The sequence below is a fragment of the Euphorbia lathyris genome, chromosome 3, assembly GCF_963576675.1.
Source record: "Euphorbia lathyris chromosome 3, ddEupLath1.1, whole genome shotgun sequence".
NCBI lineage: Eukaryota > Viridiplantae > Streptophyta > Magnoliopsida > Malpighiales > Euphorbiaceae > Euphorbia > Euphorbia lathyris.
The window spans coordinates 41,631,491-41,703,579 of NC_088912.1; the positions used below are offsets into that span (position 1 = coordinate 41,631,491).

At 36.7% G+C, this 72,089-nt stretch overlaps 3 protein-coding genes across 4 annotated transcripts; 1 reads left to right on the forward strand and 2 right to left on the reverse strand.

Moving 5' to 3' along the window:
• Positions 1-12,705: 12,705 nt before the first annotated feature.
• On the forward strand, positions 12,706-13,878 carry LOC136223313 (uncharacterized). The gene has a single exon (XM_066011245.1). The coding sequence runs from the start codon at positions 12,949-12,951 to the stop codon at positions 13,780-13,782; it is 834 nt and encodes a 277-aa protein (XP_065867317.1). The 5' UTR covers positions 12,706-12,948; the 3' UTR covers positions 13,783-13,878.
• Positions 13,879-56,065: 42,187 nt separating this feature from the next.
• On the reverse strand, positions 56,066-57,862 carry LOC136223463 (AAA-ATPase At3g50940-like). The gene is made up of 2 exons (XM_066011471.1): positions 56,735-57,862; positions 56,066-56,649 (listed from the first exon to the last, which is right to left on the reverse strand). Exons 1-2 carry the CDS (start codon positions 57,770-57,772, stop codon positions 56,203-56,205), a joined length of 1,485 nt encoding a protein of 494 aa, XP_065867543.1. The 5' UTR covers positions 57,773-57,862; the 3' UTR covers positions 56,066-56,202.
• A 3,165-nt stretch (positions 57,863-61,027) lies between these two features.
• On the reverse strand, positions 61,028-67,877 carry LOC136222243 (bifunctional dihydrofolate reductase-thymidylate synthase-like). Of its 2 annotated transcripts, XM_066009803.1 has the most exons (13): positions 67,584-67,877; positions 67,449-67,490; positions 66,615-67,129; positions 66,132-66,531; positions 65,943-65,987; positions 65,715-65,780; positions 63,532-63,593; positions 63,364-63,438; positions 63,104-63,269; positions 62,893-63,016; positions 62,230-62,336; positions 61,922-62,102; positions 61,028-61,337 (listed from the first exon to the last, which is right to left on the reverse strand). In XM_066009803.1, the coding sequence occupies exons 3-12, from the start codon at positions 67,040-67,042 to the stop codon at positions 61,992-61,994; spliced, it is 1,584 nt and encodes a 527-aa protein (XP_065865875.1). In that variant the 5' UTR covers positions 67,043-67,129; positions 67,449-67,490; positions 67,584-67,877; the 3' UTR covers positions 61,028-61,337; positions 61,922-61,991. The 2 variants fall into 2 exon arrangements, with proteins under 2 accessions (XP_065865875.1, XP_065865874.1); XM_066009802.1 differs by lacking the exon at positions 67,449-67,490 and having other exon boundaries at positions 67,584-67,876.
• Between the last annotated feature and the right edge of the window lie 4,212 nt (positions 67,878-72,089).

Sequence of the window (72,089 nt, forward strand, 5' to 3'; positions counted from 1 at the left end):
ATATTGCCCAACAGTGATAAATTTATGGTATTTAAGAGAAAGCCCCACATGTAACATGAAAGACCCATCCTTTTCATTAGTAAATCTGATGATTATTACAAGTTAGATGCGAAATCAATGTATCTAAGAGAAAGACTCAATCTTTTCATTGGTAAGTCATAATACATCCTTATTCCAGCAGTTGAATAACTACCGCAAGAGTAAATCTAATGATTATTACAGGTTCAATCAGGAAAAGCTAGATGAAGGAACAATAAAACCCTAATACATCGAGGAAGAGAATCAAATAGAGCTTACCATTTCAATGTTTCGATTTCAGAAACACAGGTTTACATGTAGAAAGCTTCCATGGAGTTAGCCAATGAGAGGGATAGGAGAGCTTCCATGTAGAAGCATCGAGCTCAAAGAAACCTAATTAACTCTGTAGATTTTGGGTTATATATGAGATGAAATGCTAACCAAAGGTTTGAGCGCATTAAATTTAGAATAGTTTTTTGGTCGGTTGCGTAACTTATTTCGTTTGTCGTTTTTTTTCAGACAACAATGACAGTTATATATATGTTGTGTCATCTAATGATTACATACCTTTTTTTTTATTAAAATTGCATTTTTTGGGGATGACAAACATGTGTCATCGTAACGCAACATGTGATTTGAGGTTGTTTGCGCTTAAACTTTCAGATGACATAAATTTATTATAGTGTTGTGAAAAACATTTAGACGACATAAAAATAAATGGATGTCATATATGTTTTGTCATGTGAAAGGGAAAATGGACTAATGTGAGAATGATTTTAGATCAGTGGAAAATTTGAAGGAAGGTTTCGAAGACGTTTCCATGGGAGATCTCTAGATATCAGGTGGTGAAGATTGGGATGTGGAGCTTATTGAGATAATTTTTATGTTATTGATATTTTCAGTATTTTAGCACTTACTCCTCCGATTGGGGTCTAAAAAGAGATGCTAGATATGAGGCCAACCATAGTAGTTGGGATGATGATATAATCAAGATTTTCAGTTTTGCTTATTCGAGAGGTTATACTAGATACGAAATTTGAGAAGACACTAGAATATTCTGGGTTTAGTGTGACGACAATCCTATTAGGAATCGTTTGTCTCACTAGTTAGAGGAATGCTCGATGTGTGACGAAATTTGAGAAGACACTAGAATATTCTAGGTTTAGAGTGACAGCAATCATATTAGGAATTGTTTGTCTCACTAGTTAGAGGAATGCTCGATGTTCTCACGATATTCTGAGGAATAATAGATGTTTTTCCGTTGGTAATGTCTTTGATTACCACAAAATCAATTCCTAATAGATCCATAATGAATTCTCATCTTCACGTTCACTACATTAATAATAAAGTTGGTGAAAATTCTCATCAAATGGATCCAAATAGTCTTACAAAAGATCCAGTTATGTATTCCTACAGAATAATGATGAGCCAAGGTTTGATGGGAAATTCTTCGACGTTCAAGTTAGTTTAGATTTTGAGACAACTATTAAACCGAGAGTTCTATATATATATAAACGTTTAAAAGAATGTATGATTGAATTTTCCGTATTTGTTGCTTAGGAAGAAACTTACTCCTTAACATGACTTTTAAGAGCATTACTTTACTTATGAAATGAAGTGTTTTAAAGTGAAAAATAAGGAAATGTGTATGAAATCGAATCCGTCAAATTAATTTAAGATTAATCACAGCACAACACTCAATTTTACTTTATTAAAAAGAAAAAACCACTAACCGTCAGTCATATCAAGTGATTATGTTAGTTAAGATTATAAAAATGAAGAAGTTAAAGTGACACGTGGAAGTTATTAGTATAAAGAAAAGCCACTCTAATCTATGCAATTGGCTGATTCTATTAAAATAAAACAAGTTGACAGTAACTAACTTCCATTTGCGAAAAAGATGGTTATGTGGCAATTTCTTAGTATGGAAGAAATTGGTTTATGGGCCAAGGGATGATATTGACATTTTGACAATACTATACTGCCTTTTTTGAAATTATTTTATAACCTAAGAATGCCATGTGTATCATTTTTCATAAAATCTCCAACTTTCTCTCCCTTTCATCAATTTTACAATTCATCCTATATTCACTGTACCTGTAGTGAGAATTAATAAAGTAACACTGTTTATTGATTGATTATATTTTATCTAATATTAAACCGGTCGTGGCATGATATCCCACAAATTAAGGGAATTTGAATTGATGCTTAGTGAATTGGAGTTGAAAATGGATTGATATGTTTAACTCCTAAATTAAACGGTATTGTAACCAAATGCTAGAAAATATTTTATTTTCCAACATATAAATTTTTTCTTGCCTAATATTTTTCAAAGAACAACATTTTTCGATAAGCAAACAGGGCTTAAGTAACTTCAGTGCTTTAACGTTTTGATTTTTTTTTTATCATTTAGGTGATGTTTGGTTATGAGAGGGAAAATTGATATTTAGAGAGAGAAAGCTCAAAAAATAGTGATTTTAAAAGATTTAAAACTTGATTCCATGGTAAATGTGGTACTAAATGAATCTAATTTTTGAAATTTTCTATTTTGAGGCCAATCAACGGTCCAATTGATAATGTCAACCTAAAAGTTCTTGGTTTTGCTAACATCAAAGATCTTAGTCCTTATTTTTTTTTAAAAAGGCTTAATGCTTCTCCAGCCCATTTAACTTGTCCAAATTGGTCATTTTATCCCTCTAACTCATCGAATGTCATATTTACCCCCTTAACTCCATAAAAATGGTATTTCTCACCCCCTTAACTTGTCCAAATTTGTCATTTTACCCATTCTCAACTCATCGAATATCCTATTTACCCCCTTAACTCCATAAAAGTAGTATTTCTCATCACTTATGATCTTATTTACCCTCTTAACTCCATAAAAATGGTATTTCTTATCACTTTATAGTAGTAAAAAAAGTTGAAAAGAGAAAGAACGAATAAAAAATACAAATAACAAGAACATTAATATAACCAAGTTGAATACATTATATGTAGGGATAATGTACCAAAATAGGCTTATGATTTTTGGGGAAGTATCAATTTAGGTTCCACTTATAAAATAGCATAAATATAGATTTAATGTTTAAAAAAAGTTATCAAGATAACGGATTGTAAGGGGGTGAAAAATACCACTTTTATGGAGTTAAGAGGGTAAATAGAACATTCTATGAGTTGGATGGATAAATAGACAAGTTGAGGGGGTAAAAAATACCACTTTTATGGAGTTAAGAGGGTAAATAGGACATTCAATGAGTTGAGGGGGTAAAATGACTAATTTGGACATGTTAAGGGGGTTAGAGAAGCATTACGCCAAAAAAAATTACAAGTACCTATCTGTAAATTAGTAAAACTATGTGGATTATATTTAGAATTTGCCCTAAAAATTATAGATTGTTTTGGAATTAAGCATAATGCACAAAGAATTCTGGCATTCATGTCAAATCCATCACATGTTTTAAATTAGGGGTGAGAACTGTTCAGTATAATTAGGGGATTGAAAATCTGCAGAATTGTATATAATAAAATCAAGGGTACAATTATGTTCGGTCCTAAAGAAAAAGTCGACGATTCAATCCCGTTCTAGATCTTGTTTCTCGGATATTCGGCCTGGTTCTAGAATCTCCAACATATTTACTCAGTAATATTAGAAATGTAAAAATCTTCAAAATTGTACCTAATTAAGCCACGATACCATTCGGTTCGGTCCTAAAGAAAAAGTCAACGGTTCAATTCAATTCTGGATCTTTTTGTTTAGGCATGACATAGGCGTTGTTGCCCCTAGGAGGCGGTGGTACTGCCCTAGAAGGTCTCACGTCCCCTACTGTCGTTTTCCCCGCTATTGGAGCCACTTGCTTGCTTTTATCAACCGTTTTTGAAGCTTCTCTTCCCATAAATGGACCATCACCCCCAAACCTCCAATAACTATCCCAAGTTCTCATAGTCAACTGTGAGTCAGCCTTGAGAGCTAGATCTTGAGCGTCTTATACCTGAATTACCATTTGCGTACCAATTTTTATCTTGGATGTTGTATCGTAACCCCTTAAGATACTTAAAATTCTTTTGACTTTCGGTTTTTGACAAGTTTTCCCTTGTCGAAAGTCGCACGAATTCCGAGGTATATTATGGACACACTTAGCATCTTACGAGCACCCACGATAAGAGTTATAGCTATATTGTTCATAGTCCGGTGGTAAAAACCGTTCCTTCAACATCGCCTTCATCTGAAGCCAAGATCTAATCGGCTCCTTTCCCCCTCTTTTTCTTTCTTCTCTCATTTGATCCCACCATACCGAAGCTCATATCTTCAATCGATAGGCTACTAATCGTACTTTCCACTCATCCGGAATTCTGACATAAGTAAAGAATATCTCCACTTCGGACAACCAATCTAGGAATTCAACTCACCCCGAACGAAGGCAAGTAAATTTTAAGCTTGAAGGCGTTATCCCGATCGAAGGTTCTGACATATCCTCCCTTAGCATGTTCATCGTCAAAATAAGGGTTTCCCCAAGCAATATTCATATTCCTATGACCAACTAAACCAACACTCCCAATATTTCCAACATTCCTATTACTAACTAAACCAACAATCCCAACATTTCCAACATTCCTACCATTTCTAGTATGCCAAACATCATCAAAATCATCGACATCGCTATCCTAATTATACACAATAACATAATTCGATTTTCTTACCTCGTGAGCTCTAGGACCTCCTTGATGTGGTGATATATTTCGCCTTAGTGATGGTGAACGTGGTGGTATGGGTTGCCTTTGGGGTTGGGGTATCAAAATCTCATCATCCCTCCGATTAGGACCTCCAGGGGCTTTTTGGGTCATAGTACGCACCTCTAGCTTGAAGTTTTCTATGAAGGCTCTTATTTGCTCTTCGAAACATCTTTGCCCTTCCATTTGAGTTCGGCTTTGCTCCATGATGAGCTCTCTAATCTCTTTAAATCTCTTGTCTATGGATTCCATTGATTCTTACGGTATCCTTGTCAAAAGAACTCTTGAGTTAGGAAAACGATTGACTTTGATACCAACTGATACGAATTCATGACGATAGCGTTGATTTTGATCTTAAATCAATGAAAGAAGTTCTTCACTAGCTAAACTAGTAGGAGTTAATCCTAAGATATATGTGTAAAACCTTGCTCTCAAAGAGAAATTGTGTTTGATTGTAAAAAGTTAATCATCCTCACAAAACTTGGGGTTTAAATGCCTAAAGAACAAAAGACTTAAAAAACCTCACTAGGATTTCAACCTCTATTTACGAAATAAGGGTAATATTAGGGTAATTAAAAGTTAGTGGCATATCAGTAAATAAACCCCAAAGGCAAAGAACAATTATAGGGTGGCAAAACAGTAAATAGGTTGGAGCAAGGTTGTGGCAGGCTGGTCTCCTTGGTGGCGAAGCCAGCCCACATGTGGTGTGGTCTGTATGGCACGCCGTGTCTTGCGAGGTTTGGGGAACTTCCTTATGGGCCCTTCCAAAATAGTCAGACGACGTGTGAGGAAAGCCACACGTCGTGTGAATTTGCACAAAAGTTCTAGGAGTTTCAGTAAGTCATTCATACGCCATGTGGCCTTCTGACACGTCGTGTGAGGAAGCCACACGCCGTGTGAATTTGTGCAAAAGTTTCAGGAATTTCAGTAAGCCATCCACACACCGTGTGGCCTTCTGACACGTCGTGTGAGGAAGCCATATGCTGTGTGAATTTATGCAAAAGTTTCAAGAGTTTCAGCAAGTCATCCACACGCCGTGTGGTTCTCCTTCCTTCCTTTCCTTCCTTCAGGACCACACTCACACAACGTCTGGCTTATGTGACACGCCGTGTGAGTTCTTCATCAACATTGCCTTGGATTTCTCAAAGAAATGCCCTCGTCAGAATATATGTATATAACTTGTTGGCTTGTTGGTAACCTATTGCCTATAAAAACTTAATTTTTTGTACGTTAGAGTATTTGACCTTCTTTTATTAGTTGATTACTTTTTTTTTAAGTTTTGTACAACACATTTATTATTATCGTGTTAATCCAAAAATGATATAAAATATTTAAAAATACTATTATATTTTTATATATTTTTAAATATCACAATTAATATTGGTATATAATAAAATTATATTTGATTTGAAAACACTATTAGATATGGATATTTCTGCTGTAATTTAGGAATATAATTGATTTGTAATTATCATGTTCACACATATATCTTGTGTATATATATCACATTATCAATGAATGGAAAGGCAAGGATTCTACCTTATCATGGTATCAGAGCCTAATTTCTTTCCTAAAAACTCTCTCCTAAAATTTCTCTCCCTAATCCCACCCAAATCTCTTCTTTCTCTCTTCCTCATTCTGCCGTTCTTCATCCCTAAAAACTCTACTGCCACCATGCCAAACAATGAACAAAACAATGGTGCCGCCGCCGCACCAACTCATCCGGCCCTCTCCATTATCAACATTACCTCCTTTATTCGTGATCCTCTCGAATCCGGCAAAGGCCTCTATACCACTTGGGCTGAACTTTTTAAAACACATGCCCGTGCTTTTAAAGTTCTTGATCATATCCTTCCTGAAACCGACGATAAATCGGAAACCTCTTCTTCGGTTATGAAAGCAAAGAATCCAGGTTTATGGTCTCGTGTTGATGCCATCGTGTTGCAATGGATTTATGGAACCATATCTTCAGACCTTCTCAACAGTATCATCGGACCAAATTTAACAGCCGCCGACGCTTGGAAACTCCTAGAACAACAATTCTCCGATAATAAAAATTCAAGAGCCCTTTATTTACAACAAGAACTGTCCAATGCTAGACTTGAAAATTTTGATGATATCTCTGCCTACTGCCAACATTTGAAGTCCCTCTCGGACCAATTAAGCAACGTCGGGGCTGCCGTATCCAACGATCGTCTCGTTCTTCAATTAATTTCGGGGCTCACTGACGCCTACGAGACAATCGGAACACAAATTCGCCACAATGACATTCTGCCCAATTTCACAAAGGCAAGGTCCATGTTATTATTGGAAGAATCTGCCCGTAAAAAACGCACAGCCGCCACCGTCGGATCTGAAATTGCCGCCGTTACTATCGCCCAACAGTCCCCGTCGAATCAAACTCCTCCATATTCAAATCACGTTCGGCCTTCTTTCCCTCAAAATTCTGGCGCTGCTCGCGGTGGCCGGGGTTATTATCACCGTGGCAGAGGCGGACGGGGCAGAGGCGGACGATGGCAGCAAAATAGCGGTCCTCGCTGGTCAGGGGCTGTTTCTTTACAACAGCCATGGGGGTACGGGCCATGGACTGGACAGGCGCCCCAATGGGCCTATCCCCCATGTCCTTATCCTTCTTGGCCCAATTCTTCACATGGTGCAACTCATGGTGCAACTCGCGGGCCTGTTTTTAATAACAATTCTTCTGCAGTCCAGCCAGGCATATTGGGAGCCCATCCGCAGGCCCATCTGGCCCAGTATTACACTCCAACAAACATTGAGGCGGCTATGCACACCTTGACAATCACACCACCTGCAGAACCTTGGCATATGGACACCGGCGCCACTTCTCACATGAGCGGGGATGGAGGTAAACTCACATCTTATTTAAATAAGAGTCCTAACACGAGTATCGTAGTAGGTAATGGCACTTGTATTCCTGTTATCGGTCTTGGTAATGCATCCTTAAAAACAAACAACAAAACCCTAGAATTGAACAATGTTTTACATGCCCCTAGATTAATCAAAAACCTTATATCTGTGCGGAAATTTGCTATTGATAATAATGTGTCCGTTGAATTTGATCCTGTTGGTTTCTCTGTGAAGGACTTGCGCACGGGGATCCCTATTATGAGATGTAATAGCACCGGTGATTTATATCCAGTCACATCCTCCTCTTTAGAGTCTTCTTATGCTTTAAATGCTTCTGTTTTATCTCCTTCAGTTTGGCACAATAGATTGGGCCATCCTGGTCCTCAAATTTTAGACAATCTTCGAACTAATAATTTTATTTCTTGTCCTAAAAATGTTGATTTTTCTATTTGCAATTCTTGTGTGCTTGGGAAACATATTAAATTGCCTTTTTATGCTTCTAAAAATATGTCATCAATGCCGTTTGATATTATTCATAGTGATATATGGACATCTCCTGTTCTAAGTTCTAGTGGCTATAGATATTATGTTCTTTTCCTAGATGATTATTCTAATTTTCTGTGGACTTTTCCCTTAGCAAATAAATCTCAAGTTTTTTCTGTGTTCCTCACATTCCGAAATTATGTACGTACTCAATTTGAAAAAGATATCAAAACTTTTCAGTGTGATAATGGTGGTGAGTATAACAATAGTCATTTTCATGATTTTTTTAACAATAATGGTATGCAATTCCGTTTTTCATGTCCACATACTTCCTCCCAAAACGGTAAATCTGAACGAACGATTCGAACAATCAATAATATAATTCGCACTCTTCTAACACATGCTTCTTGCTCTCATTCTTTCTGGCCTCATGCTCTTGCTCATGCGACCTATCTTTTAAATATTCTCCCTCACAAAAATCTTAGTCTTCTTTCACCGACTCAAATTCTCTACAATCGTACTCCTTCTTATACTCACTTACGCACTTTCGGTTGTCTTTGCTACCCACTTGTCCCTTCTTCCTCTAGAAATAAACTTCAACCTAGGTCCTCTCCATGTGTGTTTCTTGGATATCCATCCAATCATCGAGGCTATAAGTGTTACGACATCTCCGCGCGGAAAATAATTATATCTCGTCACGTTATTTTCAATGAAAGCAAATTTCCATTTTCCACTCAACATGTCTCGGCCTCCCCTCCCATTTCTTCTATTTCCAACTCACCTACACAAACAACCCAACCCATTATTCCCTTCCCCACTAATGCGTCCACTCCTAACCAAAGCCCAGTTTCACCACGGCCCAACAGTCCCAACCCATCTTCCCAAAACAGCCCAGCACTTCCCCCTTCTCCTCTCGACAGTCCCTTTCCTTCTCCAATTCAACACGGCCCAAACACAAATTCCCCACAACAGCTCACCTCCCCACAACAGCCCACTTCCCCGCCTTCTCCCGATCCTATACACGCCAACCCAACCCAACCGACTCACCCTATGACAACCCGAGCTAAACTTGGAATTTTCAAACCCCAAAGAAAGCTCAACTTACACACCACCACTATTTCTCCTATTCCTTCTAATCCCTCACTTGCTTTACAAGACCCTAATTGGAAACAAGCCATGACTGAAGAATATAAGGCTCTTATTGAAAATAAGACGTGGGTCCTCGTACCCCATCCTTCTAATGCTAATGTTCTTCGTAGTTGGTGGATTCTCAGGCACAAATTTAATGCAGATGGATCTTTTGAAAGATACAAAGCAAGACTTGTTGGAAATGGGGCGAATCAACTTGTTGGGGTAGACTGTGGTGATACTTTCAGTCCAGTTGTTAAGCCAGCAACAATTCGAGCTGTATTAAGTATTGCACTTTCTAAAGGTTGGCCACTACATCAGCTGGATGTAAAAAATGCTTTTCTTCATGGGGATCTTCATGAGACTGTTTATATGCATCAACCACTGGGATTTCGGGATCCCAACTATCCAGATCATGTATGCCTTCTTCAAAAGTCTCTTTATGGTCTCAAACAGGCACCACGGGCGTGGTACCAACGGTTTGCCTCTTTCTTGTCTACCATGGGTTTTTCTCACAGTAAATCTGATCATTCACTGTTTGTCTTTCGTCGGGGAGCAGAGATGGCATATCTACTCTTATATGTGGATGACATCGTTCTAGCTACTTCTTCCACTGCTCTACGAGAGTCAATTATCAACAAATTGAGTTCCGAATTTGCTATGAAAGATCTTGGCCCATTGAGTTATTTTTTAGGGATATCTGTCACTCGGAGCGCCGGCTCTCTTTTTCTGTCTCAAAAGAAGTATGCTACTGAGATCATTTCTAAAGCCGGTCTTTCTTCAGCAAATTCCTGTACAACACCTGTTGACACTAAGCAAAAACTGAGTGCTTCATCTGGTTCTGCTTATCATGATCCATCTGAGTATCGAAGTTTAGCTGGTGCATTACAGTATTTGACTCTCACTCGCCCAGACATCAGTTATGCTGTTCAGCAAGTCTGTTTATTCATGCACGATCCCAAAACGTCTCATATGGCAGCTATCAAGCGGATTCTTCGATATGTTAAAGGAACCCTGGAGTTCGGACTTACATTCACAACCTCTTCACTAGATTCCTTGGTCTCCTATACAGATGCAGATTGGGGGGGATGTCCTGACACTCGACGTTCTACTTCAGGATATTGTGTTTTCCTTGGTGACAATCTTCTGTCTTGGTCTGCTAAGCGGCAACCCACTTTATCTCGTTCTAGTGCTGAAGCAGAGTATCGTGGTGTTGCTAATGTCGTATCTGAAACTTGCTGGATTAGAAATCTTCTTCTTGAACTTCATTGCCCTATTAGTAAATCCACCTTGGTATATTGTGACAATGTGAGTGCAGTTTACCTCACTGGTAATCCTGTACAACACCAACGTACCAAGCATATTGAGATGGATATACATTTTGTTCGAGAAAAGGTTGCTAAAGGAGAGGTTAGGGTACTTCATGTTCCTTCTCGTCATCAAATTGCAGATATTTTCACCAAAGGTCTACCACAAATTCTTTTCGACGACTTCCGCTCTAGTCTCAACGTTCGACCACCTCCCGTTTCGACTACGGGGGTGTATTAGATATGGATATTTCTGCTGTAATTTAGGAATATAATTGATTTGTAATTATCATGTTCACACATATATCTTGTGTATATATATCACATTATCAATGAATGGAAAGGCAAGGATTCTACCTTATCAAACACAATACGAAATCGGCATTTACTTGTTTGGGTTAGATAATGGTTTACTTATTGATACTAATCTGATAATTAGCACGACACGAACATGATAATTGAGATCCTCAAAAAAAAATTTTGGTTTAACCATGTGGTGTCTTGGATGGCCCTAGCTAAGAAAGACACCTTCAAACCCATACCATATCTAGATTAATTCTCTTCTAAGTTGTTTAAATACTGGCCAAAGTGATAGCTCCGTCTAAAAGCGGGAATCAAATCTTTAAATTCTCTTAAGGGTTGCTTTAACCACTCATGTCAATCACATTTGGACAATCACACTTGATTTTGTCACCCTTAGTTTTGATAGCAATACAATATATCAAAAGGATTTAAGTAAAAACATATATGAATTTTAAATTTTTTATCCTAAAAAGCAAAAAAAAACACTTGCAAAGAAGGATGGACAATTTTTATCTCATTAATAGATCAGTTGTATTATGGAAGAAGGTAGGATGAATCTAATATATTATAAATTTCAGATTTACAAAATTCGAAGAAGTCCATTCATTCTAACTTACTACCCAAAAGTTATCAGAAATTTGTTAAGAAAAAAAAATCAGAACATAAAGCTCTTTTCATCTAAAATCTCAGCATTTTTAATGTGTCACGGAAGTTTTCATTTAACAATAATAATTTTAGAAACTTTCTTTTTTTTTTGTCTGAATTTATGTTTGTTTTTATATGGATGAGAGTTCAGATTCTCTATCTTTTAGGTTAGCTATTTAATGTTATAACTATTTCATTTTCATTAAATTTTACATCTATTTTCTAATAATATTATCCATGCACATGCACATGCATATATTAAATTATTTTCTTGAAATTTTAAGGGAAAATTATCAAAAAAAAAATTAAAAAAAAATTATCAATTTTTTAGGAAAAAAATTATCAATTTGTTAAATGGAATTTTTATATTAAATTATCAAGGAAATTATTAAATTGATATTATATTTTATTTTAACAATATATAAAAATACTTTATATATAAAATTATAATTTTGTTAACATTAACAGTTACATAGGTGGATGACAAAAAAAAAAAAGAAATTATTTTCTATGCTATATTTGTAAATAAGATGGTAAAATATTAGAAAGGTATAATTTCCCCAATTTTTAACACATGAGTTGAACTTATGCCTCAAAAGTTGAATTTTGAAAATGTAAAATTGAAATCCAAAACCAATAGACTTATTTGATATTCGAATATTAATGAAAAAATCCAGAAAGCAATTTTATTTATCAAATTAAATTAAATAGTTAATTAGAAAAGAATTTATAAAATTTAACCCTCATTGGTAGGTGATCTGTAAATTCCACTGTAAATCCTCATCGAGGTCTGTGGTTTGCTCTGACCTTGAGAGTGAGTAGACCTACCCTTACCTAAACTTTTATTCAAAAAAAAAAAAAAAAAAAGAATTTACAAAAGGAACATTCTAAAAGAAATGTTGAATTGGATTTTCACTTTAACTACTGTAAGTAGATTATAAATTTATAATTATAGTGAGCCACTTGTACACTCAATCTGAAACCAAACCATTGTTTTGTTGAATAGAATTGTGGGAATATGGCATTTTTATAATATAATTATGTTATACCAATAATGTTATGAAAAAATCCCACAACTTTCATTAAAGTAAAAGAATGGAATATTATAACCATCCCACTTCTTTCTTTTATCTCATTTTGGATTTCTTTTTATTAACAATTACTCATTTTCCCTCTATAAATACCTACTCATACAACTCTAACATTTCAAGCACTTGCAGCATTTTTCACTCCACAAGAAGCCATAAATACATAAATTTCAAAACATAAAAAAACAGAGTTTTCTCTGTTGGGGCAAAATATATTTTATGTTTTCAATATTAATAATCTCTAGCATTTCTCAATTCAGAGAAATGGCTGCTACCAAGGCTTTTCTCGTTTACGAATCATCTTTCGAGTGAGATCACCCGAATCCTAATTCATTTCGATTTCCGTGCAACATATTTTACTTGTTCATCTTCTTATAGAAATGGATTCCTTCAATATCAACATCAAAGTTGAGAAAGCCAATGCAATCAAGAAGCATAGGCAGCTTCAAAAGATAGCTAGTTTGTTTCGTTTCGTTGAAATATGTGTTGCTCTTGCTCTTCTCTCAAGGTTTTCTATTCGCCTTCCTCTTGCTGTTAAGAACTCTAGTGAATACTTCAAGGACTTAAGTGTCCTCCTCGTAAGCCCCCGCTTTGTTTTCATCATTGGAAACATCATAGTCATCACGCTTTTTGCGAAATCCGGTCAGTTTTCAGGTAAGAATTCTACAGGAAAGAGTTCTAGAAGTGATATTTATGAAGAGTTTCTTAAAGTGAGTGAAAGGAGTCAAGCTATGCATAGAAATGAATCTGAAAACAGAGAAAAACAGAGTAGCTCTGTTCCGAAAGTAGGCGAAAACAGAGAGAAACAGAGTAGCTCTGTTCCGGATATAGCTGAAAACAGAGAAAAACAGAGCGGAGAAAAACAGAGCGGTTCTGTTCCGGATATAGCCGAAAACAGAGAAAAACAGGGCAGATCTATTAAGAAGGAATTGAAAAAGGAAGAAATTTGTACTGCTTTGGCAATAAAAAGTTGTGAAAGAAGTCAATCGGAGAAAGTGGAGGCGTGTAGCCAGAACAATTCGTGCAGAGATTTGAGGCGGACGGTGACGGAGAAATACAGGGGAAGTGTAGAATGTAGTGAAGGATGTGTGAAACTTTCATATCCAGAAGATAGGATGAGCAATGAGGAATTTAGATGCACAATAGAGTCTTTCATTGAAAGGCAAAAGAAGTTCAGGAGGGATGAAGAGAATTATTATTGTATATTAGAATAATTCTACTTCTATAGTCATGTTTTGTACATTTTCATGAATCATAAATGTATTGTAAATTTACCTATTAAATTTTTCTTTTTTCTTTTTTCTTTTTTCTTTCTTAAGTGTTTTAGTTTGTTTTTAAATTATTTTGTGTTTTGTTAATTTTGATTTTGCAATGAAGGAGTGTGAGTACAAAGGAATATTAAAAAGTGATGCCAAAAGAAATTAATGGCATAATAATCTAATTTGGAAGGGAATAATAGATTTAGAAAAGATTGTATGATGCAATAGATAAGAGAATTTCTAGTGTAGATATTAGCATAATGCTTAGAATTAAATTCCAAATTCTAAATTAATATTATATGTTCTATTCTGATAATTTCCACTTGGGTTACATTCCTTTTGCTTGAATTCCAAACACAAGGAGCAAAAGATAGATAAAAGCGGGTAAAATATATTTATAGTCTCTAAATTATAACGTTATTAACATTAGGACCTCTAAAATACACTGTACGATATACGAATCCTTGGACTTTATATTATCATAATATTAAACTCCAAATCAAAGACAACTCATTTAAACAATTAATGCATGATGAATTTGACAAATTTAATTATATTATTAATTTTTTTATTCATAAATTATGTTAAAATATCTATTTTTATGTTATCATGTTGTTAATATTTCTAATGGATTTTCTTTAATTTGGAGTTTAATATTAATATAATGTAAATGTTAAACATTTTATGACACAAAATTAAATTTAGGAGCCATATTGTTAATAAAGGGACAAGGTGTAAAATACCTTCAATATTGATGGTCAAAAGCAAATTTACCATTAACGTCTAAAATGATGTAATTTTATTCCTAATGTTGGCAGGAAAGAGCAAATTTATCTCTAACATTGTCAATTTGCAGCTCACAAATATATAAGTATATATAAAAACAATTATATTGCATTTTGTATAAGTTAGGACAAAAAAATCAAATATTTCACCGAATTTAAAAATATTAATATCTAATTTTATTATTAAATCATAAAAAATGTGAATTTTTTTTTCTAGAACCAACTATTATGGAACATGTATAGAATAAAGAACAAAATATCTGTATTTTATAATGATATGTGAAACTGATCTAACTTGTCAATGCTAGAAGTAAAAGTACACAGTTTTAAATGTTAGGAAAAAATTGCTGGTAGCTTTTTTTTTTTTGGTAGGAAAGGGAAAGAAAAAACAAAAAAACCCCAACAACTAACCCGAGATTAGCCTAGGAAAGCTAACCCCCACCCGATCATCCGACAACAGCAAAAAAAGGAAATCCGAAGGAGGAGAGAAGGTTGATACTCCCAACATCTTCGCATGGCCCTCAGCAGTAAGGCGGTCTGCCACCCTATTCTGCTCCCTGTACACATGTCCAAAGATGATGGTATCAAAAAAAGAACACAATCTTTTGATCTCTTTAACTAGGTTTTGGCTACCTAAACACATAGCCAAAATGATATCTGATAATAAAGCTGGTAGCTTTTAATGTTAGAAATTATCTAATAAAATTAGAATTGAGGGGGCATGAATATAATTAATTGGGATAAAGCCATAAAGGTAAGATGAATGATAGAGTGGTGCCAAACATGAAAAAGAGTGGCCCATGTTTGTTTTTGGCTCTTGAAATTTGAACTTTTGGGCCTAAAAGCATAAATCTAAATTAGAGGGGACACTTAGTGGATAAATTCTAAAAAACTGAATGGAATCAATGAGCTGGATGCCTTGGGGAATACTGAGAATGGACTTTCAATTTTTAGAATAAAATCAATCCTACAAATATTAGTTATTCCTATACGTAACAAGAATTACTGATGCCTTTTTAGATAATCAAAACTACTCTTTTAATCTTTTAATCACTTTCAATTTTTCTTATAAATGATATGATAGCTGTTTTCATCTTTCAGGAATCATTATCTTTGAGATATTTGGAATGTCCTCTCCTTCCATCATAGAATTCATTTCAGGTATTTTACACAAATTAAAAATATAACTAATATAAAGGTCATGTTTGGTAATTAGCTGTTAGCTGATTACATTAGCTGATTTGACTAGCTGTTTGTGTAGACCTGTTTGGTAAAAATTAGTTGATTGGTAATAGCGGGTTGTGCAAAAAGACGAATAAGAGCATTTCTTTTTTTAATATTGGAGGAGGAGTCTATCTATTAGGGTTAAAGAAGTCCATTAATTTTAATATTGCAAAACGCTAATTGAAAAAGCTCATAAAATGAGATTTTTCAAAATTAGCGTTTTCATCCCAAAAATCTCTCCCAAACCTCTCTCCACCAAACACTCTAATCAGCGGTTTCAGTGGTCAAACCGCTAAAGTTGGTCAAAACTGCTCTTTTTATCCAAAACGCTCTTTACCAAACAGGGCCAAAATCAAATCAATAAATTTATATTGATTAATGGAAGAATAAGTTTTGGAATGCTAAAAAATACATGGAGTAAAACAAAAATTTAATATTTTAATTCTTGAAAAACTAACAGGCCCGTCCTTGAGCCTGGACAGGAAGGGCGTTTGTCCGGGCCAAGAGATGAGAGTGTCCCATTATAGTAATGTATAATACTATTATAGGCTTTTAAACTAGGCAAATGATATATACAACCCTAAGGGTTGCATATACACTTTTTTTTTTTGGTAGGAAGGGAAAAAAAAAAAGACAAAAACAAAACAAGACAGCCTAACTCGGGATCAGCCTAGGAAAGCTGACCCCCACCATATCATCTAAAAGAAGAGAAGATAGGAAATCAGGAGGTGAGGAGAATGTTGAGAGACCCAACAACCTCACATGGCCCTCAGCCGCAAGACGGTCCGCCACCCTATTCTGTTCCCTAAAAATATGGCAGAACCTAATAGAATCAAAGGAAGAACAAACTCTTCTAATCCCTTTGATTAAATTCTGGCTATTTAAACAAATAGCATTATTAACAGAAATCATTCTGACAGCTTCGAGGTTGTCTGATTCCACCAGCAGATTTTTGAACCCCGGATTTTTAGCAAGCTTGGGGCCAGAGAAGATCCCCCAAAGCTCCGCAGAAAAGGAAGAACCCATTCCCAAATTCTGAGTGAACCCAGAAACCCAACCACCACCAGCATCTCTCAGAACCCCTCCATCAACAATTTTACCGTCCTTAAGATAAGAACCATCAGTGTTGAACTTCACCACCCCCTCACTAGGCCTACTCCAGCCAAAGAGATGGACATCCTTACTCTGAATAGACCTAGCTAAAGTATCCACTTTGAAGCTCTCTACAATGGTCCAAATCTTTTTAGAAAAGAAATCAACTAAATTAGGACTAACGACAGAATTTCCTCCAAAAATCTCCTCATTCCTCCAATTCCAAATCTGATGACAGACAACCACAAAAATGATAACACCATGCTTCAGATCGGCTAGCAGCTTCCCACTAACACCATCTACAAACCAGTCAAGATCAGAATAGGACAGGAAAGCAGAGAGCAACTGGTCAGGGAGAACTTTCCTCCACACTTCTTTACTCTTATCACAATCTCTAAGATCATGGAAAATGGTTTCTTCATGCCCTCTACATCTACTACAAGCTCCAGACTCCACCAAATGATGCCTTTTTCTATCTGTATTTGTAAGCAGCCTATTTTTAACACCAAGCCACAAGAAGCTTCTAATACAGTAAGGAACTTTCAAGGCCCAAATATTTTTCCACAACTCTGGGTGAGGAGTCTTTAAAACATGATTAAAGGCCTCAAAAGCTGATTTACAAGAATAAGCCCCGTTGTTTGTCAAAGACCAACAGTGACTATCCTTGTCTTCCTCCTTGCCACTAACTTTAACTCCTCTAATTTTGAGGAGCATTTCCAGATTGAGAAAAGAGTCAAACCTCGACCAAATCCAATCCCCCTCAGAATCCACCACATCGGCAATCCTCCAATTCCGGATGTCTAAAGGCGGCATGGAATCACAAACCTCCAATAAAGGCTTATTACCAATCCAGATATCATTCCAAAAGCTAATAGATTTACCATTACCCACATCTCAACCAATCCTAGAGCAAAACTCTGAAAACACAGCACTAAGGCTTTTCCAAAGAAAGGAACAAATAATAACCCTCTCCTTAGGACCCCCAAAGATCCTATCCTTTCTATATTTCCCACACAATAACTGAACCCAAATAGAAGACGGAAGTTGCCACATCCTCCACAGAAGTTTCATTAATAACACGGAAACGTAGTCCTAGAAAGTGCTTTATCCAGATCCATCGGGTCCTCTTTGAATAACTCTTTATAGAAATTAAGGGCCAAGTGACGAATATCCTCATCCTCATAAGCCCAATCTCCATTCGGATCTTTGATAGCATCAATCTGATTCTTCTGTCTTCTAATAATAGTAGAAAAATGAAAATACCTGGTATTGCGATCTCCATCTTTAATCCAAGTTTTCCTAGATTTCTGAAACCAAAGTAACTTTTCCTGCCTTAGCACAACTTCTAATTCCTTCTGGAGAGTGTTGAAACACCTTTCCATAAGATTTTGATTTGACAAAATCATCCATGATTAAGAAACAATTAAATTTAAGTGCTTTGATTTAATTATACTAATCTGTTTGTTCAATGTTGAGTATAAACTTAAATACAAAAAGATATAAAAAGTAAGACAGGACGAAGTCAGCATGAGATCAAAGAACAAGCTGAGTAGAATAGAAGCCTGAAGTTCAACAAAGCTAAGTGGAATGGAACTCAGCATGCAAGTTGACAACAAACGAAGACAACGAATAAAGTAGAAGCTGAGCAAATCTTCAGGGCAACATGAGAGATCCGTTCACTAGAAGACAAGTTTTGCAAACTTTATGCACCAATAATTGAATCCTCGGAATTACGCAAAAGACACATTCCGAGATGCATGGGTCAACAAATTATTGCTAAAAGACAACTGCCACAAAAAGACAACGTCTGCATGAAGAAGACAAGTCTGACGTCTGAAGAAATCAGAGGATAGGATTGGCCTGCAAAACCTGAAGCTGACCAGAAGCTGTCTCCTAAAAGAGCCGTTTTGGACTTAACGGCTAAATCATTTCAAATGATCCACCTCCAGGTCTTCATCTATATAAAGACAATCAAAATCCTTGGATCAGGGCCGAAGCACAAAAAAAGAAAAATACAAGAGAGAAAAATACAAGTTCAAAGCACTCAAAAACAAGAAAGATATCTTACACCCATTTTCTATTCCTGTGTAAATGCTAGATTGATTATTTGTAATCATCTAAAGTGTTCTTCGTTTGAAAAAGAACAAATTGTATCAATCGTGATATTGAGAGTGTTGTGCTGAGTGTTTGGTTGTAAACACTCACTGGTAGAGAAATCTAAGTACTGGTTTGTAGTGCTTAGTAGGAGTTGAGTAGAAGAATAGAAGACGGTACTCTTGCATATTCAACTGCCTTGTAAACGGTTTGTGCTCTACCTTTAAAGAGCTCAGTATTGGATTCTAAAAGCCCGGAGGACTCTGGGGACTGGACGTAGGCAGAGAGGCCGAACCAGGATAAGTCGTACTGAGTAACTTCTAACTCTCTCAATATATATATATATGCATGTGTTGTCTGTTGAATTTACTCAGCATATAAATCATTTAAGTTGATACTGAGTAAATCAGAGTGCTGAGTTGGAAGCTGACCACAGAAAGTGTCAATTCCCAACTCACAAGTAAAATAGCCTTAGTCAACATCTGACAAAAGCTGTCTTACATTAAGATCGGTCGTGCTGACCTAAAGCTGATTTAACAAACTCATCAAAACTATCAGGTTAGTATAATTAAATTAGCGAAAAAGTTACATTAGTTCCTAACCCCCCCCATTGGAACTAATCACACGGGACCAACAAGTGGTATCAGAGCCTAAGCTCACTACTCTAAGATATAACTATCTTGAGCGGATCCCCATAAATGGCTGAGAACAGCACTCGTTTCCTTCCAGGGAACCAAACAACACAGATACTCCCTGAGGGATTATCCATTAGTCGGCCTCCCCTATTCTTTGGATCCAACTATACATTCTGGAAGAATAGGATGAAGAATTTTATTCAAGCCACAAACATGAGTGCATGGCTTGCAATAGTTCAAGGCCCATACGTGCCATATAAAACTGTTAACAATGAGAAAGTTGTTAAGAGTGAAACTGAGTGGTCAGAAGATGACCTTAGAAAACTTCAAAATAATGCTTCGGCTATCAATATGCTTCACTGTGCTCTAGATGCTGCAGAATACAATAAAATATCAGGTTGTGAGTCAGCACAGGAGATATGGAAAAAGCTCTAGGTGACCTACGAAGGTACAAGCAAGGTCAAAGAGTCAAAGGTGAATCAACACATGAGATTGTATGAGCTGTTCGAGATGAATGACAACGAGGACATCTCCAGCATGAATGCTAGATTCACTAATATCATAAATGAACTAAAAAGACTTGGTAAGAACTTCACCGAAGAAGAACAAGTGAAGAAAATCCTGAGAAGCTTACCTAAAAGCTGGCAAGCTAAGAAAACTGCAGTAGAAGAAGCTCAGGACCTGACTACATACAAGTATGACGAGCTAATCGGATCTCTGCTGACTCATGAGATCTCAATGCAAAACTTTGAAGCTAAAGAGAAAGAAAAGTCAGAAGACAAGAAACAAAAGTCACTTGTCATGAAAGCTGACTCGACCGAAGCTGACTCATCAGACGATGAGGAAATGGCCATGTTTACACGAAAAATGAAGAAGCTATTTACGAAGAATGAAAAGAACAGCAGAAGGCCATTCAGAAAAAATGACAGATACAAAGCTGAGTCCAGTGACAAATACAAGATGGACGGCTCCAAGTCTGTCACCTGTTTTGAGTGCCACCAAACTGGGTACATCAAGTCAAGCTGCCCAAACCTCAAAAGAGATTAGAAGGGAAACAAGAAAGCAATGGTAGCAACATGGAGTGACAGTGATGAGTCAACATCATCTGAAGCTGATGCAAATGAAACGGAAAACATATGCTTCATGGCCGATGATGCTGATCACTCCCAATCTGAGCAAGCTGACCTCTCTGATGAAACTGACCAGGAGGTACACAGCAATAAGGTAACACCCTTACTCTTGTTTAGAAATGAGATGGTCAATGCCCTGAGTGATTTATATAAGCTAACTAAGAAATGTAACAAGAAAATAAAATCACTCAGCAGGCGGTGTGACGAGATTGAAGAGGTCAAGCTGAGTGACCTCCGATATCTCCTCCAAGACAACTCAGATTTACATAGTAACATGGAAATAATGCATAAGTTTGTCACGGAGGTCCAATCTGAGTCAAAGAAACTAAGAAAGGACGTTACAACCCTACAGAGTCAAATAAAAGGCTCAAGTAAAAATAAAACACATGCTGAGTACCTAAGTACTAGTCAGCATAAACAGTTCACTCAGTGTGACTGTTGCGGGAAAAAGGGGCACACGAAAGATGTGTGTTGGTTCAACAAGCGGATTGTCCAATGTGACTTCTGCGGAAGAAAAGGACATACCACTAAGGTATGTTGGCATGCTCAGCATAACAATGCTGACCACACTCAGCATCACCCTCAAAGGGTAACTTATTGTGACTTCTGTGGCAAAAATGGCCACACTATAAAAGTATGTCGTTACAAACTAAAATATGACTTTGCACCTGTTTATACTAACAAGAAAGGACCCAAAAAGGATTGGGTACCTAAAGATGAATAGTTTAAAATGCAGGTCAGCTTGACATGCGTGGAGAAGTCAAAACTTTGGTACATAGACAGCACATGCTCAAGGCACATGACAGGTGATGAAACACAATTCATCACACTAGAGCTTAAACGAGGTGGTAGTGTAAGCTTTGGGGACAATAAGAAGGGTAAGATAGTCGGCTCAGGTACTATCGGAGGTAACCCAACCATTGAGTCAGTCTCCTTAGTTAAATGTCTCAAATACAATCTGCTGAGTGTAGCTCAGCTTTGCACAAGCGGCAGAAAGGTTGTATTTGATGATACTAAGTGTCAAATACTCAAGGGAAATACAAATGAATTAATTTTAACTGCCCCTCGTGTAGACAATGTATACATGCTGAGTTTAGAAAAACAGTTTTCTAAAAACATATGCTTAGTGTCTAAAGAGGATAACTCCTGGCTATGGCATAGAAGACTTGGTCATGTAAGCATGGACCTTCTTGCCAAATTAGCTAGAAAGCAACTAGTTGAGGGATTGCCCAAACTTAAATTTGAAAAAGAACAATTGTGTAAAGCTTGTCAGCAAGGCAAACAAACTAAGAAGTCATTTCAAAGTAAAAACATCGTCTCAACCAAGAGACCATTGGAATTACTACACTTGGATCTTTTCGGACCTATCCAGCCACTCAGCTTGGGAGGTAAGAAATTTTCCTTGGTCGTTGTAGACGATTTCTCTCGGTACACTTGGATCATCTTGCTGAGTAGCAAGGATGAAATATTTGAGATGTTTACCACATTGATTAAAAAGCTTGAAATTGACAAAGACCTAAGAGTAGCTCATATTAGAAGCGACAATGGTGGAGAATTCAAAAACCAACAGTTTGATGAATTCTATGAAACCAGTGGTATTGACCATAATTTCTCTGCTCCTAGAACACCTCAACAAAATGGGGTTGTTGAAAGAAAGAACAGAACAATTGTCGAAATTGCTAGAACCATGCTGAGTGAAAATAGGCTTCTAAAGTATTTCTGGGGAGAAGCTGTCCACACAGCATGCTATATTCTCAATAGGGCTTTAGTTAGACCTATTTTTAAGAAAACCCCATATGAACTTTGGAAAGGACGAAAGCCCAACATTGGCTACTTTCGTGCCTTTGGGTGTAAATGTTATATACTCAACACGAAAGACAATCTTGCTAAATTTGACGCTAAAGCTGACGAAGCGATCTTTTTGGGATACTCAACAAACAGTAAAGCATATAGAGTATATAATAAACGAACTCAAATAGTAAAAGAGTCTGTCCATATTGAGTTCGATGAAGCTGACCCTACAGGGAAGTCAACCCAACTCGAAAAAGATGAACTGAGCTCAGCTTCCGCTGACCAAAATGGTGCTCCTGAGTCATCAATACAGGGGCTGACCAAAGGTAAACAAGAAGTTGAAATTACCTTTGCTGACCAATCTACTTCTGCAGAAATTGTAGAAACACCTGTTCCAAATAACTCAGCATTGCCCAAAGAAATAAGAATTCCAAGAGGACATTCAGAAAAATCCATTCTTGATGCTACTGAAAACAAGGTAATGACAAGAGATTAGCTTCGGAAGTATCTAAGCAATGTGGCTTTTGTATCAGTATATGAACCAAAGAACTTTGCTGATGCTGAGCACGATGAATATTGGATCAATGCCATGCAAGAAGAGCTTGATCAATTCACCAGGAATGAGGTATGGGATTTAGTACCTAAGCCTAGGAATCAAAAGCCCATAGGAACTAAGTGGGTCTTCAGAAACAAATTAGATAAGCATGGAAATGTAGTCAAAAACAAAGCTCGACTTGTAGCCCAAGGCTATAGTCAGCAAGAGGGTATTGACTATGGTGAAACTTTTGCACCAGTTGCTAGGCTAGAAGCTATATGTATATTGTGTGCCTATGCTAGTTTTATGAACTTTAAACTATATCAAATGGATGTTAAAAGTGCATTTCTTAATGGCTTTATAAACGAAGAGGTATATGTTAATCAACCTCCTGGGTTTGAAGATCCAAAATTTCCAAACCACGTTTATAAACTCAAGAAGGCCCTGTATGGCCTGAAGCAAGCTCCAAGAGCTTTGTATGAGAGGTTGACAAACTTCCTGCTGACCAGGAACTATGTCAGAGGAAAAGCTGACACAACCTTGTTCATTAAGAAAAAGGGTAAACATACCCTACTTGCACAAATCTATGTAGATGATATAATATTTGGTGCTACTGACGAATCTTTGTGTAAAGAGTTTAGCAAACAGATGCAAACTGAGTTCAAGATGTCCATGATGGGTGAACTCAACTTCTTCCTTGGACTTTAAATTAAGCAAGGTAAGAATGGCATCTTCATAAGTCAGTCCAATTACACCAAAGAGATGTTAAAGAAATTTGATATGGAAGATTGCAAACCCATATCAACCCCTATGGGTGCTGATACTGTCCTATGCAAAGATGAGAAAAGTAAGTCAATAGATAGTAAACTTTATCGAGGTATGATAGGCTCCTTACTTTATCTCACGGCTAGTAGACCTGATATACAGTACTCAGTATGTTATTGTGCAAGATATCAAGCTGACCCCAGGGAATCTCACTTAATTGCTGTAAAAAGAATTTTTAGATATTTGCAGAGCTCAGTTGATGCAGGTTTATGGTATCCAACCTCAAATGACTTCACACTCATTGGATATACTGATGCTGACTATGGACGAGATAAGCTAGAACGTAAAAGTACTTCAAGAGGATGTCCTTTCCTTGGAAGCTGTCTAGTATCTTGGTTCAGTAAGAAGCAGTCATCAGTTGCCTTGTCTACAACTGAAGCTGAGTACGTAGTTGCTGGAAGCTGTGTTGCCCAAGTTCTATGGATTAAGCAACAGCTTGAGGATTATGGAGTAAAGACAGGAACAATAGAGATCAAATGTGACAACAAGAGTGCCATTGATCTATCCAAGAATCCAATCCAACACAGCAGGATGAAGTATGTTAGCATAAGGCATCACTTCATCAGAGATCACGTACTAAAGGGAGAGATCAAGCTGACCTATGTACCAACAGATGAACAGCTTGCAGATATCTTCACCAAGCCATTGGCTCGTGAACAATTCAACATACTAAGGGAAGCTATCGGTATGTCTAATCCCCTTCAATAATTCTATGTAAAAAAATTGAATGTTGAGTGATTTCCATGCTGAGTGAATTCAAAATTAGTAACTACATATTGAGCTTAAAATGTAGAAAATCACTCTATGCTAAGTTAATATACATGCTGAGTGATTATCCTATGCTAAGTTACTAAGAGATAAGAAATTCATCTACGTAGAACTAGGTACTCAGTATCACAAATGCTTCGAATTCTAGTAAAACTGAGTAAAACCCACTCACACCATTAAATGCTAACACGTGTAATAAATAGCACCTAGGATAACGTAAGCAATAATGGCAAAACCCATGCGCCGAACGTGTCATAAATGACAAAATCTCTGTCGATTGAACATCACAAGGAAAAATGGCTAGTCCAACGAATAGGATTGATTTAAATCTCTATAAATAGTGGAAGATTTCCCACTTAATCATCTTTACACTTGAATCCGTTGGCATTCCAATCTTTGTCTCTCTTTGAATTTCAAAATCTCTCGAAAATCTCTGAGAAGAAAATGTCGAACCCTCAGAATGTCTCCGGTGGTGATTCCGGTAAACATCACACCGATGAAAATCCAAACTCTCCTCCTCAGCTTAACCAAACTCTGAACAAAAACCCTCAAGCTGATCCAGCAAGCTCTTCAATGAAGCCTAAGGAAAGGTCCATGGTCAAGGTCCACAAGAACGTCAACAATCTGGAAGTTCTGAAATGTAGATGGTTCTCTCCCAGCTTCATCACCGCTGAAAAACCCTTCTTTGAGTGGATTGAGAAGAATGAATGGGTAGGACTCTTCTCTCTCTCTGGGAAAACCTACCCTAGGTTAGTTAGGGAATTTTACTCCAATCTTTATGTCGACGAAGAAGATGCTGACTACTTGGAAACTTCCGTCAAGGGGCACAAGATAACAATCACCCCATCTTACTTAGCAACCTTACTCAACCTGCTAGAGGAAGGAAAAGAGTTTAGGACAACCAAAGAAACGCTTAACCATGTCAAAGGTTTCTTCAAACCGAAGAATCACAAAGGAGAGATACCTAGCACCTGTATGGGGCAAAATCAGAAGATGACTCATTACATATTGACCAACTTCATCTTCCCAAAGCTCAACTCAGCATCGTCGGCCTCCAAATTCGAGCAGTGCTTCATATGGCACATGCTGACCTACAACCCACTCAATATGCCGGTGTTTCTAGTCGGTGCACTTCAACGAGGAGGTAAGAAACTCAGACTGGGCTCCCTAATCACTAAAATCCTCGAAGATCAGAAAATAGAAACAATCAATGAAATTCAGAGTTTGGGAACTGAAATTACAGCGGCTCTGCTATTTGGGTTAGTATTTAACCAGCCTTTGAAGGGGACTGAAGATGTTGAGGAAGATGAAGAAGAAAATGATGCTGAACTGGAAGTGGAACCAAAGAAAGGAAAGAAAGTTATTGTTGAGTCTGCTGAGCCAGCAAAGACAAAGAAGAAGAGAAAAGCACTTGAAACGTGCTCAAAGGATATTGATGTTGTCCCAAGGAAGGTACGAGCTTTATCTAAGGGGAAGAAAGTTGATGCTGACCAAACACCTAAGTCAGCAAAGAAATGAAAAGGGCAAGTTGAGCCCGAAGAGGAGAGTGAAGAAACTCCAGATCAACCTCTGCAGAAAAGAAGAAGCTCTGCATTGAAAATTGTTGAAGCTGACCCCCTTGACTGGGTTGTCACTCCTAAATCACACTTCGTCAAAAGTCTCGGGATTGACCTTGAACAAACCCCTATTGAGCAAGAAGAGGAAGAACATAGAAATGATGACACTCAGCCTAATATTGAGGAAACAGAGCATGCTAAGCAAACACAGACTGAAGATAATGTTGAGCAAGAGGAGAATCCAAATATGGAACATCAAACAGTGGATGTTGAGCTCATCGAACATGACATTGCAGAAGATGAGATCAATGCTGAGCTTAGAGAAAACTCCTCTGACTCAAGTGAAGATATTCAAGCTGACCCTTCACCTCCTAAAGCTAAAACATTCAAAAGGCTAAAGAAGAAAGCCTACAAAGCACATGTTATTGATCTGTTAGGTGATTCTCCGCTTCGGGAACCAATTACTAATCTATCTGACATCCAGTTCAGATACTTCTCTAATAATACTGAGTCTCCTCCTAAGGAACCTGCAGAAAATCAAGCCTCTGTTACTCATACTGAGGAACAAGCCAAGACTCTGGAAAATCCAAATTCTGCCGAGCAAGAGCTCGAAGTCCAAGTTGCTCAAGATGGGGAGCAAACGATGGAATAGCCTGCTCAACTTCCACCTCATATTGAGCAGGTCAACATCTCTGTAAGTCCTTCACCGCAAACTCAGAGTACATAGAATGTTGAGCACTCAGCTCCTCATACTGAGCTACCACAAGGCCCAACCATTGACCAACCAAACCAAACTGATAAGCAGCCAACTCCACCACCATCAAGTTCAACTTCAATTCCTGCCTCTGAGTCAAATCCTGCTGGTAAATTGGCCTATCTGAGTGCTACTGAGTCTGGGCGCAGAATCATTGCCTCTGCTCAGTCTCTTCTTCAGGATTTGAATCCTATTCATACAGATGCTGCTGGGTCCGCAAATCTTGAGTCCTCCCAAATTTCATCCATCACTCAGCTTCTGAACGAAATTCGGAGCCTCAAAGATCTCATCAATGTTATGACCACGGTCCAGACACAGCAACCCAAGCAAGACCAAATTGCCAAGGTAACTGAACTATTGCTCATGATGGTCAACCACATGAATGCACTTGATGGCAAAGTCTAGAGTCTCTCTAACGTAAATCCGGGGTATGCTACTTCTACTGAGCCTAAAGACTACTTTGCTAAGCTGACCACGGACTTGGCCAACATTGGATCTACGGTTCATTCTGAATATGCCACTTCTGCTGAGTTGAACCAATACTTCTCAAAGTTCACCTCTGATCTGAACTGCACACGTGAATTGATTTCCTCTACTTCTCAGTGTACCATTGATCAACTGAGTGAAGCTGTGCGTCTACTAAATGTAAACAAGGAAAAGATGGATGTTGACCCCGTCAATAATGAAACACTTCTGAGCTTTTCGCAAGCCATCCTTCGATCAGTACGTTTCACCAATGCTCAACGCCAATTCTATGACTCAGCTGTGCTCAAAATGTACCACCAATCCTATGCCCAGCTAACTGAGTCCATCTCCTGGATCAGCAAATCTCATGAGTGTCTCATCAGCATGCTGAGTGGCTCCCTATGGGTTCCTAGATCTATTCAAGATGATTGTGTTCCAGTTATTGATGGCCTGCGTGAGAGTACAAGGAGGTTGAAGCGTTATTCCAACGCTCTGTCTGCTACTGCTCGAAATGATACCTTCATTCCTCCTCCTCCCGATGATGGCAAAACGGGGGAGAAAAGACAAGATGGAACTCAGCACGCAGGTGGTGCATCAGGCAGTAAAGAAAAAGGAAAAGACAAGTGTCAAGCTGAGCATCAAGCTCAAGTTACCTTAAAGAAGAAAAAGTAGCTTAGTCATACTTCAGGACTTAGCATGTACTTTGTGCTTGATATTTTTTGTGCTTGATATTTTGTGTGCTTAATGGGTTAAGCTATGATAAGTAACATTCTATCCAAACTATCTGAATACTGTGCTTAATATTATGTGCTAAAAGCTGATCTATCAAAATTGAACAAACAAGTAAAAGTAAACATACTCAGTATACATTAAAACACTAAACCAATCCATGAATCAATCTGAGTATTTAACCATTTCTGAAAACTGACCTAGACTCATCTAAACTAGATCTTGGAAAATCTAGAATTGAACTAAGTCAGTATAAGCATGTCTAAGTCTATTCGATTCAATCTTGAAAAGTTTAGAATTAAGTTAGAACAATAGATGCAACCCTTACGGGGGAGTAATTTCAGAAATAATTCAATCATGGGGAATTTCAAAACTGAGTTCCATAATTATGAATTTTGCCAACATCAAAATGGAGGAGTTTGTTGAAACACCTTTCCACAAGATTTTGATTTGACAAAATCATCCATGATTAAGAAATAATTAAATTTAAGTGCTTTGATTTAATTGTACTAATCTGTTTGTTCAATGTTGAGTATAAACTTAAATACAAAAAGATATAAAAAGTAAGACAGAACGAAGTCAGCATGAGATCAAAGAACAAGCTGAGTAGAATAGAAGCCTGAAGTTCAACAAAGCTAAGTGGAATGGAACTCAGCATAGAAGTTGACAACAAACGAAGACAACGAATAAAGTAGAAGTTGAGTAAATCTCCAGGACAGTATGAGAGATCCGTTCACTAGAAGACAAGTTTTGCAAACCTTCTGCACCAATAATTGAATCCTCAGAATTACGCAAAAGACACATTCCGAGATGCATGGGTCAATGGATTATTGCTAAAAGACAACTGCCACAAAAAGACAACGTCTGCAGGAAGAAGACAAGTCTGAAGTCTGAAGAAATCAGAGGATAGGATTGACCTGCAAAACCTGAAGCTGACCAGAAGCTGTCTCCTAAAAGAGCCGTTTTGGACTTAACGGCTAAATCATTTCAAATGATCCACCTCCAGGTCTTCATCTATATAAAGACAATCAAAATCCTTGGATCAGGGCCGAAGCACAAAAAAAGAAAAATACAAGAGAGAAAATACAAGTTCAAAGCACTCAAAAACAAGAAAGATATCTTACACCCATTTTCTATTCCTGTGTAAATACTAGATTGATTATTTGTAATCATCTAAAGTGTTCTTCGTTTGAAAAAGAACAAGTTGTATCAATCGTGATATTGAGAGTGTTGTGCTGAGTGTTTGGTTGTAAACACTCACTGGTAGAGAAATCTAAGTACTGGTTTGTAGTGCTTAGTAGGAGTTGAGTAGAAGAATAGAGGACGGTACTCTTGCATATTCAACTGCCTTGTAAACGGTTTGTGATCTACCTTTAAAGAGCTCAGTATTGGATTCTAAAAGCCCGGAGGACTCTGGGGACTGGACGTAGGCAGAGACGCCGAACCAGGATAAGTCGTACTGAGTAACTTCTAACTCTCTCAATATATATATATATATGTGCATGTGTTGTCTGTTGAATTTACTCAGCATATAAATCATTTAAGCTGATACTGAGTAAATCAGAGTGCTGAGTTGGAAGCTGACCACAAAAAGTGTCAATTCCCAACTCACAAGTAAAACAGCCTTAGTCAACATCTGACAAAAGTTGTCTTACATTAAGATCGGTCGTGCTGACCTAAGCTGAGTTAACAAACTCATCAAAACTATCAAGTTAGTATAATTAAATTAGCGAAAAATTTACATTAGTTCCTAACCCCCCCCCCTTGGAACTAATCACACGGGACCAAACTATGATCAAACCTAACCTCCAAAAGACGTTGGATGCCCTCAATCCTGCTCAAGATTTTATTCTTCCTTCTGATAATATGGCCAAAAATGTTCTTATTCCATCCCACTACATTCCTTCTAAAGCCTTCAGCTGATTGTAAGACTTTAGAATGAGGCTTCCAATTATCCTGAACAAAGCTTTTAAACTCAGGATGAGATTCCCAAGCCACCTGATACCTAAACGTTTTATCGCCTTTAGGCCGATGGCCTCTCACCAACTTGACTAAGACAGGACAGTGATCAGAGTGGCGGAAAGGGAGATTTAACATAGACACTTCAGGAAAACTACTTTGGGCCGAAATGTTAGCATAAACTTTGTCTAAACGAACAAAAGTACTATTTCGTTTCTAAGTATACTTATGACCCGCGACACCCAGATCTGAAAGCCCACACAAATCCATACTCTGTTTATGAGTGAGACATCGATTAACATAGTGATTACCACCCCCTCTTTGATCACTCATACGGGCAATATCATTAAAGTCACCAGCCACAAACCAAGAATCTACCATACTCACACTCATAGTATAAAGAACCTCCCACAGCCGTTTACAATTAGCCAGGATAGGATCAGCATAAACAAAGGTGATAAAGATAGGTTTGTTACCAGGATAGATAACTTTACTGTGAATAAATTGTTTATCTATACTAATGATATCAAAATGAACCCGATCTGGCTTCCAAAAAAGCCAAATCCCACCAGCCCGACCAGTAGCCTCCGATCTAACACAATTCCAGTTTCTAAACTTTTTAACCACCTCATCAGCTTTAGCTCCATTGATCTTTGTTTCCATTAAAGCAAAACAAGAAGGGTTAAACTGTTTAATTAAATCTTTAACATGGATACGGGTAGCCTTGCTCGTCGCTCCTCTAACATTCCATACAAACAAATCCATCAACAGGAAGACTACTGATCACAGGCCCAACACCCTAAACCAAGTATTTATTAGGGGCTCCTAAGAGCCTCGAAGAGGTACCAACAGGCCCCCTCTTCTCCAACAAATCCATAGAATTATGGATATTTTTCTGATTACTCTTAGGTTTTTTCATACTCATTTTATTGACACCCATAGCCTTTCCAATACTAGGCTCAGTATTGAATTTAGGGATACTAACCTCTCCTTTGGAAACAAAAAGAGGATTAAGTGCCTCCACAATATTAATTGGCGGCTCAGCAGATTCCAAACCTGGCATGCTCACCTCAAGATGCTCGTTAGAATGGTCAGAGTCTTGTCCATCCTCAATAGAAAGAGCCCCAAATCTAGAGCCTGAACTGATGGCTGAAGCGACACCAGTATCATCTTTCTCCTTTTAGCGGGGCCTCTCCTTAATTCCTGGATTAGATTGGACTGAAATAGAGTTGATATTGATGTCAGGGGGCCGATTCTGAACAACCGACGCACGTATCCTTCCTCTTCCTGACCTCTTGGCAACCATCCAGGGGCCAAAATTCCCCCTACCTCCTTGAATCCCTTCATCTCTCACTTTGACCGCTTCAGCTACCTCTTCCATCACCTTCTCCCTCTTAGGGCAACCCTCATAAGTATAACCAAACATACCACACTCATAACAAATATTATGTAACCCTTTATACTCAATAAAATAAACTGTTTTCTGAACACAGAATTTAGACAAAAGGGGTTTAGCAAGGTCAATATCAATGCAAACTCTTGCAAACTTACCTCTAACTGCCCCAATGGTAGTTTTATCCACATGGTGGACTTTGCCAACAAAGCCACCTATTTTATTAAGAAAACTTTCATTATAATATTCAATTGGTAGGCCCGGGAATCTTACCCAAGTCAAAATTCTATTCACCGAACAATCATATGGATTAAAATTGGGAACCCATGGCCTTAAGGCCAGAACATGATTAGAGATAATATAAGGATCCTCATTAATCACAGCATTAAAATCCTCGACCCGGGTAAATTTTATTACATAGTAGTCATTTTCTAGGTCAGTAATAATGACTTTTCCTTTTTTGGCCCACTGCGCCTGGATTCTCTGAGCGAAATAATTAAAACTAATTCTTTTTCCAAGCACCGTCACTATTAAAGATAACTTCCAATTAGCCGTAAGAGCACGCTTATCGGCCGAGGAAAGCCGAATCACAGGACATAAAGGATCGTCCTGTTCACCATCTTCCTCATCTGAATCAGAAAAAACCTCCTCCGAATCACCCTACATAAGACCTTCATCTAAACACGACTCCTCTTTGACCACTCCCATGATCGTATCTCTCCATGACACTCTCCCTAGGCATTGACCGGAAAAAATTTTATTCTCCACACCACCATTTGGCCTATGAGACACATCCACAACAGACGATGCCTTGAAGGTCGTCGCATCCCCCTGAATCTGATCTCCCCTAATATCTATAGCCGTACCCGACGCCCCCACCGCCATCCTGGGACTAAAAACCCATTGCACCTGCTCCCGCAGCCCCCCCAGCACCCTCCTCCAACCAGCTGCGCACCTTCTGGCCCAAAATAACACCATCTGCCGATAACCCGCACGCCCCGCCCCCAGGCCAAACGCCTACGCCCTCCACTCCCTCACCCTCCACTTGCCTCGCTCCCCTACCATCCTCGCCCTCCCCCTGCTCTCTTCCTTCATCCCTCAGCCGAACTGAGCCCTGGATCAGACCTTCGGCCGACCCCTTACCCATCCCCTTGCCAATCATTTCCGGCCTAGACCCGGTCACCACAGACCCCTAATCCAAGACTCCCTCCCTCCTATCAGTAACCGCCAACTCCGCCGCCCGGATTAGACCGTCGGCCGCCCGTGGAGACACGGATCGGTGCACACCGAATCCGTGATTCATACTTTCCCGAATATCAGATCCCTCCACCTCCGATCTGGCACCGCGCTCCCCACCTATCGACAACCCTATCTGCATCGAAGTCGCCTGCGCCGGCCCTCCACCAGATTGCGACTGATCCCGATCCCTTGCCCGATCTCCTACCTTCATCCAGAAATAATCGCACGACGGAGATAGGGAAGAGAGAGAAAGTCGCACAGGGAGCTATGTCTTTGTTACACATTAATTCTCTATATGTTTTTCTATGTTTTCAATAAAATAAAATATTAATTCTAAAGCATTTATTTGTATTGGAAATATAATTAATTTATTAGTTTTTATGAGTATTTAATAATTTAATTTTTAAGTATCAATAAATTTTATTATAAGATTATCTTGAAAATCTAAATTAACACTAATAATAGTAATTTATAGGTTTTTATTTACAGTAACAATCAGTTCAGTTCAGTTCAGTTCAATTCAGTTCAGTTTAGTTCAGCATTCAGTTTCAGCATCCAGTTTCAGCATCAGTATTTAATAATTTATCATTATTTATTATATTATAATTATTTATATATAATTTATTATAATAAATATTATTATTTATCTATAATTTATCATTATTTATTATTATTATTATTTATAGTTATCATTATCTATAAATTAGATAAAAGTTAAGAAAGGATAGTTTATTAAAGTGTATATCGTTTAATAAAAAAATTAAAACTAAAGTATGCATCCATATTTAAAAATTAGGAATTGCATTCATATTATGAATTATTTCTCAAATTTACCGAATTTATCAATGATAGGGATAAAATTGCACTATTTTAGACGTTAGAGGTAAAATTACTCCTGACCCAAAACGTTATTTTTTCACTTTAACCCTTAATTAAAATAAAAAGTTAAGAGTTTGTATTCATATGAAGATTTGTATTTAATTTCATAGGCTTTAAATTATATGTAAATTTGTGTTTGTATGTAATTTGTATTTTTAATTTAAATTAGACTCATTTTTATTTAATTTCATAGGCTTTTATCGAGCCAAAATTTTATCAACCCGGGCTTTTATTTGATATTCAATTTAGTTTTATCTTTAATAATATATTTATTTATTATTGATATTATTAAATTTATTAGAACCGTTATTATTATTATAAGTTTATTAATGTTTAATATTATCATTAAAATTATTTTAAAGTCTAATATCATCATTATTGTTAAGTTCGGTTAAGTTCGGTAGCATTAAGTTAAGTTCAGTAGCATTCAGTTAAATTCAGTTCAGTTTAGTTCAGTATTCAGTAGCATTCAGTTCAGTTTAGTTCAATTCAGTTCAGTTCAGTGTTTTTTCAGCGATAAAGAATAGAGCCTTATTTATTAAGCCCTACTTGGTAACTCGCCTTTAAGCCTTTATCAGATCTAAAAACTAACTTGGTAGAATGACTTACAAAATGAAATGATGGAGTAAATGTTTGTCGGGTTTCAAATATACAATGGAGTTGCCGAAATTTTAAATTTTCACCAGAAAATCTAATAGATTTTAAAAACCACTTAAAAAAAGGTAAAATACATGAATATCATAATTAAGTAAAAAATTATAACTAAATCATATCACTAAACTTAATTCTTAATATATCATTATTCTCTATATATTATGATTTTACATTATAATTTAAAAATTCTAGACTCCAATTCATAAATCATAAACCCTAAAAAATATATTTTAGACTTCTAATTTATAAATTTTAATTCTTAAAATATATTAAAAGTACTGATTTTACTAGTTTGACATAAACCAAAATTATGACTTGACATAGTTGTAAATAGTTTTTAAAAGATGAATTTCTGTGTAATTTTTCCAAAAAAAAAAAAAAAAAAGGGTAAAATACACTCTTGACCATGACCCTTAAAATTTGGCTTAACCTCTTTAAACTTCAAAATCGAAAATAACCTTAATAAAAAAAAAAACAAAAAAACCAATCATCATGTTAGAAATGTCAAAATTCAGGAGCCATAAGTATATTTTATTATAAAAGATTAAGTTCATAGGTAGAACTCTTAATAGCTTGTATATGCTCCATTACTTTATGGAGATATGTTAAAGGGTCGGGTATCTGTTTGGCCTGAATTTAACGAGACTAGGTTTAGATAAGAAAAAAAAAAAGAAAATTATATAGAAATTCATTTTTTAGAAATTATTTACAATTATATTAAGTCATAATTTTGAATTAGGTCAAACTAGTAAAATCAGTATTTTTAATATATTTTAAGGATTGAAATTTATAAATTAGAAGACTAGAATATATTTTTTAGGGTTTATAATTTATGAATTAAAATCTAGAACTTTTAAATTATGATGTAAAATCATAATTTATAGGGAATATTGACATATTAAGAATTAAGTTGGGTGATATGACTTTATTATAATTTTATAGTTAATTATGATATTCATGTAATTGACCCGAAGAAAAATCGATATTAAGCCTAATGCATCTAGGTCCATAAAGTTTGACTATTTCTATTGTAGGCTTGAGATTTATATAAGGGTTAGTTACATGATTATATAAATAAATTAAATATTTATAAATTTCTAATATTCAAAAAGAAATTCTAATTATACCAGAATTTAGTTTTTTTAGAGCAATTAATAACTGAATTTGATAAAACTGAAATTAAAAATATAAGAAAGATACAAATATATAAATTAGACAAGTGTAAAATAAAATTCAAACTCGTTTTCCTATGTAATTTTTTCTTTATATAAATAAGATAAGTCGACCCGACCCGACTCATCATATTAAAATAAATTATTATATTTTTTATGTATTAAATATATTATTTTTTATTGTTAGATATATATTTTTTTGGATTGAACTTGAAAATTTATTTTTAAACCTAAACACATCTAAATAAACAACGGACTAGTTAAGATTGGGTTGAGTATTTTTAAGTAAAAGCTCGTTAGCATATCCTCAAACGCAAATATAGATTTATTATCTTTGGAACATCTATAATATTTATAATGAAACATAATAGGGATAAGGTACAAAAACATCATTGACATTTATAGTCAAAAATAATTTTATTTTTAGCATTGACAAGTTTAATCAACTTTAGACATCATCAGGGAACTCTCTGCAACATATGAATCATGTTCTCTCCACTGCACTTGTGAATAATGTTATCACTCGTCAGTAACAAATTATAGACATATATATCACATTGTCAGCCATGACAATTTATGGGCCCTGGGTAAAATAAGGAATAAAGGCATTTTTAATGATAAAAAAATTGTACGTAACAAAATCATTCGATAATTGTGTTTCAAATAACAACTTTTTTCTATTCGAACCACTATTCTACTATTGTCACTGTGTATCTAAAGACAATTGGTGTTGAATGCTAAATTATGTTACCTCAAAAATGTATTTTTGGATACCAAATTTTGTTTCCTCAATTAAAAAATACCAACTTTTATATGTTCTTGTAATTTATCCAAATAATCCAACAAATGAATAATATCAATAAATAAATAACACAATTAATTCAAAAAATCAAGCAAAAAACCCATCAAATAACAATTTAAATATAAACAAAACTAAACAATCAAATAATCAACCATCTGATAAAAGACATAGATGATTTGAATACCTAAAATAATTTCACAATCGAAGCAGAAGTTGGATTGGAACTTGGAACGTTGAATAGGAAAGAATCGAAGAGGAAAGAATGGAAGCAGACTGAATCGGTCAATGAACGATTCGTGAAGCAAAAGACTAAATCCACGATAAAGCAGATAAGAAAGAATCGTGGATATAATTTATGTTCGTTTGCAATGAGATTGAATCTTGGAACGTTGAATCGGAATTTTAGAATAAATAAAACAGAAATTAGAATTAAAGAAGGAGTCATTTGGAAATGGAACCGACTTTAGTTTTGGTAGTAAAATAAATAGATAAAACTTACACTTACTAATTAAAAAGTAAATAAAGGCTTCTTCAAAAAAGAGAGTAAACAAAGCCTTTATGAATATTTGGGCTTTAATTAGCCATTGCATGATGAATTTAGCTTTTAATGAGGGTCTAGATTAGTTAAAAGGTTTATTAATTGTAGGCTCTGAGTTGTTTGATGTTTATATAAATTTTCTTTTTAAACAGCACACATAAGCCTATATATTAGATATTTTTGAGGCCCTTTCAGTCCTGGGCCTAGGCCTGCGCACTCTGAGCCTAGGCTTAGGGCCGATCCTAACACCCGCAATAGATCCACACAAGTTAAAGTTGAAATATGCTTATTCACAAAATAGCAGCCAACAGTAATAACTTTTAATTTTTTTTTTACTTTATTATGTTGTTACAAAATTTATAAATCTATACAATAGCAAAGCATAATGATGTACATATATCTACTATTATATTATGTATAGTTTTTTTATTTATTTATCATTATTAAAAATATTACAACTAATTCAAAAAATACAATAATAACTCAGACATTATTACAAAAAATAATAAAAAAAATAAAATTTAAAACAATAATACAACAAGTTAAATTACCAATCATAAAATTTATTAAATTATATTATATATAACATGTGCAACGAGCAGGTCTTTGACTAGTATACTATAAACAAAGTTTGTATATCTCCATAAGGAGGAATCCAAACTCTTCCAATTTCTTAATGGACTTCATGATGTCTATGGTCCTCAGTATAGGCAATTACTACTTCTTACACTTCTATATTTTATTGAGAATGTTTTTGCATTACTTCAGCAAGAAAAAGCTCAAAGAGATATTCTTCATAATTCCAAAGTAGATCATGATAAATAATATGCCATATCAGTATCAATAATATTGATGTCCATCATATCGGTTTCAATGTCAATCCTATCAGTGTAAAACATATCGATGTCGACTATATCGATATCAAACATGGCGATGTCAACCATATCAGTGTCACCCATGTCAGCTTCAACCATATATGCATCAATCATTGCAGTGTTCATGGAGCTACTGTCTATAGTTTTCTCGAGTGAATTGCAAAAAAAAAAAAAAAAGTCTATGAAACAAAGACGAAGCAAGAGGAGACGATATGAAACCTAACAAGAAAGCTCTAGTCCTTATATAGAGATAGAAAGTTAATTTTGAATATTAGTAATTAGTAATTTATTTTGAATATTACTCTCCCAAGATGTCATTTGCGAGATTTAGTCCAACTCAATTTTTATGTTTAGGTCAAATGTATTTAATATATTCATGTTCAATCTTTATGTTCAATCTTTATGGTAAGGTCAATCATATTTAATTTATAGGCATGGATGTAACTGGAAAAAAAAAAGTATTCGCATGAAGGTTGAAGACTTTAGCTATAAATGGAACCTCAAATCCTCATTCCAAATGACAACCAACTCTCAATCAACCCCTAATCAACTCCTACAATAAAAATTCAATTCTTTCTCCCAAATTGATCTTTAAAAATTCCTTATCCCAAGCAATCATGGATATAATTTATATTCATTTGCAATGCGACTGAATCTTGGAACGTTGAATTAGAATTTTAGTAGGAATAGAACATAAATTAGAATTGAAGAATGTGTCCTTTAAAATAAAGACTTCTTCAAAATAAAAATAAAAAGTAAATAAAGCCTTTACAAATATTTTAGGGTCTAGACTACTAGTTAAAAACTTTATAAACTATAGGCTTCAAGTTGTTTGATGTTTATATAAATTTTCTTTTTAAACCCATACACATAAACCTATATATTAGATATCTTTTGGGCCCTTCCAGCCCTGGGTCCTAGGTTTGCAAATCCCGAACCTAGGTCCAGGGCCGGCCTTGATTTATCCATGTGAAAAAAAACATCGTGCTATGCACATGTTGAAAAAAAAAACTTTAAATTCAAATATTTTGCCAACCTTAATGATATTTTATCTTCAAATCTATTTTGAAATTACAAAATAAATAATTTGTTTTATTTAGAACTGATTATATGTAATTAATGTACAAAATAAGAGAATATCTGTATTTTTTCTAATGATATTTGAAAAGTTGGCTCAATTTGTCACCATTAAGAATAAAATTTTACCATTTTAAAAATAGACAAATGATATATACAATCCTAAGGATTGTATATAAGCATTAATTCTCTATATATTTTCTTATGTTTTCAATAAAATAAAATAAAATATTGTTGAAAATAAAGTAATCATAGTATCTACCATTTATTTATATTAAAAATATAATTAATTTACTAATTTTTATGAGTATTTAATAATTTAATTTTTAAATATCAATAAATTTTATTATAAGACTATCTTAGAAAACTAAATTAACACTAATAATAGTAATTTATAGGTTTTTATTTACTGTTCTTAAGCTGTTAAATATGATAAAATTGTTATTAGCTGTAAAATTAAAGGTATTTTTTGATCAAAGAGTAAGTATTACATTTTGGTATTAGTTTGGGTATTTTTGTATTTATTTACTTCAACCAATGTTCATTCAAGTCCAAAAAGTTATTCATTGCTCAAATTTTAGAACAAATAAATTGGATCATTACTTTTTGTATGTGCTCAACTCCAATTGCTTCTTACGTGTTGAAATATGTTGTTGTTGATTGAGAGAGCTTGTAGTTCTACTTACCATAATTTAATTCTTTTTTTTCAATTAATTTTTTCTATATAAGTATGTTTTTTTGAGAGAATATATTAATGTAATCAGATTAAGAAATTTAATTAATGGTGGAAATTTCAAGCACTTCTCTGTTGGAAAAGTACCCACTTCTCCTTCTCACTTCCGCCTTCAAAATCTGTTGTTCATGACTTTGCTGGAAAAATAGAGTTTAAAGTTTAATAGCTACCTCATTATAACACTTTGTTTGGCAAGTATGTTTGATAAAATTTAATAGTTGTTAGTGATGTTTTGTGAATATGTTAATTTTCAGCTTTGTCACGTGTGGTTAGGGTGTGAGCGTGTCATAGAATTACTTCTCAATTAATGTGGGTTAAATTTACGGAGTTTGCGCACACAAAAACTTGAACTCTAAATGCAACCATTGGCGAGTGATACAATGATTGAAAAGATTCTGATAACTTGCTGAATCCGATTTGATGATCTCCGCCGGAGTTACCTGCAAAACAGAACCGGAGACGGAATCTCCGGGAAAACTCTCCGACGATCTAGTCAGTTCTTTGTATGAAGGTTGGTAATAATAGCATTACGGGGAAAAATGTGAACGTACCTCTCCCCTTTGGCCTTATGACTTTTTATAAGTGTTCTTAGGTAACCGCCGAGGGCGGTTACTCATTCCAGGCCACGTTCCGAGGGCGGTTACTCATTTTTAGGCCATGTCCCTTTCGTGGCTTTCGTGGCAATAAACGTGGTATCGTTTGTTCTGAGTGGGAGTTTTGATGCTCCATTTAGGAATTCGGGGCGGTTACTCACTTCACCCGCTTCCTCTATTCGGGTCCCATCCGATCTTAGACCATGGGTCTAAGTATGGGCTGGGCCCGTGTAATGAATTCGGCCCGGTTTGGCTTCGCGGGTCATCACATGCCTCCCCCTTAGTTTGGCAAGAGCCCTTTAGGGTCTTTTTATAAGGGACTCTTCGTTTTTGTCTGGATATTCAAAATTCAAAAATTGTGAATTTCCTTGTCCGTCGTTTCTTTTCCGGCATCGTCGTTTCTTTTCCGGCATCAACCTCTTCGCGTTCATTCTTCTCTGTGTAGTCTTTCATATGTAAGTTTTCCTTTCCACAACTTGTACCTCGCTCGACTCTTTACTTCTGTTCATTTTTCTTCATCAATATGTCAAACCCTGACCTCGACTTCGCACCGTTCGACGAAAATTACGTCCGCGAGGTATCTCATGAGGTCGATGAGATGGTTGATGAAGCTTCAACCAGCTCTCCTGGGTCTGATTCTCATCCCGCCGACTTCCTCCACCTAGCGAATACATCCGATGAGGGTTTAGGTTTTGACCCTAAAAAGTTGATTCCGCCACCTGTCCCAACCCCTCGTTTGCTACCGAAGAAGGACAGATCGGGAAGCCTAGTTTGTCAGGAGACAATTGATGACTTGCGGGAGCAGTATTCTTGGCTTCAAGGTCTCGAAGTCCTCATTCCCGGGGAGGATAGAGGACCGGGCGACTACCCAAAGGGGTATTTCACTATTTTCGTCGCCCAAATTATCTGCGGTTTCACGTATCCGCTGGCAGATGAGATTGCCTCCGTCCTTGGCGGTTATGGAATCGCACCTGGTCAATTGCATCCCAACGGATGGGCCGACTTAACTCTGGACAAATTTCTGGCGGATTGTCTGGAGGTTCCCTTCTCGCTCAAAATTTTCTCCAAGCTTCATCATTTCAAAAGTTCGGCGGGGTATTTCACTTTCATCCGTCAGAGCGGTTACTATGGTTTCGACGAGAAGCTGAACAAGATCCGCGAGTGGGACCGATCTTACTTCTTTATCAAGTTTAATGAAGGGAATCCAAACTTCCTTCGCTGCTGGGGCCGGCCCAATGTAAAGAGTTTGAACTTCGGTTACCCCAGTGAGGAAGAATCCGCTGTTATAAAGTTCTTGAAGAGTACGCCTCCTTTTGTATGGACGTATGATCAGGCCTTCCACATGCTAAGAAGTCGAGTGGCGATTGCCTACCGCGAGGGAGATCGCGTTGTCTATATCCCTTATCGCGTTTTTGTTCAAGGTACTTTTCTTTTTTTCTTCATTTCCAAGTTGATGATTTCTTTTAACCCTTTGCAGGGGTGATCCTTTATCTCAACTCGCTGCAGATCGGGAGGCGAAAGCTCTAGCAAGAAGGAAGAAGCGGATGGAGGGAACAACTTCTGTTGCAGGGGCGAATTCTCCTGGAGGGGCGATTACTTCTATTGAGGCGGCTTCTCCCGTAAGGGCCTCCGTTTCACAAGGTCCAGCTTCTGCTTCCGAGGACCTTCCCTTAACTAGGAAGCGGAAGCATAATGCGGATACAGAGTCTTCTCGTCCCAAAAAGAAAAACACCTCTGTGTCCCTCACTGTTGGCGGCACACCCGTATCCGCCCCGTCCAAAGGAAAGAGCAGTACTCCAATTCACGAGGTATCTCAATCCATTCCCCCCTTTTTTTATGTTGTTAACTTTTCCTCATGAGTTATCTGTTGTTCTCTTGATCTTTCTCCTTATGCATTCGCAGCCGATTCCCGACATCAGCGGGTGGTGGACTAGGACCTTTGGTATGGCCGTGAGCTTTTCTTGTAAGGACATTGTCTCTTCCATATGCAATGTCCTTGGGCGGCTCCCCTCTGCTTCCCATGTGCGAGAACAAGTACCGCTTCCTACTGCAATGGAGGGGATTGAGAAGCGTGCCATAGAGGTATATTGTTGTTTTGGGGGTAGAGGCTTGTCATTCCCTTTCAAGGATCTTGTGTCCATAGTAATCGCATGTTTCTATTCGCCCTTTTTATTCACGAGCCGTCTTATATGCAGATTATCAATTTCGCGGAGGGCGCTCTCCAAAGGGATGCTGAACGAGCCAAAGAGTTGGAGAACCTTGGTACTGAATTGGCGACTCAGAAGTCGCTTTATGATGATGTCCAAGGGAAGGTAAAGGCTCTTGAAGGCGCTTGTCAGAAGGTTATGAGCGAGAAGGAGGAAGCTCTCAGATCCCTCCAGGCTAAGTCCGACGAGCTGCAAAAGGTCCTTGATGATCTAAATTCATCCAAGGAGGCTCTGGAGATGCAAAAGAAGAAAGCTGAGGAGATTCTAGCCGAAGATGGTGCTCGCATCTATTGGTATGGGGAGCGAATTCATGCCGCTTATGAGCATGGGCATCCAGATCGAGTACTTAGCCGCCCTAAGGTTCCCATCCCCGAAAAGGATCTAACTGAGAAGTGGGACAAGCTGGAAGCCGAGGATGCTGATATGGATGAGGTACTCTTCTTAGATTGACAGAGTTTTCAGAACTCTCCAATTAGCTGCGAGATCCCTACTCAGAACGCGGAAAAAGAGGCACCACAAGACCTTTCTCAGCCTGAGCAAGAGGTAACGCCCTCTGAAGCGGTTACTGATTCGAGGGTTGAGGATTCGCTTGAAGCAGATCCGCCCACTGGAGGAGATGAGGGAGCCGCTGAAGGCGAGGAGGGCCATAGGGGTGAAGGAGAGGAAGCTGTAGCATAGTTTGATTTATATCTGGACTGTTGTATGTAACAAACTGCCCGTATATATATTTTTTCTTTTGCTTGCCGCTTTACCTATACGTGCGATTGTTGCTTTATTCCTTATTGCCCTTTGTTTTCATACGTGACCCTTGCCTTTTGCCGACTCCATATTTGTATTTCCTCGTAGTTTAGTTTCGTTTCCGCTAGGGTGGCCAGACCCTTTTTGCAATTTTTTGAGTACTCGTTAATTCGCTTAATTTTATGCCTTATCTTATAATTTTTCTTTCGAAAATAATATAATCATAAGGTTAATCATAAGGTTTTGCGAGTGATGCGTAATCATGCATCCGCCTTTCTTTAAGAGGCAACACATTTATGTGTTTTTAAGTTTAACCATAAGGTTTTTGCGAGTGATGCGTAATCATGCATCCACCTTTCTTAATAGGCAATGTGTTTTTAAGTTTAACCATAAGGTTTTTGTGCGATTTACCCGCCTTTTGTTTGTAGATAACACACTGAAGTGGTTGTCCTAAAAAGGATCCGCACTCAGACGCTGTATGCAACAATTGAATATCTTTATTGATAAAAGAAAAGACTTTTTGTTACATTGGTATATGAAATGTGCGGGATCAAAGCCTCATTAAAACCTTTTATCAGAAAACCCAGTGGGAAAAAACTCATAAAAGGAAAAAGAGTACTCGTCATTTCCCTGAACTACTCGGCCCGTTTATATAGGCGCAGATTTTCTAGATTCCAGGTGCGCGGGAGCTTTTTTCCGCTCATTTCTTCTATTTCAAAAGTTGATGGTCCCAGCTTCTTGGATACTCTGTATGGTCCGATCCAGTTGACGCCTAATTTGCCTTTGCCATCTCTGGATTGTATTTTATCCGCTTTTTTCAAGACCAAGTCATTCTCGTTGATTATCACTTTTCGCACCCTTCTGTCATGATATTTCTTGACCCTATTGCGGTATACTGCCATTTTCATGTAAGCTTTTTCTCTTCGTTCTTCAACAGAATCCAATGCATCTCTAATGTTGATAGGATTTTGTGTGTCGCAATAATAAATTATTCGATCTGTAGGCGACTTGATTTCAACAGGTAGGACTGCTTCGGCTCCATAAACCAGCGAGAAAGGTGTTTCGCCAGTTGCTGCTTTTACAGAAGTTCTGTATGCCCATAACATATGGGGTATCTCATCCGCCCAACCTGTTTTTTTATCGCCTAGCCGCTTCTTGATCCCTTGAATCATGGCCCTGTTGGTAACCTCTGTCATACCATTCGATTGGGGATGGTTTACGGAAGAAAAATGATTCTTGATCCCCATGCTTTCGCAGTATGCTTTGAACTTGACACAGTTGAACTGGGTGCCGTTGTCAGTTATAAGCTTTTGCGGGATTCCAAATCGCATGATAATGTTCTCTCGTAAGAACTCGATCATTCGTTCAGGTGTTTGAGCGGTTACTGCCTCCGCTTCTACCCATTTGCTGAAGTGGTCAACTGCGACTACCAAGTACTTCCTTTTCTTTGTCGTTTCTAGGAATGGACCCACTATATCGATTCTCCATGTTGCGAATGGCCATGCCGTCATTATAGAGATTTGTTCGGCTCCGGGAACGTGCTTTTCATTCACATGGATTTGACAGCTGTGACATTCCGCTACCATCTTCTGGGAATCCTCCATCACCTTTGGCCAATAGTATCCCATTAGCTTGACTTTTCTTACCAACGCCGCGGATGCTTCATGTGCGCCGCACATTCCTTCATGGAGTTCTCGCAGTACATAGTCTCCTTCATTGCGGCTAACACATTTCAACCATGGACATGTATATGATTTTCGATACAAAGTTCCATCTCGAATTGAGTATCTCGCTGATTGTCCAATTAGCTTTCTGGCTAGGCTTTTGTCATCCGGCAAATCTCCCTGCTCCAGATATCGGCGGATGGGTATCCGCCAATCTTCATCATCTTCCAGCTTTTCAATGACCATAATCTGATCGACTTCAAATGCCGGTGCGGATCTTATCTCCAAATTGCATGCTTTTTGATTCCATGGTTCTCTACTCGCCGCTGCTTTTGCCAGTTCATCAGCCTTTGTGTTTTGGCCTCTTGGAACATGCACCATTTCCCAGATGACTCCCTTGTGTGTTAACTCCTGCGTCAATCTGCCTACTACCTGATGGTATTTGACAAGATCTTCTTGCTTCACCAGATAGTTTTTTGTGATCTGATTTATCATGAGTTTAAAATCGCTGTAGATCACCACTCTTTCTGGCGTAAGTTCATTAAGCAGCTTCAATCCGCATATCATTGCTTCATACTCTGCGGCATTATTGGTAGTTTCGAATGTTAACTTTGCCGCATAGTACAGGCGAATAACCTCCGGACCTTTGATGACGACTCCTAGTCCAGCTCCATCCGTGGATAATGCCCTATCTGTGAACATGCTCCACTCTTCTTTTTGTGCCTTTGGACGTTCATCTTCATCCCACGTGAATTCATTCACGAAATCGGCAAGTACTTGACCCTTTAGTGCTGGTCTTCCTTCGTAGCGAATATCGAATTCCCCCAGGCGAATTGACCATTCCATTAATCGGCCGGATGCGTCAGGTTTCTGCAGTACCTTCCGCATTGGAATTCCGGTTCTCACAATGATAGTATGCGCTTGAAAGTATGGTTTTAGCCTAGCCGCTGTGGTTATCACCGCGAGAGCCATTTTGTCCAACTTTGAATACCGAAGTTCTGCATCCTTCAAGACTTTGCTCACATAGTACACTGGATATTGTTGGCCCTCTTCTTCTCGCACCATCACAGTGCATATCGCCATACTGGTGACGGATACGTAAAGAAATAAATCTTCTCCATCCTCCGGCCTGCTCATCAAGGGCGGATAGCATAGCAGTCGCTTTATCCCTTCGAATGCTTCTTGGCAATCCGCCGTCCATTCAAAGGACTTAGACTTTTTGATGGCGTTGTAAAAAGGTAGACATCTCCTAGCTGAGCATGATATGAATCGCCCTAATGCCACCAGCCGCCCGTTCAGTCTCTGTACTTCCCTTATGTTCCTCGGTGTCTTTATCTCCATTACCGCTTTAACTTTCTCGAGATTCGCCTCGACTCCTTTGCCACTAACAATGAAACCCAGGAATTTTCCCGCTCTTGCCCCAAATGTGCATTTCTCTGGATTCAATTTGAGGCCATATTTGATTAGCACTTCCAGGATTTCCTTAATGTCCTTCGGGTGGTTCTGCATCTTCTTGCTTTTAATGATCATGTCATCCACATAGATCGAGAAGTTCTCGCCCGATTTGTCTGAAAATATTTTGTTCATCATTCGTTGATATGTTGCTCCCGCATTTTTCAGTCCAAAGGGCATCACCTTGAAGCAATAAGTTGCCTGATGAGTTATGAATGATGTCTTGATTTCATCCGCCTTCTCCATGGGTATCTGGTGGTAGCTGGATTTCACATCGGTGAACGATAAAGCCTCAAATCCTGCAGTTCCATCTACTAATATATCAATGTTAGGCAGCGGATACATATCCTTCGGACATGCTTTATTCAGATCTTTGAAGTCGACGCACATTCTGTACGTTCCATTTGGCTTTTTGACTAGCACCACATTGGCTAGCCACTCCGGATACGTGACTTCTCGAATCGCATCCGATTTTAGCAAATCTGCCACTGCTTTTTCAATCGCCTTCTGCCGCTCTGGAGCGTGTCCTCTCTTTTTCTGTCGCACTGGGGTTGCACCTTTGTCCACATTCAACCGATGGGTTGCTATATCTGGACTTATTCCTTTCAGCACTTCATTCGGAGCGGCGAATGCCGACTCGCATTGGATCAACACCTCAGTAATGGCTTTCTTCATTTCCTCGGGGAGTCCTGCCGCTATTCGTACATTCTTGTCATTTGAGATGGCGAATAGTTCTGTTTCTCCTAATGCTTCTGCCGGCAACTTCTCATCAACTTTATCCTCTTCATCTGGCTTTGGTTCAAGTGACAATGTATAGGCTTGTTGAGACACAAGTTGATCTCCTTCAACTATGACTCGCCCTTGGTGTGTTGGCAAATGCAATGTCAAATGCTTCATTGAGATGAGCGACTCCGTTTCCGATAGGAACGGACGCCCTAGAATTATGTTGTAGGCCAACGGGAGATCAACAATTGCGAATTCTAGATCACCTCGCCATTTTAGATTCTTATCGCCCATTTCTGCTTCCAACACCACCTGTCCACTTGTTTGAGATGATTGACCCCCAAAACCAGTTACATCCATGAATGTATGTTCCACTCGCTCGTCATTAATTCCCAACTTGTTGAATGCAGTCCGAGTAATAACATTACAAGAACTGCCGGTATCAATAAGGACCCGCTTAACGTCCCATCCTTCTACGGCCATCGTAATCACCAAGGCATCCGCATGCGGCTCCGTGATTCGCGCAAATGAGTAATTGAGGGCATCCCCCCTATGCGTGTTGCTTTTTCGCTGTTCACGGCGAGCCCTTTTTGTTGGCGGCTCATAAATCCCGCCAGCTATCACGTTTATCACCCCTTTCTTCTGTTTCTTTTCGGGCCTTGCTTCTCCCTCATGCGGGAGCGTTGTTTTCTCATCAATCGTTTCTTTTCTTACGAATTGGCTTAGCTTGCCCCTCTCAATCAGCTTTTCTATTTCCTTCTTCAGTTCATAGCAATCGTTCGTGTCATGGCCGTTCAATCTGTGGAACCTGTAATATTTGTTAGGATATCGCCCCAAACTAGTTCGGCCTTTCGCCTCGGGGAACCGCACATCCTTCTTCAGGGGGTTCTTTTCGATCCAAAGTAACACCTCCTGGCGAGTCGTATTCAATGGTGTTTGATATCCTCCCCCTTGAAAGGAGCGATCGCTTCTGTGAACAAAATTACCCTTGGACTGGGTCTGGCGCCGATTGTCCGAAGTGGATCTAGCAGCATCTCTCTCTCACCGGGTTTGAGCTCTATGTTCTCTGTTGACATCGTCCACTTCTATGAATTCCTTTGCTATCTTCATGAGTTCGGCCACTGTGCGCGGCTTGTTGCGGATGATTTCCTCCCGCATGCTCCAATCCGTGGTTCCATCCGCCATGATATTGCGGATGCTCACGATATCCGGGTTCTGCAACCGCACCAGAATATCGTTAACAAATTCCCTTAGGGAATTATAGTTCCTCCGTTTGATCTCCTTCAGCTGCCTATCCATCACATCTGCTGCTTTACAGCCCACAAACTTTGCAAAGAAATCACGACTGTATTGATTCCAGTTGTGAATAGATTCAGCAGGTAAAGATCGAAACCAATCAGATGCCGCTCCGCCCAAAGTGGTCGAGAATAATCTGCAAATTATGCTTTTACTCGCTCCTGCAACATCCATTAATTCTCTGTAGTTCCTGACATGAGCCTCAGGATCAGAATTTGGATCCCCATAGTATTTAGGTATCACCGGCGCCTTTATCCTGTGATCTGGTATAAATTCCCGCAACGACGGAGCAAAAGGCAAATCACTCTGCACCTCTGCTCTCGCCCTAGGCGTGTACCCCATTCGCTCCATCATGTTCCGTAGTTGATCTTCCAACTCAGGATGGGGTATTCGCCGAATCTCCTCCATCCGCTGCTGGTGAACTCTGGGTGGCATCCACCCGCCAATTGATGTTGAGATTTGTTCTCGACGTGGTTCTAGCCGCCGTCCGGTTATAGGATCAAAGTCCCAAGTGTGCTCCTGCCCAGACGTATTCGCCCCAGACGTCATTAACTCTGAATGCCCGCAAACCAAGGGCTCCGTGTGTTGTAGTGGAAGGATTCCTGGTATTCCCGACATCGGTTGGGATGTTTGCCAGGTCGGATGGATCGTCATACTAGGATCGTGGTACGAGTAGTTGCCTGGGTGGCTGTGTGGGTTCATGCGACTACTCTGACCTATCTGATTTGGCTCTCGAGATGGCTGCGGAAGAGCAGATATGGTGGCAGTAGTCGATGGTTGTGTGGAGATGACAACAGGTTGTTGAGGAGCAGCCGCCACGGCGTTATTGTGATCAGCGATTGCGGTTAGTAAACCAATCATCCGATCCCCCGCCGCTTGGCTCATATTTGAAGCCAAGACTTGTCCTGCCATTTGGACGAAATCGCTATTGGACATCTCCATCTCAGTTTGCACTTGGACTTCCAATAATGGACTCAATTGTCCCGAAGGGTTCGTCGAGCTAGGCACCACAGGTTGTGTACTCACAGGCTGCGAATTCGCAGTCCGTGGACCCCTTGAGTTCATACTAGTTGATCTGGTTGTAACACCGGTCGTTCGTGATGGTTCTGACATGTTCTTTGTGTACCTTTAACCAAATGTTGGTAAAAAAGGTCCACGCTCACCGCACCAATGATAACTTGCTGAATCCGATTTGATGATCTCCGCCGGAGTTACCTGCAAAACAGAACCGAAGACGGAATCTCCGGGAAAACTCTCCGACGATCTAGTCAGTTCTTTGTATGAAGGTTGGTAATAATAGCATTACGGGGAAAAATGTGAACGTACCTCTCCCCTTTGGCCTTATGGCTTTTTATAAGTGTTCTTAGGTAACCGCCGAAGGCGGTTACTCCTTCCAGGCCACGTTCCGAGGGCGGTTACTCCTTTTTAGGCCATGTCCCTTTCGTGGCTTTCGTGGCAACAAACGTGGTATCGTTTGTTCTGAGTGGGAGTTTTGATGCTCCATTTAGGAATTCGGGGCGGTTACTCACTTCACCCGCTTCCTCTATTCGGGTCCCATCCGATCTTAGACCATGGGTCTAAGTATGGGCTGGGCCCGTGTAATGAATTCGGCCCGGTTTGGCTTCGCGGGTCATCAGATTCCTATTAGGTCTCTAGCGCCTTTATGAACTTTGCTAGATAATTGATGTTTCCTAGGCTATTGCGGGTAATAAAAGGACGATTAAATATATAAAAATCGAAGTGCGGAATTGATACAATATCTGGTAAAAATTGGGTATTATTGATATAAATATGAGTCTCAATACATGTGTTCAAGACAAATAATTAAAATGATTAAAATTGAAATAATTTTATAGGAATTTATAGATAAATCAATTGAATTGAATATAAAACAAATCAATAATATAAACATGAATTGAATTGCAATTACAATTACAATAAAGGAAATGAAAAAAAAATCAATGATTAACTCGGAGCTACAATTGACTATCTCGGCGAGGCGTTGAACTGACGTAAGTTTGAAATTCACGAACACCAGGAAGCTGACTTTGTTAACGGATCTCTAATTCAAGCAGTATTTGAGTGGATTGAAAATAGGACAAGTGGTTCAAGTCAGTGGCAGATTTGGACCGAATTTTGGATGACTCGTGTGAGAGCTTTTGAACACTCAATTGAATAAAATTAAAGGCTAGAGTCAAGTTCAGGGAGTCAAGAATGATTTTATGTAAAAATTTGAGACATAAATGAACTTTAAGTACTCAGGAACATGCAAATAAAAAAAACAAGCAGATTGTATAAAAGTTGGAAACAGAATATGTGAAATGTTTGGAAGTGTAAAGATTAGCTCGTAAAGTAGTCTTTCGAGCTCGGAATCATGCAAAGCGAATGGCTGGGTCAAGAACAAATGTTTAGAAGAAATTGAGAGGGAAAACGGACAATAAAGGGTTGGAAATGAGAACGGAAAATTATTGGACAAAATCTAATAAAAGCTTGAAAAAAGTGATTGTAATGGAATTATATATCGGCATGTTTGGTGGAGAGATTGTTTGAGAAATTGTTTGAAAAAATTGATTGAGCTCAAATCGCTAATTTGAAAAAAAAAAGGTGCAATAAACATTATTAAAATTAAAATTTAGGATTGAAACATTTATATTAAAATACTATTTTGTCCTTAATTACAACCCTTGCCTGTTTCAGGTTACATAATAAAATTCCAAATTGCGCATCCTTATAAATCTTTGGTTGTGGCATTTACCCTTTTCTTTGACCACACAATACAAAAAAAATACAATTTTTGCTCCAAACTCTGTGTGTATTTAGGCCTCTCTCCCAATCATTCGGGCGATCTCTGTCTCAACCTTGATATAGGTCATACTTACACATGCAAATTTGTAGAGTATCGATAAAATGTTTTTCGATCGACATTATCTTCAATCGCACCTTCTCTTGTTGCTTAATGTGCCACAATATATCAACTTACATCATTGCTCGGACCTCGGCCAAGTATTCCTACTCCTCTTTGTATTAATTTATCTCCGATTTTGGTTCATCCTTACACCTATACCAGTCACACAACCTATGTTTCCATTTCTGACATAACGCTTTCCTCAAATAAACAAATTTCAACATCAAACCCTTAAGAAACCACTCTACCTCGTATGCCTCACTATGTGCCATAGATGCTCCATCGTACCAGACACAACAGTCTCCCAAGTGCCAGATACAAATACTGCATCCCTTTACTCATCTCCTCAAAATGATGCCTCTAATCTATCTCAAACTAGAAATATAACACCACCTTCCCGCTCTAACATTATCCACACTTCTCCCATTCTGAATCCCACCATTTCACATGTCTCAATTCCTTCCAACTCATCTTCCAAGACCACTCCAATAAACATAAAGATTGTTGATCTGATCCCAATCACGTCACCATCTCCCTCTGTTGAATGCATTCATTTGATGAGCTTACGGACATCGACTTTGAACTTTAGCGGGAGATTTGAGGCACTCTCAAAACTCATCCAAATGGGGAAGTTGATCCAACCCATTTTAGTAAAGCTAATAAGGAATATGAATGAAGACAAGCAATGTCTGAAGAAATAAAAGCCCTCCTTGATAACAATACACGAGTCCCACTACCATATTGCAACATAATTAGCTCTAAGTGGATGTTCCATATTAAACAAAATTAACTTATATCTATTACCTATCAGCAACAGCAAACAGGTGAACCAAACAGACTCTATAATATAAAGTTGAGAAATTTATATATAAATTCACCTTTAAAAAACTATCTACAATCATGTCAAGTAATGATTTTAAATTATGTCAAACTAGTAAAAAAATACTTTTAATATATTTTAAGGATTGGAATTTATAAATTATGAGTCTAGAATATATTTTCTAACGTTTATAATTTATGAATTGAGGTCTAAAATTTTTAAATTAAGGTGTAAAATCATAATATATAAAAGATAATGACATATTAAGAATTAAGTTTAGTGATATGATTTAGTTATAATTTTACACTTAATTATGATATTAATGTATTTTACCTATAAAATTTTCTTAATTTGGTTTGTATAACACTTGTATAACCGTGAGCATATCTATATATTATTTTGAAGAGAATTATTATTATTATAACCGTGTCATATGAACAACAACTCCCTAAAGAAACAAATATATCCTTGTCTTGACCTAAAAGGAAAAAACGATTAATGTCCTTGTCCATGTCTATAATAGAATAAAGAAATAAATTATTTTCTATTTTGTCCACTATAAAACAATGTTCTCTATATCATCCCTAAAATAAAGAATAAAACAACCATTTTCTCTCCCAAACAATTTGAAGCATGCTCACAATTCTTTTCTTTATATATAGAAATAACGAAGGAGGAATGTTAAAATAGAGAATGCTTTAATTAATTGATTGTATATATTATATATTGCTTCTGTTCTGGGAGTATTGTAGAAATTAAACGAAACAGCAAAAATTGACATAGAAATTAAATATAATGGAACAAAAAAAAAAAGGAGAGAAAACCTAAATTTTTATTTGAAAATTTCCTCATCCCCTTTCAACATATTACAGGGATTGTTTTGGTTAACAAACAAATTTCAAAAACCAAAAGAAAAAAAAATGATAATGAAAATTTTAATATTTGAAAAAGTATATATTTGGCTTTAATATAAGAATTTGTTCCCTAACATTTTTAAGGAAGATCAATTTAATTTTTATTTAATAAGGAATTTGAACAGATGCGTTTATCAATTATTTGACTGTAATATCAATACTGCCAAAAAAAAGTTTGTTGATAAATTTGAGAAGTTTTGTAGATTTGTGGTTGGTTATTTGTAATGTATCAGGACATTTGGTATTTGAGGGTGACAGAAATAGGGATAAAGATTGGATAGGAATAAGGATAAATGATTGGGATATGGATAAAAATAAGATCCTGGAATTTATTGTCTAGGTGGGATAGAGATAGAGATAAAAATAATGCATTTTACTATATTACCCTTATTCAATTTTAAATACATTAAATTGAACTATCTTAAGGGATAACTTAGTCTTTTCCATCTAATTCATTTTATCCCAAATCTAATACCAACCCTCCTTAGATATAAGTTTGGTGGGATAAAATCCGTATCCCTCTCATTATCCCAACCCCCAGGGGCGGAACCAGGGGGGGTTGGCCGGGGCTCCAGCTCCGGCCGGCCGCCCGAGAATTGAGAAATTTTTTTTTTTTAGTAATGGTGTCTCGTAATATTTTGGAGAGAATTATATTGACTCTATGTAGTATTATATCAATGTCTAAAGGTAGATTAGATGGTTAAGAATCCTTGCTTTTATTTGAGAGGTCCTATGTTCGATTCCCTTCAACCTCATTTTATTTTTAAATGAACTCTTTCTTTTTATTTTCATAACACTTTTGAATTCATTTTTAATATCTTTACCATTAAAAAAATAAACATATTTAATATTCAATTAGTTCAATGCTAGTTTCTAAAAAAAATGATAACATTTTTACAGTTTTAATGCGTTGGACGCTAAAAAAAAATTTCCCAGCTCTAACGGGCTGGACTTTGAAAATTTACCGTCAACCGCACAGTTAATTCCGATATTTTTTTAACGTTTTGAATTTTTTTTTTTATTGATGTGTTTTGAGCCCCGGGTCATTCGAGCTCCTGGTTCCGCCACTGCCAACCCTTGTCTCATAAACAAACAAGAGATACCTCATTTTAACTTTTTTTATCCCTATCTTCGTGCCTTTATCCCCTCAAACAAACGGCCCGTATTAGTAATACAATAACATTTTAGACATTTTGAGAAGAAAAATATTACGATTAGTTTATATGCAATGGATTTAGTTATTAACATTTTAACTGGTTTTTTAAAAACTGTTTCGGACAAATTCATGGGTGTTTGGTTGCTCATTTTCATGCTCAATGTTTACATTTTTCGTTCAAAAGGAAAAGTTTTAGGTGTTTGGTTAGGGAACTCCTATTTGTATTTTACACCTAAAAACTAGTTTTTTCCAATAACAAACAGTAAACCGTAACATCAAATAGTAGATAAACCAAACCGGTCCTAAATATTTTAGGGGTGTTCAAAATTGGTTGGGTTATTATAACCCACCAAATTTGAACCCATCCAACCCATGTAAGATAGGTTAAGTGGGTTACAATGGGTTAGATGGGTTGAATGGGTTATAAAACTTATATTTGATGGTTTATCATAACCCATCTTAATAACCCGTCTAACCCACTCAACCCATATAATTCTTCATATTCTCACTTTATCTTTTATTTGTCTCATTTAAATTTTAAAAAAATATGGTTATTAATAATATGATATTTTTTAAATTAAAAAAATAAAAATTGTAAAACCGGACAATTGAGAAAACAAAAAAAAATCTAAAAAGGAAAAAATGCGTACTTGAATCGGACATGACGCCCAAATCGTAGGGTGTTCAAAAATCGAACTGGACCGAAATAACCGACCGAACCGATGAAATTCGGTTTTTCGGTCTATTTGATTTGGTTTCGGTTCTAATATATATAATATTTCGGTAATTTCGGTCGGTTCGGTATTTATGATAAAATCACCGAAATAACCGAACCGACCAAAATAAATTCTAAATAGATTGAGAATTATAACAAGATGATTAATAGTTTTCTAAGTTTTTTTATAATATTTCGGTTATTTCGGTTTGGTTCGGTTTTCAGACTGAACCTACCGTTGAACACCCCTACCAAATCGATAGTGAATCGAGCGAGTACACCGATTCTGGCGATTCATGTACTCCACTAAAAAAAATATGTTTAAAATTTTAAATGGATAAAAAAACAATGTTGGTAGGGGTGTGCATCGGTTCGGTTTAAACCACATACCGAACCGAACCGTATGAATTCGGTTTTTCGGTTCGGTTTTTTTGACATTTCGGTTCGGTATCGGTTTTAATTTTAAATATATTTCAGTATTTGGTTCGGTTCGGTTTGACAAAAAATATAAAAAAACCGAACCGCATCGAATTACACATATTTTACATTCATATATCATATATTGTTAGGTTATCAAATTAGATTTCAATGTCAATGTTTTTGTTACTGCGTTTGAATTGGTCACTATCCTCAGTTATTTGTCATTTAAAGGTTCAACACATTAGAAAACATTCACAATCTGGTATACTATGCTGAGTTTGCTACCTTCTGCTTCTCATATTTATTTCTCTACATGATAGATGGTTTTTTTTTATGTAATCATTTTATTTGTTGTTGAGATAAATTTAATGAGAAAATGTAGTAGTTTTTTTTTTGTTTTTTTAACTTAATCCGGTTTGTTCGGTTTAAACCGAACCGAACCGAATATTTTAGTTCGGTTCTATTTTGGTTTTATCTATTATTCGGTTCGATGTCGGTGTCAATTATTTTGATCATTTCGGTATTCGGTTTTTTCGGTTCGGTTCGGTTTTACACCGATGCACACCCCTAAATGTTGGCCTAATTAAAAAATAACTCAGCAGTTTATAAAAAAAAAAAAAAATCAACTCAATAAAAAATATAGAGTTGAATTGTTATATACAATTCATGATAAATATATAATAACCCATCCAACCCACTATAACCCAACCCATCTAACCCACTTAAAAAATTCAAACAACCCATCATAACTCACTATAACCCAACCCATCTTAAAAAAAAATTCCTTACATGGGTTGGGTTAAAATTATACTATAACCCACCCAACCCAAGTTTGAACACCCCTAATTTTAATCATGGTTACAGTTAGAAAGTCCGATATAATAATTAAATAACAGTCAAATTGGCTTTTTAAAAAATTGAGTAAAGAATAGATAAAATTGATTTTGATTGGAAACTTGTAAATTTCTACAATTTAATAAGTTCAGATAAAATTTGCAATTCTAAAAAAAAAAATGCCTGGTATCAAATGTTATCGAAGAGAAGGATACAAGATGAAGAAAACCATGTCTAGTCTGTTTTCTGAATTTCTTCACCATTGTTGTTGTTGTTGTTCATCTCTGCTTCTGCTACAATCACTTTCTTTGCCTTCTCAGCTTCTTCTTCTTCAATTTTCTTGCAATGCAAAAACTCAATCAGACCACTTAAAGCAACATGAGATTGTTCAGTCTTCATCAGCTGCTCTGCAATTTCAGCAGGAGTAACCTTTGTTATCTCTATCAACTCTTCTATCTCCATGAAAAGTGGGTGTTCTGTCATTCCAAGATAATTGGAGGCCAGAATTTTGAATCCATATGGACTGCAATATGACATGTGTATATGCACATCCATTCTCCCTGCTCTAAGCAGAGCTGGGTCTAGCTTTTCTATATGATTTGTTGTGAATATTATTATTCTTTCATCTCCACAGCTTGACCATAACCCATCTATGAAGTTCAACAATCCTGACAGTGTTACCTGAAACTCAAAAAAAATCCCCAAAAATTAGGTCAATATTAATGCATCAAATTTGAAAAAACAAAATTAAAAATCCCAACTTTACCTGATTTCCTTGATCATAACCCTGATGAGAAGAAGAAGATCTTGTTTTGGAAGATCTAGCTTCTGCAATCCTATTATTCAACTCAATTGAACAATCAATATCTTCAACAACAAGTATAGACTTATTAGCAGTGGAGATAAGCAATTTCCTCAGATCAGAATTCATCTTAACATCAGTCAACTCAAGATCATAAATATCAAAATTAAGATAATTAGCTATAGCAGCAATCAAGCTGGATTTCCCAGTCCCTGGAGGCCCAAACAACAAGTACCCACGTTTCCAAGGCTTACCAACTCTCCTATAAAAATCTTTCCTTTTCACAAACCTCTCAAGATCCTCCATTATCATCTTCTTCGCATCAATATCCATAGCAATTGTGTCAAAATTAGCAGGATGATCCAGATTCACAGCTTGCCATACATCTCCTCTTCTCCCACCAATAACCCTTTCCACCACTAAAGTATGCAACTTCAAAGTCTTCTTCTTTTCTTTCATTTCTTTGGATTTTTCAACAACGTGGTTCAAATAAGAATCAAGAACCAAGTTCTTGTGTTTCTTGTGGAAACTTAACTCAAAACATCTGTACTCGGTTACAGGTGTTGAATGATACTGATCTGGGTTTGGAATATACTTAACCTTAGCGTGATTTGACATGAATTTCCATTTCAAGGTGATTCCTTTAAAGATGTCAGTGACTTCTTCGTTTTTCTCGAGAGAGACGGAGACTTTGGTTTCTTTGTTGGGTAATGAGATTTTGAGCCTGGGAGTGTTGGGTGGGATGATGGGTTCAAGATAGAGTTCTGCAGCTTTGAAGAGATGGTTATGGTTGAGATTGTCATATTCTTCAATTACTAGGGTTAGTTCTGACGAGAAAGAAGTGAATATGGTTTTTAGTTTCAAGTAGATGTAATTTCGAAGTTCACTTGGAATGATGTCTTTTGTTATGGATCGGATGATCATGGCCGTCGCGGTTACTGATGCTGCGGCGGAGATTATCGCCTTGTTCGACGGCGTTCCGTTGGTTTTCCAGAAATTCATTGTGGGTGTGTTCTACTAGTGCCAATTTCTGAAACACTCATGGACTGGAAATAGGAGTTAAAAGGGTTGACGCTGGTCATTTCATTTATAAGACATGATTAAACATAAAAATCAATGAGTCAAAGATTCCATTTTTACGTTAAGAATATATTTACATTTCATAATAAAATTTTATCTTTAAAGGTTTTAATTCACAGCATTTGAAACTAAAGAGTAGAATTCATAAAATGGAATTTGTATCTAAGTCCAAGGACTGAGACGGGGCACGAGGATGCAAATGCATCTCCAAGCAGTGGCGGAACCTGGATTTGAGTTTTGGAAGGCTAATTTTAGTTGTGTAGTTTGCAGTAATTTGCAAAAAAAAATTAGCCTCTAGCATGATAAAACTGTTTCATTATGTATGTCCAGTGTTGATTTTCTAAACTAAGACATCTAAATTTTCGTCGTTTTTAATGCTAAAAAATTAAAAATGTTAAGCCTAAAAGAAGTAGAAATATTTAATGTTTTTATAAATCCAACATTAATTGCTTAAAAATTATATTTGGAAAAAAAAAAGTTTAAAAGAGTTGTAGAATTAGTCGCAATCTCCTTTGCTGGTTCCCATGACTCATTTTCAATAGGGAAAAGGTTTAATGAGGTCCGAAAATGGAACTCCTCAAGATACAGGGCTCCGTCGAAAGTCTTTCCATCCTTATCCTGCATGATCTGAATCCAAAACCAATAAAGGGCTAAAAATCTTTTACACTAGAGGATTTGTTCATAATGAATGGTTTTCTCTCATAAAGATATTTATTAAACCACAAGGCATTATTGGTGGCAGGTCGTAGGGCGAGGGTCCCGATCCTTCGAAATATTGGCCTACTCATGATCACTTCTAAAATATCGCAAATCTTGACTATGGAAAGGAGATCAAGCCAGCCATTCGGCGTAATTTGGCTGGTGAAATCAAATTCGTTTAAGACATTCACGAACTTGATCCTCACTAGGTAGCACCACCTCCCGATTGCCAAATTCATGGTACTTAGCTATGAGGGTATCCATAAAAGAATCTTGCTCGGAGTTTTTAGGTTTTTGCTCTCGAGTTTTTCTGGGTTTGCTGGTACCGGCTTGGTTAGAGAGGTCATGCTTTTTAAGGGCCATAATAGATAAAAGTAAAAGAAAAAGGAGGAATTTAGATGCACTTACTTGGTCAGAGGAAGATAAGATCGTCAGAGAAAAAGAAAACATGAGCAAATCGCAACAGAGGTTTGAAGAGATAATACAGGTGAAAAGAAAGAAATGGATAAAAGCAGGTATTTATAGGCGCCCCTAAACATTTGAAACGACGACAGCGCTACAATAACTATCAATAAATGAGGCTAATGATGGAGCTCAAGGCTCGAAGAGTGCCAGCCAATCCCAACAAAAGAGAGGAAGGGTTCAACCGACACCTAGCGTGACGTGTAAGTGGGAAAGGCACGATCCCTTATAGCCAACTACCTCACAAAAAAGCAAGAGGATGGCTTCATGCGCCTCAGTGAATCCTTGAAGAAGCGCAAGAACGACATTTAATCTTTCAAAGGTTCCACCGAGCCAACCTACCAAAATCTTTGTTTAAAGTACAAAACTGAACCCTGAAGAGTTTGAACACAACCCGAGAGGGGACATTCGATACCTTAGAGCACCTTTTACACATGGATCAATGTCACCCTTCGAAGCAAGATAACTCACAAGAACTGTATAATTCGTGTTAAAAAGATGCTTACGGTAACATCTAACCACATGGATCAATATCCATCGTTCATTCCAGCATCAGTACAATAGTGGAATAAAGGCACTTGGATCATAAGAGGCGTTACACAAAAGATGGGTAAATTTCATCGATAGTGTACAACATTTACCCTATTTCACACTTTGGTGTACAACCTTCATTTTGTCTCACTAATATGTACAATCTTATAGGTGACCTCCCACTTTGGTGTATAGCAGGTAAAAATGACCGGTCAACGCCTGGTCAACACGCCACCTCAGCCCTACCACATATAAAATGACTAAAATACCCTTATCTCTAAATAAATAAATAAATAAAATAAATACACTCTCCTTCATTCAACTCTCTCTCTCACTCTAACTTTTAGCCGCACCATTATTTGCAATAAGTAAGATCAGATTTTTTTTTGCTCATGGCTCACTCCATCTTTTCCTCCAATTACAATTTATCTAATCATCCTAAAGATTAATCTAGCCATCCCTCACTTCATCTTCTTCCTCTTCTTCTCTCAAAACCGAAACCTAATCTACCATGGAAGATTTCTCTCTTCGTGATGGTGAATCCCAACTCCGGCCGTCTCTCTTTTCTTTGCCTCAAACGCAAAAATCAGCCTCCTCCTTCCGTCACCTGCTAATTTTTATTTTGCTCGGCCACCTATCTTCTGTTTTTTCTCTTTTTCTTCATATTCCTTTCGAGGGAGGCGGTTATTACGAATTCACTGGTCAGAGGCCAGTTCGACATCATTCTCCAAACATGCAGTCAGAACCGAGAGGTAAAAAGACTTCCTTCGACCACCGTTAATAATAAAATAAAAAAAGGTAAAAGCAGCAGCAATTTGGAATAAGATTATAGCTTTTCCATCTAGAATTTCAATGTCGCCAATTACAAAAAAAATGATTATTGATATCATTTCCAATTTATGAGACCAATTAACCACTTTATACAATATTTATTAATAAATTAAAAATTTAATAAAATAACAGGCACCTGATTTTTTTTTTTTTTGAAGTAAAGTTTCATTAATGAGCCAAAATATGGCAAAAGTTTAACATCGAGAAAGAAATAAAACTTGAAATAACATCAAACAAACACGGACTAGCATTTTGGGAAGCCGCTCTAGTCAAAGCATGAGCTACTCCATTTACTTGTCTTCTAATGAAATGGATAGTAAATCCGTTGTTAGAGTTCAAGAGATTACGACATTGTGCAACCATATTCCCAAATTCCGACTGATCCAATTTATCCGACTCAATAGCATTTGTCAAAATTTGTGAATCAATTGCAAGCTTAAAAATGTCACCTAATTAGCATTTATAATTGACTTGCAAATCAATTGCAAGCTCTTAAAAAAACTAGCGTTTTGGAGTAGCAAAAACGCAAAATGGCACCCACTCACATGGGTATCGGTAGGAGTTGCCATCACTCATCTTTTTTACTTCAAATTCTATTTTTCACCTTAACTTTATTTTATCAAGTTATCGAAGAAAACCTAAATAGATATAAACTGATGAAACAAAAAGAAACTTATAAAAATAAAAGGTCAAAGAGTCCAAATTTCAATCCATTTCTACAACATTATGATTTTAGTAATTTGTAGATTGTAATAACAACATAATTAATCCATGTAATACTGGAAAATTAAACTAGCAGAACAAAAAAGCACCGACGACCTAAATCACCTTAGAACCACCAACAAAAGGTACTAAAGGATTCTCACTAAGAAAACTTTTTTTTTGTTGTGTGAAGTATATCCAACCGTCAATTTTTCAGTTTACTGGTTCACACTCTACCAGGGTGAGCCTCCAATAGCTGAGCCTGCAACATGACAGAAACCAGTACTTCCAGTTCAAAATTTCCTTCAAGCTTCCGGAAAAGATCACTCAGGTTGAGATGCATAGGAGAACTAATTCAATGAAACATGACTAACAATACATATGGGCATTGGATGGATATTATGAACACAATTCTAAACCATAGAAACTTGTGTACTCGTATAACAAATCTAAATCCTCTATTCCCATCCCAAGCTTAAATAATAAACAGCTACTTTAACTGATAATAACTCAAAATAATCATAAAGACTCCAAGATAACCTGATACAATATCCATCAAAGCTGGAAACTTCAAAACTCTCTCAAATCTTCACATTCCAAACCAGCAACAAAATTTATTTATTTAGAAAGATAGATAAGATCCTCCGGATTTTGAGATGATAATCAAAGTTCACATAACTGTCATTAGTTATTTCAGTGATACAGAGAAATTGCACTGAATCACCACCCAGCATTAACTAGCCATCCCTAAAGCAGATTTATCTAATCGCACAACAGAGACAAGAAAACGCAAAATGAATTATCATGCCGGAACAGAAGGGGCATAGCCACAGTAGAAACACATACCTGCCATAAATACAAGCAACTATTGCTTAAAGGCGGAGCACATAGTTCTCTGGACAACTGAGAAAAAGCATCATACTGCCATTTTCATTTCAATTTTTTGGTGAGGATCATAACCTATGAGTTCAAAATCAGTTGAAGCAAAAGAATCTATATTCTTCTTTTCTGGATTGATCTTCAGAACCTTCATGAAAATATTAGTAAGACAATGCAAAGGGACAACACAAGAAACTGTAGAAGAATTCAAAAATGCTTTCCAGAAATGGTAAAAATAACTCTATATCAACTTATATCGGTGCTATAATACTAACTGGAAAAGGTTTTGGTAGTTTCTGAAGCTGCTCCTGAAGAGGCCTAACATGAGTGCGATAAACATGTGCATCCCCAAGCACATGAACAAAGTCACCCGGAACAAGATCTGTACAAAATAAAAGATAGTTGAAGAGATTTATGCACGGTGCTGAAAGTAATTACTGGTCACTGGAATATATCTTTCGATAAGTTCTAGTCCATGAAGGCCCAATGTTATTGTTACAAAAATCTAGTTCCTGACCATCTTATTCATGATTCAGTCTACCTCGTAGCAACACCAAGACACCCTAACCAATTCACTGCTACCTTGGAAGTGCTGGGTCTACAAGGGCGAACGCATCAGCACCACTGGCTAACCATAAATTACCACCAAATGCAATACCATAAGACTCTTTCACTAGAAAATTTTCAGTTTACTAGACTTAGCAGCTAGATATTCACGAATCTAATAAAAAGTAAGAACCATATGTGCAGATGCCACATCAACTTTTGAGAGAACAATACATTAATCTCACAAGTATAACTTAGAAAATTACTTATGACCCATTGACTATCAGATGAGATTCCTGAATAATCAAGTTCAACGATCAACAAGCCTAGTACCGCATTAAGTATCAATACAACAAAAACTGTAAACTATGGTTTCCACAAATAATGCATACCGCAAACATGAGCAATCATGCATGTCAAAAGAGCATATGAAGCTATGTTGAATGGCACACCCAGGCCCATGTCAGCAGATCGCTGATACATTTGACACGACAACTCCTCATTGGCTACATAGAACTGCAAAAAATATCTCCATTTATTTGACAACAAAGGAGGAAATGCTAGCCTGAGCAAACAACGAAATAAATATAGACTCGTACTAGCCTGAGCAAACATATGACAAGGAGGAAGTGCCATCAATTTGAGATCAGAAGGATTCCAAGCAGATAGTATGATTCGACGATCATCCGGTTTATTCTTAATCTTGTCAATGACATCTAATAACTGATCAAATCCTTGGCCAGTGTAGTCAGCATTGATGTCAGTATACCTGGAAATGTAATAAATGAGAAAAAGAAACCATAATAAATCCTAGTGTCTATAAATCCATCACTTAAAACATAGATAAAGAAGCATTCATAAACCTAGCACCAAAATGTCTCCACTGGAATCCGTACACTGGTCCCAAGTCGCCCTCCTCTCTGTCCTTCAACCCAACACTGAATTGACAAAAATATATACATCATTCAAGAAATTCATCATGAATAAGGATTCATTCTTTCACTATTGTATATCCTATTGCAAGTACTTGCCTATCAAGGTAATCTCTGGAAGCATTGCCATCCCATATATGAATACCCTTTTCCTGAAGGACCTGTGCACTCAAAATTTAAAGATGCTGATCATTTTGTTATTGTATCTACGTAAATCAGATAAGGGAATTTATGAATGTCTCTATAGACACATCATCGAAATGAGATGGCATTATTAGGAAAACTAGAGTAATTAATAGCAACGACATTCAAAAAAACTTTTGCAGAGGGCATAAGAAAACAAAACATAGAATATAATATAATATAAGAACCCTATAATTCCTACGTGCATAACGATACAGTGTCAATCAATTTGTCAAAAAAAATATAGTGTCAATCAACCTAATATTATAAACTAAGGACCTGTTTGATAACAAAGAAAATCACTTAAATTAATGTATTAAGCATTTATTTAGTTTAAGTGTGTTTGATAACTGTTTTTTGTTAGCCACTTAAATTATTCAATTAAGTTAAAATTCACTTATTCTAGTAAGTAAAAAAAAAAAATTTAACTTCAAATTTTAAGTTGTACATTATCGACTACTCCCTCCGTTTTTTATTAGATGTTGTTATAGGTTTTTTAATTTGTTCTTTTTTATGTCATTTTGTATTACTAATGCACTTTTAGAAACATTTTCTCAAATTTTCCCTTATTTATGGTAAGAGAGAGAAGTTTAGTATTAATGCAAATAATCCTAATTAAGCCATAAAAATTAAGAATAAGAAGTGAGAATTTTCGCATAGAAAGTAGAAATTTAGGAGCGAGGTATTAAGGGTAAATTAGTCATTTTAATAGTGTAATTAATGTGGCATTGATCTTGATGAAAAACGTTAAACGACATACATAGTTTAAAAAGGCGATCGCCTCTGTCGCCTCAGGCGAGAGGCGACAGAGGCGATCACCCCACCGCCTTCCAGAATGGAAGGCGACTTACCTTCAAGAGGCGATCGCCTCACCCTCTCAGGCGAGAGGCGGTCTGAGGCGAGAGGCGATCGCCTCTTGCAGGTGAGGCGTTAATCAGCCTTTTCTTTAAAAAAAAAAACCTAATTTATATTAAAACCAAAAAGACAACAGAACAGCTCGATAAAATTAAAGAGAGACACAGACACCCCCCAAAAACTCCAACAGCTCTCTCTTCTTCTCCTCCACCACCGAGTTTCTGCTTCCCACAGCTCCCTCGTAGAATTTTATCTGACTTGTGATTGTAACTTGAGCAGACAAATTAGGTTCTAAGGTGTTTCTATACAATCAAGTAAACCTTTTTGGACAACTTTATTGGAGGAGAAACTGGGATTATAAAATAAAGATGAGTTAAGATAACGTGCAGCTGCAAAAAGAGGACTATGGAACTCCTCTTGCCAAACATGATCAATAATCTTCAAGTACGCTAGGTAGATGCTTGATATTATGCTATTTTGATTTAAGAATTAGCACTTTATTATTAGACTTTAAGTTATTTTGGTTTACAAGTTTAGAAATTAAACTATCCTTAAGTACTACTAGTTTTTATTGAGTTAATTTTATTTATTTGATTTTCTAATTTTTTGTGGCCTCACGTGCGAGAGGCCGTCGCCTCGCCTCTCGCCTCGCCTCAAGGCGATATTTTGCCCTTGTCGCCTTGACTCGCCTTTCGCTTTTTAAAACTATGACGACATATAAAAAACAACGGAGGGAGTAATATTTTTCAGTACTTTATTTTTAGTATTTATCAAACAGTTGCACCATTAATACTTTCAGCAGTTATAATATTCAACACTTATTTCTACGGCACTTAATTTTCAGTTTTATCAAACACCACCTAACATTATAAAATTTCACACCCTCATTTATAGAACACAGTTGTGCCGCGATATACAACCATAAACTATGCAGTCACGCATCTCATGCTTAAACATTAATAAATAAATGCATAAAATACCAAGAAAAATAACAAAAATTCAAGAACTCGATTCATGGGGATGATATACCCTAGAAAAATAAGAAATATATTAACTATAACAAATTTAGAACATGGAATGAAAAAGTATCAGAATAGATTCGATCAGCGACTTTATATGCTCTTTATTACCTGTATCAACTTAGGACCAAAAGAAACTAATGCCATGCATCCAGCAGCATCAATGCGTACATGATTAATGAGGGACATGAAGCATATAGGTCAAATGCTCAATTAAGATGTTACCTTGGCATTTGTTGATCCGCTGATGAACCACAAGAGTTCTTCAACCACACCACGCCAAAATACTTTCTGCAAACACAGAAATGAAAGTTCACTCCTTAGGTAATTGTGCATGTAATGAATCATAAGGCAATCTATGTTATAAGAGATAAAAGAGAATGTACAGCAATATCCTATAACAGTGAACTAGAATATAATATAGAACGAAATAATTAGCCTCCACAAGCATACCTTAGTAGTAAGAAGAGGGAAACTTTTGCGCAGATTGAACCGCATCTGTGGATTAAATGGAAAAAAGAGCAGTCAACCCATATCCATCAGTAGTAGAGGGAATAAATTGTTTAATGGATATGATTCTTATGAAGCATGTATAAGAAGCTAAAGTGGAACAGAACCTAAATATACAGTGGTTCGTAATACCTGGCAACCAAATTTTGATAAAGTGCCAGTTCCAGTTCTGTCATCCTTCACAACACCATCTGAGATTATATCTTGAACAAGTCGCAGATACAAGAACTCCTCATGCTTCTCAAAAACTGTCTTAGGAAGGAATGAGAACTTTTTCATCTCAAACTTAGTGTTCTCTGAACTATTATCAGAGCTCAGACCATTACTTTGACCATTGGATTCAACTACAGAACTCCTTACTCGAACATAAGTTGCAAAGGAAAATCGTATCTTGTTTTCTACAATGGGAAATGATGAGTACCAAGGTTGAAAGACAGAGAAATTGATTGGAGGAATAAAAGTATCACAATCAATGCTTGTCTCAATTTCTGTAATGTGAATAGCATCACATCCCTGTGCATTGAGAGCCTCCCTGAATCCATGGATAATAATAATGAAAGATGAAAAGAAAATAAAACAAAGAAAAATTGAAGTAGGAGAGAAACTAGTAAAAACCTTAATATTTGGCCACCTCCTATAATGAAGACTTTCTCAATTGACAGACAATAAGGAGATGCAGCCAATAATTCCAGAGCAGAAATCAAGCTTCCACATATCACCACATTCTCAGCAGTAGCAATATCAAAACTCCCAGAACGAGTTAGAACAACATTAAGGCGACCAGGAAGAGGACGATGCTCAAGTGGAATACTTTCCCATGTTTTTCTACCCATTACAACAGCATTCTTCTTTCCAGAATCATTGGTAGTCAGAGTAACATCCTTAAAGAATTTGAGATCAGAAGGCAATCTCCATGGCAACTTTCCATCCTTTCCAATACCCATATCCCTGGTTGCAGCCACAACAACTTGGTAAGTTCTTTGCGGGTCAGGCTGAACATTGGCATTTCCATTCGAAAGGTTTGCCGTGATATCACTAGCCATGACTGAAAATAAAGCTGAACGGAAAGTTGGGGATGATTTCTCAGAACTAACACCACACACCCAACTTCTGTGGAAGTGCAGTAGAACCTGAAATGGTACAGAGTAAGAACAATTTCTTTACACGTGTAACAGATAGCACATTCATCTATCTCTACAATGTAAATAGGGGAAGGGTAAGAAGAGTAACAAGAGGAGGAGGGGTTTATAGAAGACTATTCAGGATCCATCATACTGGTAAACTTCACAAATATACCACAAACCAGAAAATGAAATTTTTTAAAGAAAATATATAATCACAGTCAACAACAGAAACTCGCTGCACAGCGTAGTGGTTACAAATAACGATTAGCATCCTAAAGTTCAATTGCAGCGAAAAAATTTCCCTGGCAAGGGACATTCACAATACCTGACTATTCTGGCCCAGAATCAACAAAACTCCATAGAATTTCTACTTATAGCACAGGAAGTTAGTGAAACACAACAACACGATCCTCTGTTCAAGTAGGAGAATGCGAAGAGGAAATGCAGCAAAGAAACTCACCGATCTGACACCGAATCGAAGAATCTTGAGATCTTAAAGCTCAACCTTGACCTTGAAAAATGAAAATGAAAAACGATCAACAACAACTGAAGAGCTTGAGGAAAAGTGTGAAAAGGAAATTAGGGTTTGGATGAGAAAAAGGGAGAGGATTAATGGTTACAGTAAAGTGTAGTTGAGTAGAAAGAGTAAAAGAGAAAAGAAAGGGAAGTAAAATTGAAATGTATCGCTTTCAATGGGGTGTTTTTTCTCCGTCTATCAAAAAATACAGGAACGAAGCAAAAGAAAAGAGAAGGAAAAGAATAGAAAAATCCGAAAGCACGGTTTACGCGGAATGCCGCCACCGTCCACAATATAACACATTTTTTTTAAATTACTTATCCAAATATATCTTACTAATTAGACGAATCGGACACAGTTTGGTTGAAATTTCAAAATCAGAAAATAACTATTTAATAATTCTATTTAGTTTATTAAAAAAACCAGAGAATTTAATAGAATTTGAAGTTTAATCTCGATAAATGTTTCTTTTGGCATATGATCAGGCAAATTATTAGATTATATGGTTTCGAACTGATGAATCAAATCTAATCCAGAGAACACGGGTGCCATATTAGAAATGAGAGCCCCTAACACAGTATCAGTAGTGCAAATGTTAAATGGTTGGTTCATTGTTTTGGGAAGATTCATCACATGTTCTGTCTAGCGTTGATTCCCTTTCTGTTAGCTTCTCAAAAAAGCGCATCCTTTTCAGTGGAATCCAGAATGTCAGACTGCTTTTAAGAAAATAAAAATTTTCCTCAACTCACCATATTTGTCATCTGCCCTCCGGCCCAACGAGGATCTACACCTTTATTTCATGTCTCCGCAGAAGTCGTCCCATAGTCCTCACCTGATCTTTGGGTAATGAACTATTTCTAGTCTACTACCTCGGCAGAGTACTCAAACCCACGCCACTGAATGATTGCGACCTCACTTCCAAGCTCATACTATCATCGTTAGAACAAACTACACGTTCAAGAAGGCGATGCAAAAGCTTGAAGTATTAGGGAGGATCACAAACTAATCCATTATGATTGTCTCAATTTGAGTTACGCTTCGAAGCTAGAAACACAATTAAAGCCTGAGCCTTAGCAGATTTCATATCCAAACTTACAGGGAGCTCAAGAGCGCTCCAAAGAGAACATGAATGTTGATGGTTCTAACGGTTCCAATCGGGCATGAGTTGGCGTCGCTGTTTGGAGACTAGATGGTTTCCATCTTAGTTATATCCTCCGCCTAGCCTTTGCCACTACTAATAACTAAGCGAGTATGAAGCAGTCTTAGCCACTCTATGCTTAGCCAAGCTGATAGTTCATGGACGTCTGAAGATATACAATGATTTCAAGTTAGTGATTTGTCACATCAATGGCCTCTACAAAGCCAAAGACACAGTAATGGCACAATACCTCTCAAAAGCACAATCCCTAATCCAATCCCTCGAAAATAAGGGTATTGAATTCGCCATCAGAAGAGCAATCTGTCTGTCCCAACATCTTAGTCAAAATTGCTTCCGCTCCGGGCATGTATGAAGCTCCCGTTTGTCAAATCGAACCTGTAGACGCAGTCTTATCAGGTTGGCGAAATCCCATTATCAGATACCTTGCCGAAGGAATCTTGCCCGAAGACAAATTAGAGGCTACTATGATCGTTCGACGTTCTTGGCGATATGCGCTATCAAGCGAAGCCGTTTATGAAAAAGCAATGATCCTCCCTGGTTCAAGTGCATATCTGGTGAGGAATGAGATTACTACCTAAAAGAAATTCACCAAGGAGTTTGCAGTTCGGCCACCTGCATAGTCTTACCAAACACTTCTTTATCATATTTCGCATGTTTTTTAACTGTGAACACATACACTTACACATAACATATTCCTCACCGAATACGATTTTTAATCAAAATCCACATGTTTGTATTACTCTTAATGAATCATTTCTAGTTATGTATATACTTCAAATTTTAAACTTCAAATCACTATTCAAAAACTCAATTCATTAAAAAAAAACCTCAATTTAACAATATAATATAAATTGTAAAACCTAGAAATTCTATTTATGAAAAAAAAAAGATATATATAAATGTTCAAATAGAAGAAAAACACAAAAAAAAACCTTCAAAACTTGTATACAATCTACTAAAATATGAGACAATCTTAAGAATTTTCTAATATCCACCATTCAGAATTTGGAACTAAGTGTCTGAAACCTACCATTCAAATTTTATGATGATTGAATTGTGCAAATTTTGAAAAGTAAATTTTAGTTTGACTGGACTGTAGAGATAAGTCAAGAAGATGAAAGAGAATGAGAATGATCCGTATTCTCAATAAGATTAAGAATGGACGAACAAAACAATAAAATATCTCATTTATTATTGTCCTATAAACAAAAAAAAAATTAGTTTCATTCCTTTTAATTCAAAACATTTTTTTAATTTATCATAAACTTTTAATTTATACTATGTAAAACATATAATTAATTCATCAATCATTATGATTTAATTTAATATTGGAAGCATAATTACTAGAAATTAAAGTGATGATTTCAAAAAAACAAATTAAAAGAAATGGAGAGAGTACTTGATAATAAAACCTTTTAAATATTTTATTAGAGTAAATTACACTTATGGAATAGTACCCAACCTTCAATTCATCATTAATTCCATGTTGCCTAAGAGCAGTACTCAACCTTCAATTCATCGTTAATTCCACGGTGTCTAAGAGCAGCTCTAATGGTGGGTTGGAGGACCAATTTACAATTTTAAAAAAATACTGAACACCCTCCAACCACTAGAAGCCATATCAAATAACTCTCCAATCTCAAGCAAATCGCCTCGCTAGAGATAAAAAAAAAAAATTGGGCCTCAATTAGATTATTTTAATGGTTTGTGGCTTTATTTCCAGATAAACATTAGTTGTGTTAAATTAGTTATTTTTAATGCTTTGTTTACTCTCCATTGAATTCCTCGAATGGTAATTTTTTCACACAACCCATCAATTTTTTTATTATTTTTTATATTAACAAAAACCATCAATTTATTTGCTATATACACATTTAACAAATATTGTTATAACAAATATTATTTCTATTATTTAATAATTTTTATTCCGTTAATAATTTTTGTTCAATTAATAATTATTCAATCATTTATATTATTAATATATTATATTATTTTTACGTTGTAAATTTTTAAAACACCGAAAATACAAACTCTCAAATCTCAAATCTAAATACTTATAATTCTCAAAATTCTCCGATTCAACCTATTTCATGTAATTTTCATTATGATCCTCATGTTATATTAAATTAGGACAAAAAATTATTAATAAATATTTTTATTCAATTAATAATAATTCATTATGAATTTTATTATTATTACAAAATAGGTTAATTGATTAAAAGTAAAAAAAAAATAAAATTTTATATAATATGTGGGACCCATTAAATAGAATGATTGTGACTAATCATTAGAAGAGATTTTTGGAAAAGTTGTTTTGATGGGAGAGTTATTAGAAATAGGTGAGGTAGAATGGTTGGAGGAGAGTGTGTAACCCTCCAACCATTAGAGTTGTCTTTAATGGTCTTATTGAGGGACCACTTTAAAACTTTACTAATTGAATACACTCTCTAACTCCACTAATGATTAAGTATTATTAAAAAAAAGACATTCTCCATGGAGAGTGTTTTTTATCGTACAAACAATAAAATTTAATTTTTTATAAGTAGAAAAACACTACCCACTATCTTTAGTGGCTACTTTTCATTCTTTGTGTCGGTATACAAAAATAATTGGTAATAAAATAAGATTTACTTTTTTCATAAAAAAATAATTTTAATTAAAAATTAATATTTTATTTGAAGATGTGATGGTTAAACACCCCAACCATTACAGATGCTCTAAGAGTTAAAAGTTGAGGGGGGATAGATTGAGATGCCGCGGTTGGACAGCTATTAGTGAAAAGATTGAAGTTTTGGATTTTCTCGTTTCTTGAACCTTGATCTCCAAATTAGAGAATTGTTTAAAAAAAAGTTATTTTAATTGAAAAATAATTTATCAAGAAAGAAAAGAAATTGAAATGATTCGATTAATCTGGCCTCCAATTGTTTTGGATTATGGATTTTATTTTGCAGAGAAGTAGAGATAGAGGGAGGAAAGTGAAAATTAGTAAATATCGGTAGAATAGTCTTTTGTAAATTAGTGGTTCTCTTACTTTAAGATGAAAATGGATAAAATGCTAATGTGGAACGATTAATCTGTTTTAGCATATCACAGTACCGGATTCGGATCCTCTCCTGTCAACCAAAAACAGGAGAGGATCAGTTAATTAGATCCCACCCCTTCATTAAACTTGAAGGGCTGGGATTTAAATTAATAAAATAACTATTAATTTTTACCTTAAAACTTAAAAATAATAACAGTCCCAGTAAAAAACAAATGAAATTGTTGAATTTTTTTACAGTAAATTCCAA

What these genes read in the sequence shown, in the direction of transcription:
- LOC136223313 (XM_066011245.1), top strand. Translation starts at nt 12,949, where the DNA reads ATGGATTCCTTCAATATCAACATCAAAGTTGAGAAAGCCAATGCAATC.
- LOC136223463 (XM_066011471.1), bottom strand. Translation starts at nt 57,772, where the DNA reads ATGAATTTCTGGAAAACCAACGGAACGCCGTCGAACAAGGCGATAATC. An exon ending in GTTATGATCAAGGAAATCAG is followed by an intron (nt 56,650 to 56,734) that starts GTAAAGTTGGGA and finishes TTTGAGTTTCAG; the next exon opens with GTAACACTGTCAGGATTGTT.
- LOC136222243 (XM_066009803.1), bottom strand. Translation starts at nt 67,042, where the DNA reads ATGGCTAGTGATATCACGGCAAACCTTTCGAATGGAAATGCCAATGTT. An exon ending in TGGAGACATTTTGGTGCTAG is followed by an intron (nt 63,270 to 63,363) that starts GTTTATGAATGC and finishes TTACATTTCCAG; the next exon opens with GTATACTGACATCAATGCTG. An exon ending in CATGATTGCTCATGTTTGCG is followed by an intron (nt 62,337 to 62,892) that starts GTATGCATTATT and finishes TATTTTGTACAG; the next exon opens with ATCTTGTTCCGGGTGACTTT.